Source organism: Triticum urartu, chromosome 4A (genome assembly GCF_056163025.1).
Source record: "Triticum urartu cultivar PI428250 chromosome 4A, HENAU_Tu73, whole genome shotgun sequence".
Lineage (NCBI taxonomy): Eukaryota > Viridiplantae > Streptophyta > Magnoliopsida > Poales > Poaceae > Triticum > Triticum urartu.
Genome location: NC_141876.1, coordinates 317059064 through 317131152, shown reverse-complemented (window position 1 = coordinate 317131152; position 72089 = coordinate 317059064). Strand labels below are relative to the sequence as shown.

Below are 72089 nucleotides of genomic sequence, written 5' to 3'. Positions count from 1 at the left end.
ACTCGCACGGTGTCTGTGTTGCGGTCCGTTCATGCAGTGTTGTTAAACCCAAGCGACCAAGCTATGTCCAGCGGGCCAGCCCCGTGCGCATCACCTCCCGGGGTCCTTGGTGTGTTGTTCTCGGATGAGCTAATCGCAATTGGATGAGTAAGGGCGCACGGTCTAGTTCACACCATCATCGTTCGGCGCTTCGCCGTCGTGGGAGCTGTGCGCCAGTTGTCTTTCCGTGGAATTGTTGCATGAGAAGACTGGCCACGGCCTCGGTACTCGGGTGCGTCCTTGCAGAGTCGATAAATCCAATGGCTAAGCTCTGTCTGGCGGGCTGGCCACGTTCACGTTACCTCCTGGGGTGTTTGGTGTTTGGCCTTCTCATGCGATCGCCTCCGGGGGTTCGTTCGGTGCAGGTCGCCTTGTTACACAGGTTTCATAAGCGCACCCCATGCCTCAAGATTCAGGCACAACCCGCCTTTAGATAGGGACTCTGAGTCCCGCGCTGCCTCACGGGTGCCCAAATACACCTCCTCCAGTTCTGCCGTGCTTGGCACGTGTACGAACAGGGCTGTACACTCCACGGAGTCTCCCCTCGAGGTAACTCCCACCCACGCACAAGTGGAAGCCCCATCCTCCGCGCTGGCGGACGACATGGTCGAGAAGCAACAATGCCCGCCCACAAGTGGAAGCCCCATGCTCCGCGCTGGTGGACGACATGGTCGCGGAGCAGCTATGCCTACGCCAAAGTGGAAGCACCATGCTCCACACTAGTGGATAAAAACTGAGGGTGCCCTGGCGGCCACACCAACCTCAGGATAACCTTTTGGCTCCTCACATGGCCTTGTTATGCAGTAATACCATGGGAAACACGTGCATGGGTGCTGGACACAAGCTATGCTTAGGCTAGGCCTGATGCTCGCTGGTCTTCTCACATCTCCCCAGGCAAAGGCCGACAAGGAAAGTTATGGGGTATCCAAATTAACTTCGCCACAACATGTGTTTCTCTCATGAAGGTTGCTCACATGTCAAGGGGGACCTCATGAGCACCGCAACTCAAGGGCCTTACTGGTCACGTAGCCCCTCACCCCTTGGTGTCGTTGAGGGAGTCCTGGATTAGGGGGTTTCCGAACAGCCGGACTATATCCTTTGGTCGGATTGTTGGACTATGAAGATACAAGATTGAAGAGTTCGTCTCGTGTCCAGATGGGACTTTACTTGGCATAGAAGGCAAGCTAGGCAATGCGGATATGTATATCTACTCCTTTGTAACCAACCTTGTGTAATCCTAGCCCCCTCCGGTGTCTATATAAACCGGAGGGTTTTAGTCCGTAGGACAATATACAATCATACCATAGGCTAGCTTCTACGGTTTAGCCTCTCTGATCTCGTGGTAGATCAACTCTTGTAATACTCATATCATGAAGAACAATCAAGCAGGACGTAGGGTTTTACCTCCATCAAGAGAGCCCGAACCTGGGTAAACATCGTGTCCCCTGCCTCCTGTTACCATCCGCCTTAGACACACAGTTCTGGACCCCCTACCCGAGATCCGCCGGTTTTAACACAGACATTGGTGCTTTCATTGAGAGTTCCACTGTGTCGTCATCATAAGGAAGATGGCTCGCCTCGTTGTCAAGGACAACATCACCTCTGGGGGAGCCCTGGCTATAGGCCAAACCCTCCGACTAGGCGGCTTCGTCATGACTGCCGGTTCGGCCGCTGCGCCGATGATGACCTCTCGGGTCATCGAAAATAGCCTCCACATCGGTTCAAAATTTTCCGAGCTGATGGATCCAATGGAGCTCTCCTCTTTGAACGAGCTCTTGGATCGCATTGCCGCTCTGGGAGTCACTACGGACTATGATCGGATCGGGCTTAAAGCCGACCAAAGGGAGATTAACTCTCCGCCGGTCACCCATCAGATAGCGGTGGTGGAGGAGCAATGCGGAGATTCTCCCTCTATCCCGAGGACGAACTATGTCCGGATTCCCGAGCTCTCCAAACAGGATACTCGCTCACGGGAGGACGCCGCCCTAACCTTGAATCCAGAATCAGGCCGCATACCGAACCCGCAGGGCAACATCCCGGAGCCCGAACTTCCAAGATCAGAAACTCCCTTGCCCCGGGATCATAGATTGGGTCAAGTTCTGGACTTAAATCCACCCACCCACCCAGATACAAACTATCTTTCCCACATTAGGCAAGCGCCCCAAGAGATAGTACATCACTATTGGGCCAGATTCCTCCTTGTAATGAACAAGGTCAAGGACTGCCGCAAGGAAGATGCAATTTCGTTCTTTTGCAACAATTGCACGGACAAGGGAGTCCTCAACGCCATAAGTCGCCACGACGTAGCACACTTCGCTGACTTGGCGGACATAGTACGGAAATACTGTGCGATGGAAAGTGCCTGGAAAACCCAAACGCAATTTTGGGATAATCCGGCTCTGACAAAACTCCCAGCCCGAACTAAAAGGGCGCACTCTCATAAGTCGCCCGACTCAATTACAAAGAGGCAAAATCTCAATACAGGGCGTGGAACCGTATTGGAGGGATGGCTCAACGGCCCCTGCAAAATCCATAGTACAGCGGATACCATATCAACACACAGCCTTAGAGCATGTTGGGTACTCCGGCAGGTGGCCAAAAGCGGTGAGGATCTTCTCACCCAAAATATCTCAGAGCACCTTCCCACGGATAAAAACACAGTATTAACGGTCTTCGAGACCTTCGCCTCAAATAATAGGCGTAAGCGAGCACTCCGCAGCCTTGCCGAAGTCTGCCACATGGCAGTAATAAATCCATGGAGTGACACGGCTATCACCTTCAACGCCAGTGACGAACCTAAATTCTGAACAGCCCGAGCACCAGCCGCTTTGGTCCTCAGTCCAATTGTGGACGGCTTTTGGCTCACTAAGGTGCTCATGGATGGCAGTAGCAGATTAAACCTCATCTATGAGGAAACTCTCCCAAAAATGGACATAGACAGCAACCGTATTGAGCAAAGCAGTACGACCTTCTGAGGAATCATCCCTAGTCGGGAGGCACGTTGCGCTGGGAAAATCACACTTGATGTGGTATTCGGCACTCCAGAGAATTACAGGTCCGAAGAAATTACATTCCAAGTGGCCCCATTCAGTAGCGGATACCACGCCCTTCTAGGGCGGGAGGCATTCCCGATTTTTCAAGCCATACCCCATTACGGGTACATGAAGCTCAAAATGCCCAGACCCAAGGGAATTATCACTCTATCTAGTGATCCGGACATAGCACTCTGCGCCGAGAACAAAACAGCCGCACTAGCCCTCGAGGCATTATCCGAAGCCCTTGTGGCGGAGGAGTTAACCGCGTTGCGCTCCATGGTGGACAGGGACGACGTGATACTAGACAAAAGATCCAAGTCCACCTCCTTTAAACCAGCGGATGAAGTAGTTAAATTCCAAGTCCATCCAACGGACCCTACAGAAACAACATCCATTGGGGCACAGTTAGACCCCGTTGTAGATGCCGCACTACGGGACTTTCTATGCGAGAATTGGGACATATTCGCCTGGCATCCTTCATACATGCTAGGAATCCCATGCAGATTGGCCGAGCATAGCCTTAATATTCTAAAAGGATTCAAGCCGGTCAAGCAGACTCTTCAGCGTTTCTCTGAACCTAAGCGACAAGCCATGGGAGAGGAGCTGGCCAAGCTACTGGAAGCCGGATTCATTAAAGAAATAAAACATCCGGATTGGCTAGCAAACCTGGTGATGGTACCAAAGAAGGACAAATCCTGGCGCCTATGTGTCGACTTCAAAGACCTTAACAAGACTTGCCCAAAGGATCCCTTCCCACTCCCTCGCATCAATCAAATCATCGACGCTACCGCAGGACACGCATCATTGTGCTTCCTCGACGCATACTCCGGTTACCACCAGATTAAGATGGCGGAGTCTGATCAAGCTGCAATGGCATTTATAACACCATATGGCCCCTTCTGCTTTAACACAATGCCCTTTGGACTCAAGAACGCCGGCGCAACATGTCTGGAAAAGCAGATCGGTAAGACTGTGGAGGCATATGTAGACGATGTGGTCATTAAAACCAGACACGTCGACTCTTTAATAGACGACTTGAGGCTCACGTTCACCAATCTCCGAACATATGACATTAAGCTCAATCTGGAAAAATGCGTTTTTGGCGTTCCCGCCGGAAAGCTCCTGGGCTTCATCGTCTCCAGTAGAGGAATTGAAGCAAATCCGGCTAAAATCCGAGCTATGTCACAGTTGGCTATGCCAACTGACCTCAAGCAAATCCAAAAATTGACTGGATGCATGGCGGCTTTAAGCCGCTTTATCTCCCGATTAGGAGAAAAGGCACTTCCCCTTTATCGCCTTCTTCGGCGCACCGAACACTTCAAGTGGACGGACGCAACCATGACCGGACTGGAAGAAATCAAAGCCATCCTGGCCACCAACCCAATCCTGACCGCGCCAACTGTTGGCGAACCAATGCAATTATATATAGCGGCAACTCACCAAGTCGTAAGCGCAGTGCTCGTCGTCAAACGAGAGATGGACGGACATAAATTCCCGCTTCAAAAGCCGGTATATTATGTATCCACCGTTCTCACTCCATGCAAATCATGGTACCCACATTACCAAAAGATAGCATACGTGGTATTTATGGCATCCAGAAATTACGACACTACTTTCAAGAGTGTTCGATTATGGTGGCATCCGAAGTACCACTCAATGACATAATAAACAACGGTGATGCCACAGGCCGGATTGCCAAATGGGCCATCGAGCTCCTCCCATTTTACATAACATATAAGCCACGACGAGACATTAAGTCACAAGTACTGGCCGATTTCGTAGCCGAATGGACAGAAGCCAAACTCCCTAAAGAGTACGACGCATACTCCAATTGGATCATGCACTTCAATGGCTCTAAAGTGCTGGCTGGTCTAGGGACTGGCGTCGTCCTGACGTCCCCCACTAGAGACATGGTGCAATACATGCTCCAAATACTATACACGGACTCCAATAACGCAGCCGAATACGAGGCCCTATTACACGGCCTCGATGGCAGTCTCCATGGGCATCCAACGCCTAGAGGTGCGTGCGGACTCGAACCTCGCAATATCCCAAATAAATGGAGACTTTGATGCCAAGGATCCAAAAATGGCGGCATATCGCAATGCCATCCTCAAAATGTCAGCCCGGTTCGAGCGGCTGGAATTCCACCATGTGGCTCGGGAAAACAACCAGGCAGTGGACATCCTAGCACGTATCGGCACTAAACACGACCCTGTCCCACCAAACATCTTCCTGGAAAGACTGTTTAAATCATCCGTGGTATGGGAATGGGACACCGACAAAAATAGTCCGGACCCGGCCACAACCCCAGATACCGAATACTCTGACACAATCGGAGGCTCTGCCACCGAAATAACACCTTCAGCCCACGTGATAATGGCCGTCATCGCCCCGTGGACAGAACCATTCCTGGCCTACCTAACTAGAAAGGAATTACCCGAGGACCAAAATGAGGCTCGCTACATAGTGCGGCGATCTAAAGCCTACAAGGTCCATGAGGGAGAGCTATATAAGAAAAGCACAACCGGAGTCCTTCAAAGGTGCATCTCCAAAGAGGAAGGGCGGAAGCTTTTGGCAGAAATCCATGCCAGACTCAGCGGCCACCACGCAGCAGCCCGGGCCCTTGTAAGTAAGGCCTTCCGTACAGGTTTTTATTGGCTGACAGCCCGGGCAGATGCACAACATCTGGTTCAACATTGCGTTGGTTGCCAGCTTTTTGCAAACCGAAGCCACATGCCACCTACCTCCCTCCAAACAATCCCCATTACTTGGCCCATTGCGGTCTGGGGGCTCGATATGGTCGGACCCCTCAAAGGGGGAACCCATAAGAAAAAATACTTACTGGTCATGGTGGACAAATTCACCAAATTGATAGAAGCTAAACCTGTCAAAACGGCTGAATCCGGACCGGTGATAGACTTCATATCCGGGGTTGTACAGCGTTATGGCGTCCCCCACAGCATCATCACTGACAACGGCACGAACTTTACAGCCGACGAGGTGAAACTTTGGTGCAGCAACATGGGCATCAAGCTCGATTATGCTTCTGTCTATCATCCGCAAACTAACAGTCAAGTCGAACGAGCGAATGGTCTTATCATGAGTGGTATTAAACCTAGATTAGTTCGGTCCTTAAAGGAATCAGACACCCATTGGGTAGAGGAGCTCGACTCTGTACTATGGGGGTTGTGGACCACACCGAATCGCACTACCGGATACACACCATTTTTTATGGTGTACGACGCTGAGGGGTTGCGACATAATTCATGACTCACCTTGAGTGCGCATGTACGAAGAAAGAGAGGCCGAGCTCGATCGGCAGGACATTTTGGATGCCCTGGAGGAGGAGCGCGACGTGGAAAAAGCCCATTCCACATTCTATCAACAACAGGCTCGAAGGTATCAAAGCAGAGAAGTGCGGGCCAAAACCAATAACGTTTATGAACTAGTTCTGCGCCTGCCGGAGAAGAAAAAGAACAAGCTCAAGCCCAAATGGGAAGGTCCTTTCATTATCGACCAGGTTCTGACTGGTGGAGCGTACCGTCTGCCGGATGCATCGAATAATCGACTCGAGCCAAACCCATGGAACGCAGCCAGACTTCGAAGATTCTACGCCTAGCGCCGGACTCTATGTTCGTCTCCTTACCTCCATGAATTTTTTGCACATCTATTTTTTCTCTCTTTCTTTCTCTCTTTTTTCTTCAAATCCCTAAAGGGCTAAACCTGTGTCTTGGTTACACAATCTTTACGCGCTAACCGCGCTCAATATACCTGGGGGCTTCCTATACAGAAGCTTAATCTAATTATTTTTCCGGGCTTCATGCCCCGCACATGTGTTATTCTTCCGCATGTACCTTTTTTGCCATTATATGCATCGATACGACTTAAGTTTTGGCCAAGCAGGGTTGCCTGGCTCTTGTGTTTAGGCCCTACGTTCCCGTTAATTCGGCTAGGGCATAAGGGGAGCACCTCTGCGATGGTTACTGCCGGGTCAGCCGGATGTGTACCTCAGACTGGGTGAAGCCGAAAGGTAGCGTTCTTAAGGGAATATTCGGTCGGTGAACAAAAGATGACTTTCATTTAAATTACTACACGCCCCCAGATGTTTTTAGACTGCGTACATTAGGGCATGCACATTAGGGCATGAACAAAAGATGACTTTCATTTAAATTACTACCCGCTCCCAGATGTTTTTATGACTTAAGTTCGGACATGCACATTAGGGCATGCGTACCTAGGGAAAGGAACCCTTAACAGAACTATTCTCCCTGGAAGATGTTTCTTACTATCCATGTAATATAACATAGCTAGTTGGGTACTTGTTTGTTCAAGCACTTATGACCCCTACGCCTGGTTTCCATGCATACCCCGGTTTTTATATAACCGAGTGGGTATTCAGATTCACTCCGGACTATCGAGTCTAGAGGTCGAAGCGAAAAGGTCTGCCATGACAAATGATTTACAATCCGGCTAGGGACATTACATATGTCACTTGAAGTACACAGTCACTAAGACTGATTAAATTCTTCTTCTATACCATCCAACAGGCTGTCTATCCTACAATCCTATTGGAAATACTTCGCGGCTAATTCTACTTGATCATACACTAAACTAACAGGGATCTCTTTCCCATCGGGCCCCACAGGTCCGACCTCGGCCATGTGGTTTGGGTCAGCCTTGGTATATCGTGTCTTCACCATAGCCCAGGCTTCCCGTGCACCCTGTCAGCAGGATGCTATCTTCCATAATCGGAAGCGCCGCCGCGCTCCCTTAAGCTTCTCTATAAGCTCCCCCATGCCTCCTGGCAGGGACACGGACGGCCATAAGGCTTGGGCAATACTCTGCATCACCTATCGAACTTGTTCGTGCAGTTGTGAGAGCTCTGGCAGAAGATCACCCGAGGACCCGGGCATCTCCTCCGTGGGACGACCCGTCAGCATACGTGCAGACAAAACGCTATTAGCAGGCTTCTTCGTCGAACTCCTTTAAAAAGTCCATTCAAGCACTTACTAAAAATGCCGAACTGAAACCGTTTATTCTCCTTCACGGAGTCCGCAAGCTGGGCTCGGATATCCTTCAGTTCCATGCCTAGCCGGATATTGGCATCTTGGAGATCATTTTTCTCCTGCCTGACTCGCATCAGCACGCGCTCGCCAGCACTTCGCTGTCGATCATCATGTGCCGTATCCGCCTCCACGGCCTCCGGATTCACTCTAGGGCCACCTGCAACATCTATTGTTAGGTGTGCATATACGCCATATACTACCTGGTACTGATATTCTTTGCAATAGACAAAAGAGTTACCAAGGGGACCCTTCTTGGACTCCTTCAATGCGGCAATAGCGGCTTCCAGCTAGGCCTTGCACTCATCCAGCTCTTGAGACAGTTGGGAATTCTTCTCCGTAAGAACCTGCACAAATAATGATCCTTAAATCAGTTGCGTCAACTGTTTCAAGTCTCAGGGGCTACTGATACATATAATAGTCAGATTTGCTTACCCGTACATCCCTTACATACTGGTCCGTGGCTCTGGCTAGACCATTTTGAGTAGCACGGAGGTACGCATCTCCAGAATTGAAGGCATCAAATGCCTCTGGTGAGAAGCAAGCGTCACGGTGTACGGCCCGACGACGCCTATGATTCATGGCGCTCTCCACTTCTGAATTTGTAGCGAACAATCTATCCACATCCTCTCTACGAGGAGTATCTGGCATCCGCCCCATGTCGGCTTCCGCCTCGATGTCCGGCCCTGGAGCCTGACTATTGGAAGCGTGATTAGCAGCCTCTCCGAACATATACCGGCGAGAATTTTTTCTATTAAAGAAACATGGACGTCATTACATTTTGAGAAAGACGACAACCACGGAGCGAGGTTTTTTGTCATACCTCTGCGCCGGTGTCTCCGTCCTGACCGCCTTCCTTTTTGGCCTACCCGGCCTCGGTGCCTCTTATTGGCGAGTTGCTGCGGGTTCGGCACGGCGTCCCCAATGCCTTCCCTGTAAAACACCATATGTATATGGTAGGTGAAGTTTCTAAAAAGGGGATCCCAGTTTGGAGTTGGGATTTTGGTTTTTCTTACGAGCGATGCAGGAAGCAATCCAGGATAGTCGGCTGTAATGGCCACCATGGCGTAATCACAGCTCAATTGATAGAATTGCCTGTCTATCAGCTCCACGGATATGTCCGGATCTTCTACGAGTCCGGGGCCGAGGGCCCGGTCAGGGTCATCTGGTGGTGGAGATGGGCTGTTGACCTCCCTTACAGCTTTTCACAGTTCCTGCCATAAAATGGCAAGGTGAGTACCTACGACAAAGAATGCGGGAAGAATGGGAGTAAGGAGATATAACTCACCCAGCTTAGAGGGTTGTAAATGGAGAATCCATCCCGTGGATTGATGCGGGTGAACTCATCTTCCTCTCCCTTGAACAACTCGGACAGAATTTTTGCTAAAGCAGTAGCAGAGTCCGGTCCCTTACGCCCGCAACGGGTGGCATCATCTTCCCTGTCAAAACACCATAGGGGGTGCCCTCGATATTGAAGTGGTTGCACTCCCCGCATTATGCATATTGACATAACCTCGATTACTGTCAATCCTGATTGAGCCAGCGCTTTAATCCGGTTCATCAGGTAAAGGACTTCTCCGTTGTCTTCCTCCTGGGGGCTCCGTGGACGCCAGCTTCGACGTTTCTTCAGAGGAGCATTGTTGAACTTAGGAATACCCCCCCAAACAGGGTCCGGGAGGGGGACGTCCTCCATATAAAACCATTCCGAAGGCTAGTCTTCGAACGTCTTCTTCGGAGTACCAGATAGGTATCCAGTTTTGGTGATGCGCCATATTTCTGAGGGTTTTAGTCCGTAGGACAATATAAAATCATACCATAGGCTAGCTTCTAGGGTTTAGCCTCTGTGATCTCGTGGTAGATCAACTCTTGTAATACTCATATCATCAAGAACAATCAAGCATGACGTAGGGTTTTACCTCCATCAAGAGGGCCCGAACTTGGGTAAACATCGTGTCCCCTGCCTCCTGTTACCATCTGCCTTAGACGCACAATTCAGGACCCCCTACCCGAGATCCGCCGGTTTTAACACCGACAATCGTCCTGGCAATCCTGACGCCCCAATGGCGGTCGAGGTATGTGCGGGGCTGGGCCCTGCCGACGCAAAGCGCAAAAGCAAGCAAGAAGTAAACCAAGCACGAATAGGAAAATCGCGGAGTCCTAGCAAGTTATTACAAGGACAAATTGTTCCAAAAATTCAAACCGAAGGTTCACGCCTCCACGAGGCATGGTAAATGTTGTAGGGTAAAAACTAGGAAGAAGCGCCACCACCACCTTGGCCATTGCCATCCCCTGTCTTGGTCGGCGGGAGCTCATAATCGACATCGTTGCTGCCATCATCGCCGCTGCTGGCCTCCACCACTGTGGGCTCGACATCGGCAATGTAGAGGAACTTCTTTAGCAGCGCATCCACGTGACCCTTCACGGCTCCTGCAGCAGCATCACGAGATTCAGGAGCGATCGGATGGATCACCATGTTGAAGTTGAAGCCCAGGTCTTGGAGGTAGTGCTGGCCGAAGATGCGCGTCGAAGCCGCAGTGAAGAGCAAACGACACTCCTCCTCTAGGATGGAGTCTACTTCAGCAGCGGCACCCTTCATCGCTTCGGCAATCTTGGAGGAGAGCCCTGCAAAGCTGCCTTCAGGGGTCGCCAGCAGCTCCTTGTATCGTCCCGTGCAGATTGAGCACAGCGCCATGCGAGACTAGAGCTCGAGGGAGGGGAAGGCCTCGCGCTCCATGACTGCTGTCGTGGAAGTGTCATGGCAGATGTCCTCATGGAAGGACTTAGTTGTGGAGCCATTATGATGAGGTTAGCTTAAAGGGGTTAACCGAGACAAAGGACATGGAGAGTTTATACTGGTTCGGCCCCTTGCGGAGAAGGTAAAGGCCTACTCCAGTTTGAGGCGGTATTGCTAGGGTTTCGATCACGAGGGAGCAAACATGCTTTTCCTGGCTTTCGATTTGATGTTTCTCGCCCTAAGCCACTGCCGGGCCATCCCCTTATATATACGGGTTGACGCCCTGTGGCCTACAGGGTCCTGGCCGGCTCATACAAATGTGTCCGGCTCGATGACTTATCTTACATGCCTTACAATACAAGTTTACATATACATGGCGGTTTAGACTTATGGGCCATAAGCCGCCTCTGGGCTTGGGCCTCTTACCAGCCTATTTGTGAACCGCCATCTGGTATACTCTTGGGCTTCATTTAGATAAACCGCCATTGTGGTTGACCCGGCCCCTACTGGATGGGTCATACCTGATAGTCATATCCCCAACACTAGGCCCAGGTTGATTTGAACTTGTTCATATCAATCTTTGACTCTTAGAAAAATCCTTCTTCATCTGTTGCGAAACATTATAACCTACCATGACGTCATCTCTAGAAATTTCGGAAACCCGCCACGACATCATCTTTAATGGATCTTTTATCTTTAATGACCTTCCGAAAATCGAGGCGTTTAATTAGTTGGATAATCATCATTTTGCCTCCTCATTTTTCGCGCCTGCCTGTTACTTTTTTCCTTATAAATAGGGTCAAACCGCCCCTTTCCCATTCTACTCTCTTCTCCTTCTCGTCTTCTTCCTCCTCGTGACGCACCAGCCCGCACGAGCTCCGCCACCGTCGACCTTCGGCCTCTTCATCAACTCCGGCCGCTGCATCACCCTGAACTGACCAGAAACGTCGCTGCTCCTCCGCTGTCCATCAGCGTCAGTAAGTCATCCTCTTTCCCCTTCATAGATCTGTTCTTAGGGTTTCACTGTTCATCGGTGTTCATCACCATTCTTCCTTTTCTCCTTTCTAGATTGCGTAGTTTGATCTGAAAATAACGTAGGTCCTGTGCGGTAGCAGTTTTAGCACCCGTTCTTGATATTCGAACACATCCTCACCCGACAGATCTTCTCTGGGGCACCTCCACTTTTCTGTTGCCGCCTCTGTAGGTTCAAAATTTATTTCCTTTTTCTAAATAGTTGCAGATCCAAATTTATAGCTTTAACTTGTGGAACCTTTTGTCCCAACACTTAGCAAATTTTTCTCTTGTTAGATCTTGAAAATCTTAGTCATGGGGGCTTACTTTACCGTCTTATCGTTACTTCATATATCATTAGCCCTCGCTTAAGCCACCATTCTGAATGTACACTGTAACTGTTAACTTGTGATTTCACCAAATGACTTGAACCGGCAAATTATTCCCTTCCTTTAGGTTGTCCTCCTTTCACAATGCCGCCAAGGACAGTTACTACATGTAACTAGGTTCCCTCGATGGTTACTGAGGGTACCTTAAAAGATTTTGTTAAGATTGGATATCTGCCAGAGAAGAGTGGCATGCATTACCACGCTCCTGACCCGGGCGAAGAGAGACCTCTGCCAAAGGACGGTGAAGTCATTGTATTCACTGATCATATGAACCGAGGCTTCTCACCGCCCGGCTCTAAGTTTTTTGGAGATGTTCTGCACTTCTTCAAACTCCATCCTCAAGACATCGGACCCAACTCCTTGTCAAACATCTGTAATTTTCAAGTTTTCTGTGAAGTATACCTTCAAGAAGAGCCTAGTGTCGAGCTTTTCAAGGAATTCTTCTATCTGAACCGCCAGAATGAGTTCACAAACGGGCCCATCTTGGAACTTGGTGGAAGCTCGATTCAACGGAGAAGAGAAGCCATCTTCCCTCAAGCAGTTCTACCAAGTCACCCCAAGGACTGGAATCAGATGTGGTTCTATTGTAAAGATATCTCGCCGGCTGATGAAAATCTATTGCCGGGTTATCATGCTGAACGTCTTGACCCAAAACATCAACTCCCTGAAAAACTTACCGTCGCCGAACGTAAGAAATTCACCTCTACTATCAGAAAGGTCCAAGTCCTACTAGGAAATGGTTTAACCGAAGTTGACTTGGTCCGATGCTGGGTCTCATGGAGGATCATGCCCTTAAGCCAACGATATGGCTTGATGTGTACTTATACCAGAGAAAAAGATGATCCATTCCACCATAGCCTCTGCGTCTGACTGAAGAGGGTATTATTGAAATGGCAACAACACTTGTAAATGGAAAATTCGAAGTCTGCAGCAAAGTGGGTCTGAACCCCTTCTGCAAGCTTAACCAGCCGTTAGATGTAAGTCTCTTGATTTCCCTTACATTATCCCATCATCCAAATAATATGTTAACTCAAGTATGTTACTCTTCCATAGGCTAAATCTGACTTCTGGAAGGCAAAATATGACCACGAAGCCACCAAAAAGGCTAGGACTGCCGCAAAAACCGCTAGAAAGGCCAGCAAAAAACCTAAGAAGAAATCAAGCGCCTCTGATCTGCTTAAGCTGGATGACACCTCTGAGTCGGAGGTAGCCCTTGACTCTCTTGGCTTGTTTTTCAACCATCTTATTGACATTGACTATTACCAGGATGACACGGGAGCCCGCCAAGCAGTCAAAGAAGAGGTAACTATTATGTCCTCCGACTTATAACCTTTGCCAAGACAAAAACTTCGGCGAGTAACCCAAAAAGTAAGGTTTTCACACCCCTTGGCTTATTTAGATCCTCAATTTCTTTTGAAACGACAGCAACACGAGAGTCGACGTCAAACCCGGACCAGTGAAGGTGACGAGCTATCCTCTGGCTTACCAAACATCCCCGCTCCTCGAAAACGTCGAAATGAGGTTCTTTTCAACTCTAAACTCTTTCCACCCATCACGGGTATTATCTGTCTTCCTCCTAACTCTGTTGAACCAACTGACAAGGAGCTTGCCCGTTCCTCCTCTCGTGACTCATCGCAAACCGAGTTGCAGGCTTTTAAAACTACCCCTGGGTAATTGGCAATTAATTTTACTCTGTACCTCTTTATATTCTTAAACTTGTACTGACTTGTCATAAACCATGCAGTGGTCAAGCAAAACCTAACAAGAAATCCAAAGTGATCAAGCCAACTGAGGCACCTGAAGTTGGTGAGCCGGAGCAACAAGTTTCCGCACCTGAATTTTCTGACAAGCAGCCAGAAGATTATGTCTTTGACCCTGCACCTGAAATTCCATACATTTCCCATGACCACACGGATGTCAATCCTGCGCCCACCGAGTCATCCAACACACCTAAGCCACCAGAAGAGCATGGTGAAGACGTTATGATTACTGGCACCGGCTTCCAAGAACCAGGACGTCCAACTGTCTTGGCCAAACACTCCGCGAAGGATGCGACCTTGAGATTGACATGGTGAAACAGATGCACCAAAAATATGAGGTATGAATAAACATAACAGGGCCTCGCCAATAACTTAGCATAAGCCGGCTGCCCAAACAGAGCATGATAAGGGCTTTTGATTTTGACCACCTCAAAGGTTAAAGTCTTAGATCGGGAATCATGCTCGTCTCCAAAGGCAACTTCCAAAGCTATCTTACCCACTGGGTAGGCCGACTTACCCGGTACCACACCATGGAATACAATGTTTGACGGCTTAAGATTCTTATCTGTTAGTCCCATGCGACGGAAGGTCTCATAATAAAGGATGTTAATGCTGCTACCTCCATCCATGAGCACCTTAGTAAACTTATAGCCCCCAACCTGAGGCACCACCACCAAATCCAGGTGACCCGGATTATCAACCAAGGGCGGATGATCCTCATGACTCCACACAATAGGCTGCTCTGACCACTGCAAATAACATGGCACCACAGGCTCAATCGCATTCACGGCCCTCTTATGAAGCTTCTATTCTCGCTTACATAAGATAGTGGTGAAGACATGATATTGTCCACTATTCAACTCCTTCGGGTTAGTTTGATAACCAGACTGCTGCTGCTGTTGACTCCCCTGATTACTCTGATGATTGTAACCACCCTGGTTACCGTGACCTTGAAACCCGAAGCTTGAGCCGCCGCCTCCCTGACCCGGACCATGAGAAGCGGACCCTGGCCCGCCATCCGGGCCATGGTGGTGCTGGATGGACTCCCGGAATCTTCTCATTATGCTTCAATCGTTCCACAAATGAGTAGCTGACCTCCGATCCGTCCCGTGTTTCGGACACGTCTAATTTAATATTGCCTCAAGGTTGAATCCTATCCTTGGAGTCAGCTATCCCTTATGACGCTAGTTATAATTGCGTGCATCGGTGTTAGCCACAAAGTCATCAACTTTGCGCTTACCGTTGCCACCCTGATTGGTAGGATTGTACTGTTGTCGTTTCATGCCGCTACTCTTATTTCCCTTTCCCGATCTTTCATCCTCAGAGTCCGGGTCCTTGGTACCATCAGAGTCAGCATACTTAACAAGAGCCGCCATTAGCTCCCCAATGTCGTTGCAATGACGCTTGAGCCACCCAAGCTTCTGCTTGAGTGGAATGAACTGGCAATTTTTCTCCAACATCAGAACCGCTGAGCCGACGTTGATATTGTCTGATGAATGTATGATGGTTGAGACCCGGCACACCCAGCTGGTCGTTGACTCGCCGTTGGCCTGCACACACGAAACCAAATCGACAATCGACATAGGCTGCTTGCATGTATCTTTAAAGTTGTGGATAAACCGGGCCTTCAGCTCCACCCACGACCCAATGGAATTAGCCGGCAACCCCTTTAACTAGGTACGAGCCGCCCCCTCCAACATCATGGTGAAATACTTAGCGTATGCAGCCTAGCTAACATCTAACATATCCATGGCCATCTCGTAACTCTCCACCCACGCCTCAGGGGGTTGATCGGCCATGTAGTTAGGCACCTTACAAGGGCCTTTGAAGTCCTGGGGTAGACGCTCGTTTCGTATAGCTGCCGTTAGACACGGTACACCAAAAGCCTTGGAAGTCACTCCCGCCTCCACTGAAGCTATTGGGTAAACCGGCTCGTGTTGATGAGCCGCCAGTTGAACCGCCACTTCGGCCTCCCGACGCGCTCTATCCTGGTGCCCAAATCTAGCGCACCGGCCCCATTGTGTGCTGGGTCATGTCCATGAGGTTGGTTACGGTGCTGCTCTGTACTCAAGACTACTGGTGAATCTATGTGCCTGCTATAGCTCCAGCTTGGACGAGGGGTCGCATGAATCCGATCGTGACTGTAAGAATAAGCCTGCTGCTGTACCAAACTGTTTGAAGAAGTTCCCTGGCCCTTCGGGTTTCAACCACCGCTAGAGTTACACCCTCGATGGGCAGAGCCGCCAATTGTGTAGCTGCAGCAATCATGTTGCCCAGAGGGGTGGAATAATGACCCTATGAGGCGGAGTGCTGTTCATATGCGGCTGGCCAGGAAGTTCAACCATCCGATTCACCACCGGTAGGTTACTGCCCCTTCTCCAGGGGTATTTAAAAGATCCCTCGACTCATAAACCAAGGGTAAACGACTCCGATGCTTTCTCCTCAAGACCTCGTGTGAAGCATTCTGATCTACCATGAGCCGATATGAATCTTCTTGAATCCGTTGTGCTTGGGCGTCCAAAACGGCCCTCTCTGCTGCCATCTTGGCATTTTCTGCCGCTAAGTCCGCCTTAGCCTACGCTATCTCATCACGTAACTTAGCTATCTCTACTTTATGCTGCTCCTGGTTTTCTGGGGTTACCTCAACCTCCATCAGAGTCGCCAGAGCATCCAATAGATCTGCTAATACTTGAGCCATCAGGCGGGCTGACCCGCCCGCACCCGTCGTTGTCATTGCTGCCGCACCAGATGTTATAGCCATAGCGGCTACCGAGCTGTGAACCGGCTGGGTGCCTGTCGTGAAGATCGACACCCTCTTCGTTAGCTCACGGGGGTCCGGAATACTGTCATCATCAAAACAACCCCCAAGATGTCCATCTTGCAGTTGATACATTGAATTGGTCTCACCTATAGACTCATCCTCAGAGTAGATTTCCGTCTCACCGCCAGAGACAGAGCCTTCCAACTCATCCCCATGGGTGAACGCAACGAAGACATGTCTTATGGCGGATTGAGCCCGGGCAGGTCGTGCATGCTGAGCCATCTCGATGATGTCGGTGCAGGTGTCCGGCTTAGGGCCCGACTGGCCAATCTTGCCGAAGAAGACGTGGATTCCGCCGAAGGGGACCCGGTACCCGTACTCAATTGAGACGGCCTCGTTGCCCCACCCTGCATCGTCGATGTAGAGCTTGCCGCGACGAATCTTGGTCATCCGGCCCATAGCGTATCCGTTGAGCCCTTGGAAGCTGCCCTTTAAGAACTCAAAACCACCATGCGCTGGCCCCACGGTGGGCGCCAACTGTCGTGGAAGTGTCACGGCATATGTCCTCATAGAAGGACTTAGTTGTGGAGCCATTACGACGAGGTTAGCTTAAAGGGATTAAATGGGATAAAGGACACTGAGAGTTTGTACTAGTTCGACCCCTTGCGGTGAAGGTAAAGGCATACTCCAGTTTGAGGTGGTATGACTAGGGTTTCGATCACCAGGGAGCAAACACACTTTGCCTGGCTTTCGATTTGATGTTTCTTGCCTAAGCCGTTGCCGGGTCGTCCCCTTATATACATGGGTTGACGCCCTGCGGCCTACAGAGTCCCGGCCGGCTCATACAAACGTGTCCGGCTCGGTGACTTATCTTGCATGCCTTACGGTACAAGTTTACGTATACATGGTGGTTTACACTTACGGGCCTTAAGCCACCTCTGGGCTTGGGCCTCTTACCAGCCTATCTATGAACCGCCTTCTGGTATACTGTTGGGATTCATTTAGATGAACCGCCATTGTGGTTGACCTGACCCCTCCTAGGCGGATCATACATGATAGTCATATCCCCAATAGCTACCTTCTTCTCGACGGTAGCGAGGACCTTCTCCCTGGCCTCTAGCTAGGCTATCGCCTAAGAGACGTGCTAGGTGTGGGATGCGTGGGCGTCGGCCACCTCCTTCTTCATCTTGGCCAGGCAATCGCGTTCCGCGGCCTGGTCGACGGTCACCTGGGCCAGCTTGGCGTCGCGATCGGCGAGCTTCGCTTTGGGGCCTTTAGGTCCTCCTCTCACTGCTGGAGCCGTTGGGCCTGCGTGGTTTGCTCCTCCTAAAGGGTTTTCAGCTTGGTCTCTGCCTCAATGTAGTGCTTCTAGGTGGACACTGCACTAGCCAGCGCCATGTCACGAGCCTCCCTAGATTCTGAGGCCTCCTTCCTGCCCTCCGTTGTGGCGGCTTCAGCCCAGCCCCGGGCCGTCCTGATGGACGTGTCGTCTTGGAGCCACCCTTATACAAGCCACAAACCCTCCCCGCTAGGCACCTATTGGAATCCTAAAGGTCGGCTCGGAGTCGGCCGAGCACGGTGTAGGCCTCGTCTAGGGCGCCCGACCTGATGAAGGGTCTGCAGTCCGTGAGCACACGGGCCTAGGGAGGCGGCAACACAGGAGGCTTCGAACACCCCTCAGGCATGACAAGGGTGGACAGCCCCATAGCTTGCTAACTTGCGGGGGCCAGCTCGTCCTGAGACCGCATCACCATGCCCTCAGGGTCGTGCTCTGTCCTGAGAGGACGAGGGACCACCTCCTCCACCCGGGCAGGGGCCATTGCGGTTGCAGCAAGGGGTGATGCCTCTTGAACCCCAGCACCCTCGACGGACGTCCCATCAGGCAGCACCAGCGAGGCACCAAGAGCAAGTGGAGCACCGGAACGCTTGGACGTGGTGTCGCCCGAGTGCCCGGGGGCTGTGCCGGGCCGGCCTGATGCACTTCCGCACCCACCACGACCGTGTCCATAGGCTGACGGCAACCTCAGGACTAGGGGCTCCTTCGGCTCTGCGCCCTCCTTCCTCATCTTTGTCATGACGCCTAGCCTGGTCATCAGGAGGGGAGTGGTGTGGGCACAATGGCAATCTATGCTAAACTCAAGAGCAAGGTAGGTTACTTACTCATCATGGTCGATCCACGTCCTCTTCTTCTCTTTCTTGGACAGGGCAGGGGCACCCCGCTTTTCCTTGGCGCAACCTTGGTCACGCCTGGGGGAGCTGGCGGGGTGCTCTTCATCCGTTGCCAGCGCGACACTGCCACCTAGTGAGGTGAAGGGGTCGCCCTGAGGGGTCACCAATGGCGTCTGCACCACTCCGCCGGCGCTTGGGGCACCCTCCGGAGGGGCGCCGTCGTGCTCTTCTTCGGGGTCGCTTGGCCTGACCCTTGCGGGGTCCGGATAATGGATCCTGACCATGTGAGGACCCCGGTAGAGCATGGGAGTCCACGTCAGCAGGCTCGTCAAGCTCGCCATTATCTGGAAGGTTGCGGAGGAGTTCGCTCTGAGGTGGAGGAGACACCTCTTCCAGGTCGTCGTCCTCGGTGTCCTCCGAGTCCTCCTCAGCGTTGGTGCTGCCAGAAGACACCTGCACGGGAGAGTTGGGATGCTCGGGCGACGTGAGCTCTAGCTCGTTGAAGGTGGGCATGGAGGCGACTAGCTTCGCCCTATCCCCGCGGCGGTACAGCAAGACGTAGGCCTCAGGGAGGTTCCTCGGCTCGCCGTTTAGAAAGACGGCCATGGCCATGTCCAGCTTCTCGCCCATCAGGCTCTCCGAGCGTACCCTCATGTCGTCCGACTCGCCCTAGAACTCCCACATAGGGTGCGTGTATGCCTGGAGTGGCGCCAGGTGCTGCGTCAGGAACTCCTTCACAAGCACGCCCCCGCCAAGACCTTTGCCTCCATGTCCGAGGTCATCCTCCTCAGGACGGGCTCCGCTCGGCGGTCGGAGAGCTTCTCATGGCTCCACCTCTCGATTCATTTGGGCAACTCAGTCGGCAGCTCGGGCCGCTCGTTGAGCCCCTTGGTGTCTAGGAAGACACAGTGGTGTCGGAAGCCTTCCACCTTCTTCCCGGCCTTCATGAGCCCATTCCCCTTGTGGAGTGTGACGAAGGACACGCAGCCGGAGCGTTGTGTCGCACCGTGCAGTCGCAGGCATATGAAGTGGCAGAGGAGCGGCACCGAGGGCTTCATGCCCACAATAGCTTCACAGTAGAATGCGAAGATGGAGAGGAGGATGGAGTTGGGTTGAAGATGGAGGGCTTGGATCTGGTAGTGGTTGAGGATGGCGACGAAGAACTCCGAGAGGGTCGGTATGAGACCTGCGAAGATGCCGTCGAGGAAGAAGGGATAGACCGTCTGCGCCAAGGACCTCCGCTCGACGGAACCAGCCTAGATCACGGTCTCATTCTACTCATTGTTGTCGCTCGCTGTCTGCGGGAGCACGGGGGTGAGGTGCGCCTCCTCGATAATGGATGACGCGCCAAGCGCTGGTGCGGGAGAGGAGGAGGAGAGTGCGGCTTTCGCAGTGGGCTTCGGTTTCCGGGCGCCATTCGCATGGTCACCAGCACCGGAGGAGGAGGAGAAAGGAGGCGGAGCGCGATTGGATCTGGAGAAACCTTCGGTAGGGAGAAGGGTATCTGGAGCAAGTTCTGTGGGGAAACGATGGCTCTACAACGTGCGCCAGACTTTTGTCAGCCTGGGCGGTTGGCGAGGCGACATGGGGAAGTGGAGGCGTCCGCGTCCCATCAAGCGCCATGCGTCAACCTGGTCCGTAGCTGATTGGGGCCCGTGGCGCTTCGCCCTTGCCCCTTGGCTTCGCCTTGAAGCCAGCCCGAGCGTGCTATGGGCCCAAGGGGCTACTCTCGGCATTCTGGGTACCAGGGTACCCAGAATTTCCTGTGTGAAGCCCACGATGTGGCTTCCTCGACTGACTGGTACGTCCCATCTCCAAGACCACTACGTCCCATCTCCAAGACCACCAAGACAAGACCCACGCGAGGGCCCTGACTTCGCGAGGCAGACGACACCAAGACCTCCGAGGGGGGTGGCCTCCCCAGGCGTCCTTCCGAGGAGCGGAGATTTCTATGCAAGTACCTAGCCTCGTGAGTCTGTGATGACGTGAGCCATGATGACCACGGCTAGGCGGGCGTTGATACGTCTCCAATGTATCTACTTATGCTTTTCTCTTGTTTTAGACTCAAATTTGCATGATTTGAATGAAACTAACCCCGGAGTGACGCTGTTTTCAGCAGAATTACCATGGTTTTTTTATGCAGAAATAAATGTTCTTGAAATCGAAGAAATCTTTAAGAGGATTTATTATATCAATAATAAGAATTTCTGGTGCCAAGACCCACCAGAGAGGGGCCCCCGGATGGGCACAACCCACCAGGGCGCGCCCCCTCTACTAGCACGCCCAGGTGGGTTGTACCCCCCCGGTGGCCCCGCGGACGACCCCCCTGATACTATAAAATCACATATTTCTAGAAAAAAATGAGGGAGAAAGAATTATCATGATCCACGAGATGGAGCCGCTGCCAACCCCTTTTCTTCCTCGGGAGGGCAGATCCGGAGTCCTTTTGGGGCTCCCAAGAGGGGGATCTTCGTTCTTCGTCATCACCAACCATTCTCCATCACCAATTCCATGATGCTCCCAACTGGGAGTGAGTAATTCCTTCGTGGGCTCATTGGTCGGTGAGGAGTTGGATGAGATTCATCATGTAATCGAGTTAGTTTTGATAGAGCCTAATCCGTAGTATCCACTATGTTCTTAGATTGGTGTTGCTATGACTTTGCCATGCTTAATGCTTGTCACTTTGGGCCAGAGTGCCATGATTTCATATCTGAACCATTTATGTTACCATCATTATATGCATGTTCTAGATCCGATCTTGCAAGTTATAGTCACCTACTATGTGTTATGATCCGGCAACCCTGGAGTGACAACAACCGGGCCCACTCCCGATGATGACCATAGTTTGAGGAGTTCATGTATTCACTATGTGTTAATTCTTTGTTCTGGTTCTCTATTAAAAGGAGGCTTTAATATCCCTTAATTTCCAATATTGACCCCGCTGCCACGGGAGGGTAGGACAAAAGATGTCATGCAAGTTCTTTAATAAAGCACGTATGACTATTTACAGAATACATGCCTTCATTATATCGATGAATAGGAGCTAGTGCCGTATCGCCCTAGGTTATAAATGTCTAATGATGAATATCATCCAACAAGTCACCGATCCAATGCCCACAAACTTTTCATTATTGTTTCTGCTAAGTTACTACTGCTATCATCATTGTTACACTTGCTACAAAATTACAGCTATCATTGTTACGGATACTATTGCTGCTGTGACTACTATCAAAACTATCAAACTAATTTTGCTACTGATCACTTTGCTGTAGATAATTAATCGCCAGGTGTGGTTGAATTGACAACTTTCTTTGGCTCCCCTTGTGTCGAATCTATAAATTTGGGTTGAATACTTTACCCTCGAAAACTGTTGCGATCCCCTATACTTGTGAGTTATCAAGACCTTTTTTCTGGCGCCATTGCCTGGGAGCATTGCTATATTTGTTGAGTCACTTGGGATTATTATCATATTATCAGTATGAAGAATCTGAAGGATGCTAAGACTAAGATTTTTCCCCAAAGACGAGGGGAGGTAAGGAACTACTATCCAGTTCTGCTTTAGATTCACCTTTTGTTATGAATAAACTTGCAACACCACTACATGCTATTAATTCTGATATGTCGCAAGTTATTGATGATGCTACTTCTACTATGAATGATGCTTATGATGATGCTAGTACCTTGCTTGATAATGACTATGTGCCACTTGGTGAATTTCATGATAAACAAATTGCTAGAGTTATGCAACATGATGTTGTTGAATCTGATGATGAGCTTGAAAATGAAACTATTGAAACTCCTGCTAAAACTAGCCTTCCTAGATATGAATTTCCTAAGGTACCGGAAGGTTATGTTATGAGTGAAGAAACAACTAGAGATATTCTTGCTTGCAATGATAGAGATGATCTACAGAAATTACTATACAAGTATAAAGAAAAATCTCTGAATGCTAGAATGAAATGTGATCCTAAGTTTGCTACTTCACCTATATTTATTTATGATAAGTATTATGAATTCTCTGTCGACACAGAGTTAATTACACTGGTTGAATCTGTCCTTTCCATGGTTATGAAACTGAAACTGTTGTGGCACATCTTACTAAGTTGAATGACATAGCCACTTCTTTTTACTCATGATGAGAAAACTCGCTATTACTTTATTCTCAAACTATTTCCTTTCTCATTAAAGGGTGATGCTAAAGCTTGGTACAATAGTCTTGCTTCTGGTTGTGTGTGTAGTCCCTAGGATATGATTTATTACTACTCTGAAAAATATTTTCCTGCTCATATGAAACAAGCTGCCTTACAGGAAATATTTAACTTTGCTCAAACTAGAGAAGAGAGTCTCCCACAAACTTGGGGGAGGCCTTTCCAGTTACTTAATGCTTTGCCTAATCATCCTCTTAAGAAAAATGAAATATTTGATATCTTCTATAATGGACTAACCGATGCTTCTAGGGACTTCCTAGATAGTTGTGCTGGTTGTGTTTTCAGGGAATGAACTGTTGGACAAGATGAAGAATTATTGAATAACATATTGAAAAATTATGATGATTGGACCATTTCTGAACCACCACCTAAACCCAATCCGAAGAAGAGGGGTATATTATATCTCAGTCCCGAAGATATGCAAGAGGCAAAGAAATCTATGAAGGAAAAGGTATTAAAGCTGAGGATGTTAAAAATTTACCTCATATTGAAGAAATACATGGGCTTAATACACCACCAATGCCTAAGGTGGTAGAGGTAAATTCTCTTATGAAGTTTAATGATAATGATAATCCTCACAATATGCATCCTAGTCAATGCCTTTATGAGTTTGAAAACTACATTAGAAAACAATATCACTTCAATGCAAATGTTATGAAACAATTGAAATATAATTCTGATATGATTGCTCGCTTGAGTGACTCGTTACTTAGAATATCAAATGATGTTAGAGGTATTGGAAAACATGCTTCTATGGTTCAAACTCAATTAGAACAAGTTTCTAAATCTCAAAGAAAATTACTTGATGAAATGAATAATAATATGCATGACTTTGCTGTTAGAGTTGCAACTAGAGGAGGTAAAATGACTCAGGAACCACTTTATCCTGAGGGACACCCTAAAAGAATTGAACAAGATTCACAAAGAGCTAACACTAGTGCACCTAGTTCTTCTAAAAAGAAAAAGAAAAAGAAAAATGAGAGGAATTCACATGCTCCTAGTGAACCTGAAATAGAAAAAACTTCCTAATAATGATAATGATATTTCTATCTCTGATGCTGAAACTCAGTCTAGTAATGAACACTCACCTACTGACAATGAAAAAGATAATGATGAGGTTCATGAATTCTCTCAACCAACCAATGAAAAGGAACCAGATAATGATGTTGAGATAGAACCACCCGTTGATCTCGATAACCCACAAGCTAAGAATAAAAGGTATGACCAAAGAGACTTTGTTGCTAGAAAACACGGTAAAGAAAGAGAACCCTGGGTCCAAAAACCTATGCCTTTTCCACCCAAGTCAACTAAAAAGAATGATGACAAGGAATTTGAACGCTTTGCTGAAATGCTGAGGCTAGTCTTTTTGTGTACTTATTTGACTGATATCTTGAAAATGCCACCTTATGCAAAGTATATGAAAGGCATCATCACAAATAAGAGAAAAATACCAGAAACTAAAATCTCCAATATGCTTGCTAATTACACTTTTAAAGATGGAGTACCTAAAAACTTGGAGATCCGGGAATACCAACTATACCTTGCTCTTTCAAAAAGAATTATGTGAAAACTACTTTGTGCGATTTAGGAGCCGGTGTTAGTGTTATGCCTTTCGCTTTATATAAAAGACTTGACTTGAATAAACTCACACCTACTGAAATATCTTTGCAAATGGCTGACAAATCAACTACCATACCTATCGGTATCTGTGAGGATGTGCCCATTGTTGTTGCTAATGTTACTATTTTGACTGACTTTGTTATACTTGAGATGCCCGAGGACAACAACATGTCGATTATCCTTGGTAGACCCTTCCTGAATAATGCAGGGGCTGTTATTGATTGCAATAAAAGCAAGGTCACTTTTCATATTAATGGTAATGAGCATACGGTGCACTTTCCGAAGAAACAATTCCAAGTGAATGGTATTAATGTTATTGAAAAATCTCCGACAATCACTATTGGAAGTTTTCAAATACCTCTACCTACTGTCAAAAAGAAATATGAAATACTTATTGTTGGGGAAATGCATATCCCCATTGAGGTAAATTAGTGATTTACGAAAGTTCTTCGGTTTCATGCTAATCGAATGTGGTTGTTAATAAGACTTGATCAACCTTATTAATGGATCATTTTTGAACAATATGAAGTTGATGAATTTAGTAAACACTAGTTCTGTCCCTACTTTTCTTCTCTGTTTTTATTAGTTAAATAAAATAAAATGCCATGTTTTGTCTGTTTTCTGAATTTCCCATGCGATAAAAAATGACCCAAAAATAAAAATTCTCAGAATGCCCTGAAAATTTAATACATTTTTTCGAATTTTTGAGGATTTTTGGTGCAATAAACATCAGAGGGATGTGCACCAGGCGGGCACAACCCACCTGGACGCGCCAGCACCCCAGGCGCGCCCTGGTGGGTTGTGGTCCCCATGTGAGCCCCCTCACTTACCTCTTCATACCACATCATCACTTACCTCCAGAAAAAAAATCCCCATTGCTCTCTCTCCCGTGTTCTTGAGCTCAAACCCGTGGATTTTGATGTCTTTGCTTGAAGCTCCATTTTCGAAACTGTTTCGGGGGGTTGTTGCTTGGTATGTGACTCCACCATTTGTCCAATTACTTTTTGTTTTAGTGGTTTATACTTTGAATAATTAGGTACTCTTGGTGCTGCTGTAGATGTGCTTGCATGTTGAATTCTTAGTGTTTTAAGTAGTTTGAATGCTTGCTATGGCTTCTATGTGTTCCTATGAGTAGTTGCTATCAATCTTACAAAGTTTTGTTGACAAAATTTTGTCACTCCAAAATTTTTATTTTCAGAAAATTGTATGCGAACATGAATATCTTCAGGAAGTTTGACTCTAAGAACAACTCCAAGGGTGTTATCGGGGAGTCTTCTGACAATGATCTCCACCGTTAGAGGTTGGTGGAAGTACGGCCGTGCGAATGGCCGCACACCCTGTTCCTGCAAGAGGCTGGAATTCTTGAGGAGTTCATGCAATATATTGCTAATACCGGCCTCACTGATTTCATAGCAGATGAGGGTGACCAGCACCAAATCCTCACAAACATCTTTGTTCAGAGCTTTACTTTATTGCCCAGAAATAATCCCCCTGAAGTGAGCTTTGATTTATATGTTGAAAATCATTAGATACCACTTACTGAGTTTTGTGACATATGCATGATCCCTTCTAATGGGAGCTTGGCTGAGCCTAGGCCGGCTGAGTTTGAGGCCGCTTATCACACTCTGACAGCGGGTGATGAGAGAGGAGTGTCAGCCATCACTGCCGCTGGCTTACATTTTCCCGCTGTTTGATACTTTGCACTTTTTATTGCCAAATGCTTGCCTGCTAGGGAGAAGGAGGGTGCACTTAGTTCACCAGACCTTTCTATTCTACGTCGTGCACTAGAGGGCGACAACACGCATAGCTTGGGAGCTATCGTGGCTCGTCGCCTCCATCTTAATAAAACTCAGGGCAAAAACACATGGTGGGATTTATGCCACTTGTTTGGCAGCTCATTTTGAGGTAACGATACACCCTCATGATTACTGTCTGACTAAGGTTTACATAGATCGTGCAACCATGGATCACCATCACTTTCTTGCACATGATCGTCCTGACATGGCCATTCCCTACAACTTGGTCTATAGTGTTGAACCTTGTGATGTTATTCCATTGCATGCTCCTGCTTTGTTTGATTCTGTTGCCAGGGGTGGATACCAGATTATGCATGCAGACATCATCGCCTACTGGAATGCTCACGCTGCAGAGGCTGCGGAGGAGCCTCCAAAGTGGGATCAGTGGATGCCCTCTCCTCAGCAGTGGGATGAGTGGATGCCTGCTCCTCAGGATCCATACTACCCTCCAGGCTACTGATTCACTACCAAGTTAGGCTAAAAGACTAAGCTTGGGGAGTATGTGTCTCTCACGACTTTACATTCATGTCTATTTATTCCATTTGTCGGTGTTCACACTTTTTCATTGTATCATCCATTCTTAGATTTATTTTCTTTCTTTCTTCTTGTGTGTTTGAAAAAACTTTAGAAAAACCAAAAAAATTAGTTGTAGATAATTTACTTTCTATCCATGCTTAGTAGTACTAAAAAGAAAATCCAAAAAGATTTCCTTGTTCTTCTTTTGCTTATTGGGAGCTTTCCCAAGTAAATGGTTTTTTCTCATTTTGCATTTCCCTTTTATTTGCTTGCTAAAGAAAACCAAAATGTCCAAAAATATTTTTGTGTGTTTCTCTAAATTTCTTTTCCTTTTTTTATTCGAGTTGTACCGAGGAGAAGACCGTGATGAAAATGTTGAGTGGCTCTCATATGAATAATTGTTGAACTAATAAAGAACCCATTTTACCTTGTCTTCTCCTGTTGAATAAAATGTTTGTAGATTCCAGCTTAGTCCATGGCACTCTTGCACTATTATTATTTTCATATCATTCGGTCGTGCAAGTGAAGGGCAATAATGACGACATTCGATGAACTGGCCGTGGCAAAGAAAAAGTGGTATGAACTCGACTTGTCCTGTCTGTGTAAATATGCTTAACCTAGCGTCCATGATTCAGCCCATTATGATTAAACATGTTTGCAATGACAATTAGAGATTATAGTTTCTCATGCCATGCATAAGTAGCTGGGAGTTAATAATGATTTATCTTGGATATCAACATAGCATTAAAATGATTGTGATGTAGTATGATGATATGGTATCCTCCTCTGAATGTTCAAGTGGCTTGACTTGGTACATGTTCATGCATTTAGTTGAATCAAAACCAACATAGCCTCTATAATGTTTATGTTCATGGTGTTCATATCCTACTCATGCTAGTTTCCAATGTTACTTATGCATAATGCATGGTGATGATCATTGTTGCTCTCTAGCTGGCCGCTTCTCGATCTTAATTGCTAGCCTTCGCCTGTACTAAGTGGGAACTCTGCTTGTACATCAAAACCCTTGAACCCAAAGTTATTCCAGATGAGTCCACCATACCTACCTATATACGGTATTACCCTGCCATCCTAAGTAAATTTGCATGTGCCACCTCTAAAAACTTCTAAAAATTATCCGTTTTGTGTGCCTGGATCGTTCATGGAATGACAAGAGGTGCTCGGTATGCTAAGCGGGTTATTCTCAGGACGAGTGTTTATTCACTCGCCATCGCACGATAAAATGGGCGGTAATAGGGATGCCTAGTCCCAAACTACAAACATGAAAAATAGTTCATCTCTCAAATAATTAAACAAAAACTCACAATGGAGTCAAAACCTTTACTTTTACCGCTTGGGAACCGCCACTAGCGTGCTTAGGTTGGAAGATATTGATAACTGATGGTCGTGAAGTGAATAAGAAGGGTTCATGTCTCAAAATATCATTTGCCTCTGTTTTCAAAATTGAGCTCTAGCACCTCTGCAAATCACTACTTCCCTCTACGAAGGGACTTTCTATTTACTTTTATGTTGTGTCATCACCTTCTAAAAACAAGCGCAAGAAACTCAGTAGAGCACAACTGTCATGATTTTTTGCATTGTGTGTAGCTAATGTTGGGTGCATCATGACTGGATCTTTTGTACCATGAATTACAATGTTTAGTCGCTGCTTAAACTTTGGAGGTGCTCTGTATTTATGTTTTGCTGTCTCAAAAAGGGCTAGCGAGATACCACTATTGTCATATTATATCATGGTTGTTTTGACAACGTGTTGCCGTTTGAGATATCTTATTATTGCTCGCTAGCTGATTATGTCATTGATATGAACCATTATAATCTTTAAGTGTTATTGTTGACATGGTTAGTTATAATGTTGGCTGAAAACCTGGGTGTTGTTTAAGCTTATTTATGCAAACACGAGCAAAAGAGTTTGTAAAAGTTTTTCTTTCTCACTTTCAGTTTATCAACTGAATTGCTTGAGGACAAGCAAAAGGTTAAGATTGGGGGAGTTGATACGTCTCCAACGTATCTACTTTTTCTCACGCTTTTCCTCTTGTTTTGCACTCTAATTTGCATGATTTGAATGAAACGAACCCCGGACTAACGTTGTTTATAGCAGAACTACCATGGTGTTGTTTTTGTGCAGAAATAAAAGTTCTCGGAATGGAACGGAACTTTGCGAGGATCTTTTATATGAATAATAAGAATTTCTGGAGCCAAGACCAACCAGAGAGGGGCCCTTGGGCGCGCCACCTCGCTTGGTGTGCCCAGGTGGGCTGTACCCACCTGGTGGCCCCACAGATGACCCCCTAATACTATAAAATCACATATTTCCAGAAAAAATGAGGGAGAAAGAGTTATCACGATCCACGAGACGGAGCCGCCGCCAAACCCTGTTCTTCCTCGGGAGGGTAGATCTGGAGTTTGTTTGGGGCTCCTGAGAGGGGGATCTTCGTTCTTCGTCATCACCAACCCTTCTCCATCGCCAATTCCATGATACTCCCCACAGGGAGTGAGTAATTCCTTCATAGGCTCGCTGGTCGGTGAGGACTTTGATGAGATTCATCATGTAATCGAGTTAGTTTTGTTAGGGCCTGATCCCTAGTATCCACTATGTTCTTAGATTGATGTTGGTATGACTTTGCCATGCTTAATGCTTGTCACTTTGGGCCCGAGTGCCATGATTTAAGATCTGAACCATTTATGTTATCATCATTATATCCATGTTCTAGATCTGATCTTACAAGTTATAGTCACCTACTACGTGTTATGATCTGGAAACCCTGGAGTGACAACAACCGAGCCCACTCCCGGTGATGACTGTAGTTTGAGGAGTTCATGTATTCACTATGTGTGAATGCTTTGTTCCGGTTCTCTATTAAAAGGATGCCTTAATATCCCCTAGTTTCCAATATGGACCCCGCTGCCACGGGAGGGTAGGACAAAAGATGTCATGCAAGTTCTTTTAATAAAGCACGTATGACTATTTACAGAAAACATGCCTACATTATATCGATGAACTGGAGCTAGTGCCATATTGCCCTAGGTTATAACTGCCTCATGATGAATATCATTCAACAAGTCACCGATCCAATGTCTACGAACTTTTCATTATTGTTTCTGCAAAGTTACTACTACTATCATCATTGTTACACTTGCTGCAAAATTACTGCTATCACTTTTACGATTACCATTGCTGCTGTCACTACTATCAAAACTATCAAACTACTTCTCTACTAGTCACTTTGCTGTAGATAATTAATCTCCAGGTGTGGTTGAATTTACAACTCAAATGCTAAGACCTTAAAATATTCTTTGGCTCCCCTTGTGTTGAATCTATAAATTTGGGTTGAATACTTTACCCTCGAAAACTATTGCGATCCCCTATACTTGTGGGTTATTAGGCGTCAGCGGGCACAGAGGAGACAGTTTCCCTTTTGGTGCTATGGGAGCAAGGACGAGCACAGGTTCCCGAGGAATCCCCCAAAGGTTTCCATTCCGGTGCTACAAGACTAAGACCATGGGCTCGGCCGGGTGGAGGTCATCACCGAGCTGACCGCTGGGTCACAACCAAAACATTGCAGGCGAAGACCACCTTTCGTCAGGATTAGACGTACTACTTGTCCCCTTTCATATTGTCCATTGTGGGATCCCTTCCTGCCTAAGTTTCGGGGAAGAGGACCATGACCACTATAAATATAGGTTAGCTACCACCGTAGAGAGGGATCGGACCAAGACCAGATCCCTTCCACCCTCACCACCTTAGCCCTCGCGAGGCTGTTCATCCTATGTACTGGTTCACCCTTAGCCCCTCATGAGGCCAATCCACCACAAAGCAGGAGTAGGGTTTTACACTGCAAGGTGGCCCGAACCTGGGTAAACTGTCGTGTTCATCATTTTCCCCGCTCATGCGAATGCGGCAAGGCTAGGCTGTAGGGCAACGATCTTGACACTACTAGGAAAAGGCCTACTAATGGCGCACCTGTTTTGCCTACTAATGGCACCCTACTGGTGTGCCATTAGTATCACACCACTAGTATTTCTTACTAATGGTGCACCACTGGTGCGCCATTAGTATCTGGTATACTAATGGCGCACCACGCAGTGCGCCATTAGTATAGAACACCATGCACCATTAGTATGCCTCCCAGGGGGCCATATTTAACCATGTGCTTTGGCATACTAATGGCGCACTGTTGGGTGATGTGCCATTAGTATACTTTGGCATACTAATGGCGCCCTCTGTAGTGATGCGCCATTAGTATGAATATTAGGTTTTATTTTTTTTACTTTTCTGATTTTTTGCACAGGTTACAAAATATATTATTTGATATAATATAGACAGCAGCACACAGCAACATCAGATTCATCGAATACAATAGAAGATTAGTCACCGAATACAATTCATCATATTAGTCTCCGAATTCAAAAGACCGAACAAAGATAAAACATTACAAGTCTCGAGACCGTGAGTATCGAGTTTGTCTTCACATTACAAGTCGATATCGATCATCTAAACTACCATCACATAGAAGAGAGCTGCGGTCATCACGATGAGCATCATCGCGATGAAACTAGTCTTCATCCGGTTCCTCCAACGCTCCCTCCTCTCTCCCGCTAGATAGCGGGCGTATCTAGATTCCGCCTCCGCCCTAGTGGTGTACCCTTTGTAATTGTTACCGCTGAAATGGTGAACCTGTCTCCGATACTCCTCCCAGTCGTCATAGACTCTGGGAACCTTACCCTTGTACACGACATATGACGACATCTCTATGCACAAGCCAAACAACAGACAATACATGCATAAGCAATATATAAGTATGCAATAAAAGGATCGGAAGAGAAAAGCAAGACATTAATAGCACGATTTAGGGTCCTACTAATAAATAGCATCGATTACATCTAAGTTGAACGATTGTCCAAACCAAAGAGAAATACAATTCATTAAAGTTTAATTACAACATGAGCCAATCAATGTTTCATAACTACACATCACTACTTTCGACTCGACTCATGGGACAGGAGCATGGATGAAGCTGCCGTCTGTGGTGATGGTCATGAAATCGCGGGCATTGTCAGCCTGCATTTGTAGCGTTCCGTCAATCTCACTGTTGGACAGTTGACATCTGAGGAAGAACTGCCCCGAGGTATGAAGGACATCTTGATGGATGATGTCCGCAAACTCCGACTAGATGCGAAAGAATTCTTGTCTGATGTTCGCGTCCTGGATTGCCGACAAGCTCGCGGCCCGATCTTTGAGATTATCTGGTAGCAGAAGGTGATGAAGGTCCCTTACGATCGCCCGCATGTGATGGAGGGCGTAGTAGGCATCCTTCTGACCGCCAGGCGGCTGCTTGACACAGCAGAATGTCGTATTGTGGGCGAACACGTGCTTGCCGTACTTACGAACTGCCCTGGTGAAGGTGCCTCTAGATTTGGCGTAGCCGGGGAGAACATCATCAAGAACTTTCTCGATATTTGTGTAGTCTATCTTGGAGTCACGGTTCGGGTCGAAATACGTGGCCATGGAATATTTCGAGCTTAAGAGGATGAGTGTGCAATGTGTGTCACTACACAGAACACGGAATGTTAGAAAAAAAAGAACGATCGATATCTAAGATATCATATGTTACGGGGCGGTTAAGGGATGACTTACTCGGGAAAGTAAGCCACAAGGAAGTTATCCTTATCTGGGTTTGCCAGAATGACGCCTTTGAGGTGTGAACTCGCGACTTGGTGGTCCCCAGTGCTGCTCAAGAGCTTGGCACGCATGTAGAAGGGGTCGACTATCACGATGTCCGGGGTCTTGTCTCTAATGATACGCATCTCCATACTCAGCGAAAACAGTCGAACAAAGGTGTAGTGCAGCGGATGAAGGTTAAACATAGCAAAGATGTCATCAAACCGCAGGACGATCGTACCCCCGATGTCGCCATCCACAATGCCCTTGCCCTCTGGCACCTTCGCCACGAAAATCGGGTATGCCACATCATTCTCTCTGAGACGCCGCTTCTCCAAAGAAAGAACACTGTCGTGCAGACTCCGCATAGCACCGATTGCAGCATTGAGCATATTTGTCGGTAGCATCGCCTTACCCGCCACATGCACCCTCCTCGAGATATCCTTAGGTGAAGGTGGTCCGTCCTGAGCACGGTTCGTACTCGGTGCCGGCTGGCTCGCACTGGCGCCCTTTTTAGTCTTCCGTTTCCGGCTCTTCTTCTTGATCTGCTGTAATGGGACCGAGTTCTGCTCACAGACCGCCTTCTTGAGCGTGTTGGGGCTGATAATATTTCGCACCTCAGCTATCTGAGGCTCGGTGAAGGCGGCAGCTGGAGGCGTCTCCTGAGAACTGAACGCCAAACGACGCCCGTTTCAACTGGGTTTCTCCGCCGTACCAGCTAGATCGCGGTCGTCTTGGTTGGGTTCTTAAGAAGGAGGCCCGCATAACTCGTCACCGTACCCATGTTCGGCAAAGTACTTATCGACGTTGGTAAATACCGTCGTCGTTGTCGTCGTCGTCCGGATCCTGTGCCATATGCATGTCCGGATCATGTGCCATAGGGATGTCCAGCATGTCCGGTAGCGTTGCAGCGTTCTTGCCATGGCTTGGCGCCGGCACGACTGGCGGTCTTGTCTGTGGGGTGGTGTCCCCCGACCCCAACCGAATCTGGCTCTTCAACCAAAGCAGGGGCCAGCTTACGCAGGCGCTGAGGGTCATCTCATTTTCTTCGTCGGCCCCAACGGGTTGAATCGGAGGTAACAGCTTGTCGCAGCCTGGCAGCACCCAAACCACTTCAACCCTATACACTGTGGGTGGCATCGGATTACCGTGGAACACGGGGTTGCCCGGTGGAACGATTCTGCCCTTGGCAACATCGACCAACTCGCCCTGCGGCGGCGCCCGGCGAAAACATGTAGGGCGTCAGGGATGCCCAGTCAAAGGGAAGGAGATGAAGTCATCGGCCGAGAGGCTTAGTTACCGTGATGCCGTCGATCTCAGCTAATGTCGAGGCACTGCCAACGGCGGGCGTGCAACTGACGAAGGGGCCGCTTGCTGGCGAGGTGCCGGCTGGTGTTCACCCGGGTGCATTAAGCTTCAATGCTCGTGCCGGCGCCAGAGACACGAATACCGCCTCCGCCAGAGACACCAATGGCGCCACCGGAGACACCAATGGCGCCGCCTGCGCGCTGTGCAAGTTGCTAGCCGTGAAGCTGGGAACCGGGGGAGGCCCCTGTTGGCCGCCCGCAATCCACGTCGTCAGCTCATGAATCAACGTAGGCACCATGGTGTTGAGCTTTGTCCCCAGTTGTTGTTCCACTTGCTCTTGGACAAGCTCCGGAATTCGCGCCACTTGTGCCTTGAGTGCTTCAACCTCGCGCGACTGGCTTTCCGAGCTGGTCTTTTTCTCCTTTCGCCCACCAGCGGTATAGTATGACGACCATTTTGTGGACAAGCCTTTGCCGGCCACACGACCAGCTGACGTCGGCTTACTGAGCTTATCCTTGTTTTTCATTACGTTCAACGCCCTATTCAAAGGGGTGTCGACAGGGGAGCTCTGAGACGACCCCGCGCTACTGCTTTCTTTGTCCTGCCGAAGGAACGTGAACCATTTAGAAATATTGGGGATTAATTAGAATGCAACCATATGGAGCTAATTACGCGGGGGTGTATTCCTTACCAGAACAAGCTCAAGCGCCTTGGTCTTCGGATCCGTGGTAAGCTCCTTTGTTACCTGGTCCTCCTTGTACCGGGCCCTAAGAAAGTTCCTGGTCTGCTTGTCACGGTATTTCTCGAAGCAGGGCGGTAGGCCTTGCTTGGCACGCTCCGCGTCCTCCTTGTCCCATATAGGCTCCGCCACTTTGTAACTGCCGGGACCGAGTTGGTGGACCCCTAAGTTCAACTGCCGCATTTCTTTCCCCCACTGACTTGATTCGGAGGTTGCGGGGCTCTAGCACTTGATCTTGAACTCCTTGTAGTCATCTTCGCTCATCAAAGGATATTTCGCCTTGATCTTCTCATAACTATCACCTTTTTCAATCATTGCCTTCACCGTGCTTTTCCATGTAGACATGGCCATGCTCATCCTCGTGAGGGCGGCACTGTTCACTTTATTCCCTGAGAGGCATGTGTTTGCAAACTCAGCGGGGAACTTGTATCGTTCGTGCAGCTTCGTGAAGTGGAGGCTGCGCAAATTCCCTCTGTCCTTATGCCTTAGGTTCTCGGTGTTGATCGAGACGGTGCTTCGGAGAATGCACGCGAGCTGAACCGAGTACCCCTTGACTACGTGTTTGGGCATCGTCGGATGCCCGTCGGAGTTCACTTCAGTAAATTCCTCCCTGACGGTGCCGAGCACGCTCGGACGCCGGTCCTTCCGTTGCCTCTTCGGTTGGCTGCCATCTGTGCGTGCGCCGCCATCATCAGTGGTGGCATCCGCGGCGCCATCATCAGTGGTGTCATCCCCGACGCCACTAGGGGTTGTGTAGTCAGGATCGGTGTCTTCCACGGCGTCCTCATAGCGGTGAGGTTCTTCCTCCAACTCCTGGGACAGCTCCCAGAATTGCTTGCCGCCCGAACCGCCGGCCTCATCGTTGTGGGCCATGTTTCGCTCTAAATAGGAAAAAAGTTTGGTCAAAAAGTTGGTTATTGTCAAGGAACAAGATCATGGTCTCATCATTTAGGGTTTGTCGACACCGAGGCATCCTAAAAGCTAAGCTTTTATCATTTAGGGTTTGTCGACGCCGAGGCACCCTAAAAGCCTAAGCGTACATCATTTAGGTTCTCATCGACACCGAGGCACCCTATAGAAGCCAAGTTAAGTTTTCATCATTTAGGGTTTATCGATGCCGAGGCACCCTAGGTTGGGCCTAATCACTTGGCACTAATCACTTGGCTCTATTGCCACCTATGTTGGGTTTATCATCTAGGGCTTATCGATGCTAAGGAGAATTCTAAGTTGGGCCTAATCACTTGGCTCTATTGCCACCTATGGTTTAATGCAGCAAGAATGGCGGGGCAGTTGATCCTACTTAACTAAGTACTAAGATACCCCGGCCCATGCATTAGTCGCAAGTACCCCATATGTCTTATTTTTAGCAAAGTCATGCTAAAGTTCACGGAAAATTTCGGCATGCATGACCTTTGCTGAAAATAGGACATATGGAATACCCGAATTTGCCGGAATGGAAGTTAATCGACATTCCGGCAAACTCAAGGGCCTCTCGGGGTACCTGCAAATTCATCACGACACAATGGTCGGAGACAAAACCCAGCAAACTAGCAAGATGATCATCATCTTTGCAAGTCATTACTTGTCAAATACAGAAGAAGGAACAATTTATTTGTGGCATAGTTGGCCCATACAGAAGAAGCAACACCCTGCACTAGCCTAAAAACAAGTGAAGTTTCACCCATATAAGAACAACTTTATAAAATCAAAGAAGTTGCTATGTTTTTTCTACTGCTAGGAAAAACATCACTCATTGGAAATGAAAATCTCAGTACCAGCATTTTGAACTTTGAAATGAAATACATTAGTAGTATTAGTAGTATATGGAGTAGTATCTTGTCTAGTAGTAGTATTAGTTGTATATGGAGTAGCAAGTTTTGCCTCAGAGACCTCAAAAGCTATGTTTTTTCTCAATTCAGATAGCTAAGTGGAAAACCACGTCAAGTTCTGTTTTAATACTCTATTTCTCAATGAATGCAATTAGTTTCATCTGGAATACATCATAGAACCACCAATAAAGGACACTTAAAAAAATATAGAGAAGCCTACGGTTCCTATCCTTGAGTAGCATGATTAGAGATGAGTAGATCTCCTAAAGGTGTCCTAAGCACCTGCTGTTACTCTTGGTAGCAATGCAAACATGTAAAAGTTATTACCGTTGACAATACTACTCAAATATCCAACTATCAGGACACAAGGCATGATAATCCATCTAATCTAATGAAATCTGAACTCAACCTGATCATGGTTCATGCCCTCAGACACATCAACACCTCAAGAATTCCATGACAAAAATGAAAAGGACCAAGACAATCACCACACAAGTGAAGAGAGAACTCGGGGCCTCTTTGACAAAAATGAAAAGGACCAATACAATGAAAAGGACCAGTGAGATGAAAAACTAAGGTAAGGGGGGACATCAAAACGCAGAAGTGCATAACACAAGCTCACCGACATAGACACACATAACAGCCGCACAACAGCATAGACATTAAACATGTGCAGAGATCACAATCAACAAAGGTTTCCATTAGGTGTATTTCAGACTATTATTCCCATCCCGAGAAAGCATCGACTTCAGAATATCCCCTTTTCAAAGAATGTGTTCTGTGATGAAAGCACTAGCGAATCATGTTAAAGCTAACCCCTACTTTTGACCCTCAACTATAATAACCGCATGCAGTACAGAGAAGTGTTGATGCAGGCATCAAACATTATAATGCCGCAGGGCAAGGTCTCAAGTTACATGATCAGTTGTGCTTGACTGAAAATTTTGACAGGAAAATTTTGACTGAAATTTTGACTGGAGTAACAAAGGCATAACAGTAGAAATTACAGGTGTAGGTTGCTCTATTAAACAAACTTCCTATCAGTCCAACAATGTTTCTGAATCTAAAATTTTTCAGTTAACAGAACCTAAACCTGACAATGTTCAGTTAACAGAAAGGGGGGGAGGGGAACCGGTGCAGCTCACCGAGAGGAAGACGATGGCGAGCTCGTGCGGGGCCGGGGTTGATGAGGTGACGCGGATCGACGGTGAGGCCATGGTGGCCGGAGGTGAAAGAAGGCGCAGACGCCGTAGATGGTGGAGGCGTCAGTGTCGTAGAGGCGCCGGAGACCTTGCCCTGCGAGACAGAGAAGGGGCCGTCAGCCCCGGCGCAGGCGGGGGGCAAGGGGAGGAGGAGGGTTGGGGGGTGTACGGTGCTGCTTCGCTGCTCGGCGCCGACGACGAGGAGGAAGGCGAAGACGTTGAGGGTCAGGGCGGCGGGGGTGGGAGCGCGGGGGCGCGGGGCGGCGGGGGTCGGGGCGGCGGCGTCGTGGGTCGGGGCGGCAGCATCGTGGGTCTGGCGAGGCAGAGAGGGATGAAAGGGGATCTGGTGAGGGAGAGTGAGGGAGTCCTGGATTATGGGGTCTCCGGACAGCCGGACTATTTCCATTGGCCGGACTGTTAGACTATGTATACAAGATTGAAGACTTCGTCTCGTGTTTGGATGGGACTCTACTTGGCGTGGAAGGCAAGCTAGGCAATACGTATATGGATATCTCCTCCTTTGTAACCGACCTTGTATAACCCTAACCCTCTCCGGTGTATATATAAACCGGAGGGTTTTAGTCCGTAGGACAACAATCACAACATACAATTATACCATAGGCTAGCTTTTAGGGTTTAGCCTCTCTGATCTCGTGGTAGATCTACTCTTGTACACTCATATCTTCATTATTAATCAAGCAGGACGTAGGGTTTTACCTCCATCAAGAGGGCCCGAACCTGGGTAAAACTTCGTGTCCCTTGCCTCATGTTACCATCCATCCTAGACGCACAGTTCAGGACCCCCTACCCGAGATCCGCCAGTTTTGACACCGACATTGGTGCTTTCATTGAGAGTTCCTCTGTGTCGTCGCCGTTAGGCTTGATGGCTCCTACTATCATCGATAGCGATGCGGTCCAGGGTGAGACTTTTCTCCCCGGACAGAACTTTGTATTCGGCGGCTTTGCACTACGGGCTAATTCGCTTGGCCATCTGGAGCAGATTGAAAGCTACCCCCCTGGCCATCAGGTCAGATTTGGAAGTTTGAATTACACGGCCAACATCCGTGGGGACTTGATCTTCGATGGATTCGAGCCACAGCTAGGCGCGCCGCACTGTCGCGATGGGTATGACCTAGCTCTGCCATCAGACGGTACCCCAGAGGCCGCGCCCGCATCAGCTCCGACCATTAGCTCGGAGCCAGCTGCGCCAATCGAGGACGGGTGGCTAGACACCGCCTTAGGGGCTGCAGTCTCGACGGCGATCGAGCCAAACACCATCATAATCCTCTATGCAGTCCATGACTCCAAGGTGCCGGACTCTCCTCTGGACCATGAACCATCTGCGCCCCTGCCAATCGAATCCGATTGGGCGCCGATCTTGGAATTCACCACTGCAGATACCTTTCAGCACTCGCCCTTCGGTGACATTTTGAATTCACTAAAGTCTCTCTCTTTGTCAGGAGAGCCCTGGCCGGATTATGGCCAACGGGACTGGGATATGGATGACGAAGAAATTCGACGCCCACCCACCACCCACTTTGTAGCCACTGTCGATGATTTAACCGATATACTCGACTTCGACTTCGAAGACATCGACGGTATGGACAACGATGTAGGAGATGAACATGAGCCAGCACCTATAGGGCATTGGGAAGCCACCTCGTCGTATGACGTATACATGGTGGACACACCAAAAGAAGACGACGACGAGGAACGAAAGGATGCACCGAAGGCTTGTTCCCTCGAGAAGCAGTCAAAGCGGCGGCGCAAGCGCCACCCCAAATCTCGCCTCGCCAGAAATAACGATCACACAGACCCAACGTTGGAGTAGGGCGAATCACTGCCAGACCATGGCAATACGGAGAATCAAACCGAACAAACCAATTCTGTCAAAGATAATAGTCTGGACGACACAACACCGGACAGGCACCCGGAGCAGCAGAATGCCCGTCAAAGGCTTGTTGCCACCGCGAGGAGCCTAAAAAAGCAGAAGCAAAGGCCCAAGGCTGCGTAGGACACACTCCAAATCAGATGGAGTAAAGTACTCAACACAGCAGCGAAGTACGGCGACAATTTCCCCACCAAGAGCTACCCAAAGCGGAAGTTGCTACCTGAATTCGACGCGGAGGCCTCAGACCCCTCGCAACCAAAAATCAAAACAGCCACCTAGCCGGATAGACGACCTCACGGCCAACATAGAGCGGCCAACAATGCCACTCACAAGACAATACGCGATTCATGCAGGGGCTTGCACCAAAAGAATAGCACAATCAGTTCCATCTATGGACGACACAAGCACGCCCCAGCATATGATATAACATCCGAACAACGCAGTACACCCAGATACAGGGGTGCCGCACACCCCCTATGTTTCACCGATGAGGTGCTGGATCATGAATTTCTAGAGGGATTCAAACCTGTAAACATAGAGGCATACGATGGAACAACAGACCCGGGGGTCTGGATCGAGGACTATATCCTCCACATCCATATGGCTCGAGGAGATGATCTCCACGCCATCAAGTACTTACCACTCAAACTCAAAGGGCCAGACTGTCACTGGCTCAAAGGCCTCCCCAAAAACTCCATTGGAAGCTGGGCAGTGCTCAAAGACGCTTTTCGGGCAAACTTTCAAGGGACTTATGTCCGACCTCCGGACGCGGATGACTTGAGTCATATAACTCAACAGCCCGGAGAGTCAGCCCGAAAGCTTTGGAACAGGTTTCTTACTAAAAAGAACCAAATTGTCGACTGTCCGGACGCCGAAGCCTTGGCAGCTTTTAAGCATAGCGTCCGTGACGAATGGCTTGCTCGACACCTCGGCCAAGAAATGCCGAGAACGATGGCAGCATTAACAAGCCTCATGACCCGCTTTTGCGCGGGTGAGGACAACTGGCTAGCCAGATGCAGCACCAGCGACCCCAATACATCCGAATTAAGCGATGGAAACGGGAAATCACGGCGCAACAGCAATAACAAACGCCGGAACAAAGGAGACATCACGAAGAACACGACACTAAACGCCGGATTGAAAAGCTCTCGGCCAGGTCAGAAGACGCCCTCTAAAGGCGCCAGAAACGAACTATCCAGCCTGAATAAAATTTTTGACCAAATATGTCAGGTCCATAGCACCCCTGGCAAACCAGCCAATCATACCCACAGAGAATGTTGGATCTTCAAGCAGTCCGGCAAGCTCAACGCCGTACACAAGGGGGAGGATGCACCAAGCGAAGATGAGGATGAGCCTCTCAAGGGAGACGCTGGGGAACAAAAGAAATTTCCACCAGAAGTCAAAACAGTAAACGTGTTGCACGTGACCAATGGAAGAAACAAAACGGCACTCCCAGAAAAATACGCCCGAAGGCCTGTCACCGCGGAGTCCTGCCACTAGTCATCCCAACCGATCACTTTCGACCATCCTGATTACTTAGCAAGTATCCAGCGTGCAGGATGGGCTGCCCTGGTATTAGACCCAATAATTGATGGATACCACTTCACACGTGTCCTGATGGATGGTGGCAGCAGTCTACACCTGATTTACCAGGATACAATCCGCGAAATGGGGATAGACCCAACAAAAATTCACCATAGCAATATTACCTTCAAAGGAGTAACGCCAGGCCTAGGGGCTCGTTGCACGGGCTCCCTGCTACTAAAAGTTATATTCAGCCTCCCCGATAACTTCCGTAGCGAATATCTAACCTTCCACATCGCTCTGTTCCAAAGTGGCTATCAAGCACTACTCGGACGCAAAGCTTTTGATCGCTTTAATGCAATACCACACTACGCTTCCCTCACACTCAAGATGCCCGGTCCACGTGGCATCATTATAGTGAACGGAAATGTTAAGCGATTTCTGCGCGCCGAAGAGCATGCGGCTGCCTTGACAGCCGCACACTAAAAACGGCCTCACCAACTAAAACATTTAGCAGGTCGTCACGACCTCGGACACGGTTAGACGAGTCCGGTGCAGCTATATGCAATTTATAGCGGATCAATGATCACACCCCTATACAAGGGGCTCAGCGTGCGCAGACAAGTGGCAATTCTTACTCACCTTGAATTATACATGGTTTATTTAAAAACTACTTTTTGCACGACAGCTTGTTTACCTAAGCTCCTCTCTTTTACAGATAATCGTCGTGCTACACCCGTCCAGGATACGGCACAATGGAGACACAGGCGCAGACGTGCAGCAGGGACCCGCTCCAAGGATTCTTTTTAGATTAAGACCCTGCGTAAACCTTTTTTACTGTCTCTTGTTGATACATATCCACCGAATTCTCAGCGCAATTGAGAACGATGCTGATGTTTTGGCATGTGGCCACGTCAGAATAATGCACGTACCTGGACACAAGGGTCTTCTTACAAGCGGCACTATTTCGGCCCGGTTTATACCATAAAGCGTCGCAAGTTCGGCCTTATATGCATCAGCTCCGAATCATTGTCTTTGGTCAAATGTTGGGTTTGCCCGGCTCCTATGTTTTGGTGCCTTACGTTCTACTTTACCAGCTAAGGCAGCACCAGGAGAACTACTGCGATTGTGCCCTAGTTCATCTGGACGAGCGCCTGAGTAGAGAAAGCCGAAAACTGACTGTCATGATATAGCGTGAGACTGGTCAACCACTCGATGACCTATCGGAATGCTAGAATTCCTCCGCCTTAACGAAGGGCCGTTTTCCGGCCAGGCATATATGCACCCCGCGATCGGGAGAGTGCGGAGCCACCAGGGGCTATCTAGTAGCCCCACTGTCAAACTCCTATGGCTAAGTGAAAGTGTTAAAGCATTATAGTCCAGTTGCCTCGCTCGCTGCGCTATCACCTCCTTATCAGGACCAAGACATTGGGTTAAGTGTGAACACGTGTTTTTTGCGAGCACCTCCGCATTATATGCGTGGGGGTTGAAGACGACGGCTGCAATCTTTCAGGTTATACACATGTATACATAAACGGCCGCACAGGAGGCATCATACTACTTTCAGGCAAAAGTATAAACATAGCCTTATAAAAACATCATAAAAGCATTATGTTTACAATGAGAATACATATCACTCAAACATAATATTTTTTGAGCACTGGGCCTCTATTAAACGAGCACCCTCAAGAACTTCCTCAAAATAGTGTTCGGCAGCCACACGGCCTATGGCTGAACCCTGCGCCGCGACAGTGGTAGCGTCCATCTCTGCCCAGTATGCTTTAACACGGGCAAGGGCCATCCGTGAGCCTTCTATGCACGCCGACCTCTTAATCGCATTAATGCGCGGCATCGCATCAAGGAACTGCTGCACCAAGCTGAAATAGTTGTTCGGCTTAGGCCCTTCCGACCATAGCTGATCCACAACAGACCTCATGGCGAGTCCGGACAACCTATTCAGTTCGGCCCATTCGGCTAGCTGGTCAGTCAATGAAAGCGGACGCTCTAGAAAGTGGAATTGCGTCCAGAACAGCTTGTCCACTTCACGATCAGTCTGACCTTGGAAGTACTTGGCCGCATCGGCAGCACTCGCTGCCAAATCCATATATGCATCTGCCGAGCTCCACAGCCGATCCAGAGGGGCATACCGTGGATCTCCGAACTTCCTCCGTAACATGAAGGGTTTCCCAGCCGCAATATCCCCGGCTTCCCGCAGCTCCTCCTTCTTCGCCCTCATAGCAGAACAGGTGTCTTTGTCTTCCGCCGCGGCCTTCTCAAGTTCGTTGCCTTCGCTCGATTTTCTTTCTCAAGGACCCGGCAATGGTCGGCAGTTTCTTTTAACTCTACGGCCATTTTGGCCATCTTCTCCTGGCTCTTGCAATGTGCGGCCTTCTCGGCTTTCAACTCTTCGGCTGCCTTCAAAGCAGCCACATTACTAATCCTCGCTTGTTCATTGGCTCGGGCAAGTTCCGCCCGCAAGGCTTCCACGGTGGCAGCTCCATCTGTAGTCATAACATATTAAAGATACTGGCATTATGCTGCTCTTACTATGTGGCATTCACCGGATGATAATACTTACCCTGTGCCTCATCAAGCCTCTTGTTAACAAGGTCGATGTCGGTGTCTGCTGCATCCAGTTGCCGTTTTAATTGGGCAAACCCATTAGTCCGGCTAGCCACCGGAGCTTCCACCACCTGCACATAGAGGCAGTCTGGTTATTGCCTGGGAGTACGATGCTCTGTTCGCCGCCGTTCTCGATGACAACCAGAGTCTCAGGGGCTACTATCTACATAGGGCACACCAAACATGTGCAGTACTATCACATATTATCTCACATACCTCAAAGCCTATCAGTAGACTCATAAAGGCTTCATGTAATCCGCTTTCAGCGGACGAGATTCTCTCCATCACCTTACCCATCAACATACGGTGCTCTTCTGAGATGGCCGCTCGCCCCACCAACTCCCTCAGAACGTCCGACCGCACACCAGGCGGTGCCGGACTCTTTCGTGTGCTCTCTTCGGGAGCCGGACACTGGGGACTTCTGGGGTCCACGGGACAATCTTTTGGCCTCACCGGATCCGGAGAGGCCCTGCGCGACGACACATCGGGGTCGCCCGCTTTTGGAGCGGAGGAGTTCGGGGGAGGCGTTTCGCTCTCCATCATCTCCGGAAGAAGATCCCCCGAAGACGAACTCATTTGAGAGGGGCTGAGGCCCGAACTGCAAGATATATGCAGTGGTTGTTTTCTCAGAGGAAAAAGATAGCATACTCTTACTATTAAAATATTTTGGATCACTTACGACTCGTTGGAGGGCTGATCCCCTCACGGACTTTGTGCGGCAAAAGCCCCCCCCCCCCCCCGAAGCAGGACCCTCTATGGGAGACTTCGGCTTCCGGATCCTCGGAAGCAGTCCTTTTCCTCCCCCGATCGTCCTCCTTCTTGGAGACGCCCGTTCCCTCGGTTGGAGCGGATAGCGGTAGGGGCCCGCGTCCGCCCGTATTATCTCCCTCGATATGTTCCTTCAAGGGCTCCGGGCAAGGTGCGACCTCAAGCATCTTCTCCAATACCGGCTTTTCCAAACCCTCAGGGAGGAGGGCCAAACACTGAATCATCTTCGCCTTTGTTAGCCAGTCCTGGTCAAAAGGTGAACTCTCAGAAATAACTTCGAATAAAAAACAGCATGTTCGGCCAGGGGATTTCTTACTTGTTCAGCGGCGCGGTTACTACTCAGGCCCACGTCCTCGGTGATATCTGGACATTCCACTTGAGGTCCGAAGAATGACTTGTACATCTCCTCGTGCGTCAGGCTGACGAAACTTTGAATGGCACGTGGTCCCTTTGGGTTGAACTCCCACAAGCGCAGGGGCCGGCGTTTGCAAGGCTGGACTTGGCGAACCAGCATAACTTGTATCACTGCAACCAAATTGAAATCTCCCTCGAAGAGATCCCGGACGTGGCATTGCAGTATAGGAACGTCCTTGGCTGGGCCCTAGCTCAGACCCCTGCTAATCCATGACATCAGTTGTGGTCGGGGGCCCGAGCGGAAAGCGGGGGCAGCCGACCACTTGGCTGGGCCGTGACATAAAACCACTCCCGTTGCCATAATTCAGGCACCTCTGGAAAGGAACCTCTCGGCCATGGAGCTCCTGCCATCTTGCCTATTGATGCACCTCCGCACACTGCTCGTTGCCCCTCGATCATCTTCGGCTTTACTTCAAAGGTCGTGAGCCACAGGCCAAAGTAAGGGGTAACACGGAGGAAGGCCTCGCACATGACAATAAATGTCGTGATGTGGAGAAAGGAGTCCGGGGCTAGATCGTGGAAATCTAACCCGTAATAGAACATCAAGCCCCTGACGAAAGGATCCAGAGTGAGGCCTAGACCGCAGAGGAAGTGGGAGACGAACACAACATTCTCGTTGGGTTCGGGAGTAGGGACGACCTGCCCTGAAGCAGGCAGCCAATGCGACACCTCGGCGGTCAGATATCTGGCCTCCCTCAACTTCTTAATGTCCTCTTCCGTAACGGAGGAGGGTGTCCATCGGCCTTGAAGGCTGGATCCGGACATGGTTGAAGATCCGGAGCACCTGACCTGGGCTTTGGGTGTTAGAACTCGAGGCGGGGGAAGGGTTTGATTGAGCACGGGAGGGAAAAAGCAAAAACCTTGTCCCCTTATAAAGAGGGTGAATATCAAGCGTCCTCTCCATAGCCGTTTAGGACTTACCTATAATCTAGGAGTCCTAGACATAGTTGGGTTACCCACGAACCATATTAATGAGAATCCCGTAATTAGGGGAACACGATCTCCGCTTCGGCAAGACGTGTCAAGAAACTGCGTCACGTTATGTGTGGAGCTGGTTAAGAGAAATAGTTCGAATAATCACTGGGCCATGACATGATGTCATGCTGTCAAAACAAGCCAGCAAATAAGATCTGCGGAAAAATTATTCTCTCTGTGGTGGAATGTGGAACTTATTTTGCAGGGTCGGACACTATCCTCGTATTCAACTTCTTCTGTAATGTATTCGGAGAAGGAACCCACCTTGCAATGCCGAAGACAACTGCGCGCCGGACTCGTCGTCATTGAAGCCTAGTTCAGGGGCTACTGAGGGAGTCCTGGATTAGGGGGTCTCCGGACAGCCGGACTATCTCCATTGGCCGGACTGTTAGACTATGAAGATACAAGATTGAAGACTTCATCTCGTGTCCGGATGGGACTCTACTTGGCATGGAAGGAAAGCTAGGCAATACGTATATGGATATCTCCTCCTTTGTAACCAACCTTGTGTAACCCTAACCCTCTTTGGTGTCTATATAAACCGGAGGGTTTTAGTCCGTAGGACAACAATCACAACATACAATCATACCATAGGCCAGCTTTTAGGGTTTAGCCTCTCTGATCTCATGGTAGATCTACTCTTGTACACTCATATCTTCAATATTAATCAAGCAGGACATAGGGTTTTACCTCCATTAAGAGGGCCCGAACCTGGGTAAAACTTCGTGTCCCTTGCCTCCTGTTACCATCTGGCCTAGACGCACAGTTCGGGACCCCCTACTTGAGATCCGCCAGTTTTGACACCGACAGAGAGGGAGGACTTAGCTATAGGGGGGAAGCTTACTAATGGCGCACCACCCGTCGGTGTGCCATTAGAAATCTTTTTTTAGATAGCAATGGCGCACCCACCGTCGGTGGGCCATTAGAAATGTTTTTTAGATAGCAATGGCGCACCACCAGGCCAGTGCGCCATTAGTATTTTTTAATAAATGAATATGAAATAGTAATATTTTTTTTATAAAAACAGTAACAATTGTTGTTTAACAACAATTGTAGTCTACAATTTTTTATTATTATTTTTTAGAAAATGAATATGTATATGAAACAGTAATAATTTTTTATAAAACAGTAATACTTTTTTAAAAAATATCATCAAATTTGTTATTTGAAAATATCATCGGCGGCGGCGGTGGAGCGGGGGAGGGTGCGGGGGTGCTCGTCAGCGGCGGTGGAGCGGGGGAGGGTGCGGGGGGTGCTCGTCGGCGACAGTGGAGCGGGGGAGGGTGCGGGGGGTGCTCGTCGGCGGGGGTGGAGCGGGGGAGGGTGCGGTGGGTCGTCGGCCGCGGTGGAGCTAGCGGGGGTGGGTGCGGGTGGAATCGAGATCGAGATGGAGGGTGCGGGGGGTGCTCGTCGGCGGCGGTGGAGCGGGGGAGGGTGCGGTGGGTCGTCGGCGGCGGTGGAGCTAGCGGGGGAGGGTGCGGGTGGAATCGAGGTCGAGATGGAGGGGGATTGAGATCGAGTGTCCTCATGAATTCAAAAAGTGCCAATGAAATTTAAAAATATTCATGATATCAAAAAGTTCCCATGAAATACAATCGAGAAATGAAGACTACGATTTAAATACAATCGATCTTAGCTAGCTATCTGTTCACAATCTTCTTGCCCTTCTTTTTTGCAAATGGAGTTCTTCTGTGGAACGGACGTCCTTTAGGTAGGGTGGTCCTGCTTCTTCTTGTGGTGTATGCTGCTACTTCATCGTTGTCGTCATGTTCGATCTTCGGGTCGCCGTACTTGTCGAAGTCTTGCTCATTGGCTACTCCATCCATTCTGATGATCTTCCTTTTGCCTCTCCTCACGACAACACGACTGGGCTTTGATGGGTCGATAATGAAGAAGCATTGGTCCACTTGGGAAGCCAGTACCCATGGCTCATTTTTCGCGGTGACGTTTGCGCCCGCAGTCTTGGATTTGGCTTCGGGTATAACCATGCTGGTGAAATACCGGTCTTCTTTTAGGACGCTCTTGGCCCATCTGGCATGGAACATCGGGACCTTCTCTCCAGCGTAGCTCAGCTCCCAGATCTCCTTGATCCTTCCGTAGTATCTGTCCTTGTCGTTACCGGTGTAGGATTCCATCGTTACCCCGGAGTTCTGATAACCATCGCTCTTCATGTCCTTGTCCTTGGTGTAGAATGTGTAGCCGTTGATATCGTACGCATCATAGGTCATCAGGTTGTGCTCGGCGCCCTGTGACAAGGCGAATATGAGTTGTTCTTCCGCGGAAGAATCCTCATGTAAAGGGTACAATAGAAGCTTCTGCTTGAACCAACGCGTGAAACATGAGTTGTGCTCTTTGATTATATCTCCATCCGTCCTCTGTTGGCCTCGGTCATTGTACGTCTTCTCAATAAAGGTTTTGTGATCTTACACCCAAGGATTGACCACGTCTATGTGTTGTAGCGTGACTAGGTTTGCTCTTTCAAAGTCGGCGAGTCGACCCTCGAAGTCGACATGCATTTCGCGGCGACCCTCACGGTGACCCCATCCAGCGAGCCTACCGAGGTGCCTGTTGACGAGCAGACCAACGGGGTTCTCGATGCCTAGATAATTCGTGCAGTAGGAGATGCACTCTTCGGTCAGAAAGCCCCTGGCTATACTTCCCTCTGGACGTGACATGTTGCGAACGTATCCTTTGATGACACCATTCATCCTTTCGAACGGCATCATGCTGTGCAGGAACGTCGGCCCGAGTTGGATGATATCCTCCACGATATGGACCAGCAGATGCACCATAACGTCGAAGAATGCGGGCGGGAAGTGCATCTCAAGCTCGCATAGTATCACCACGATCTCTTGCTGTAGCCTTCTGAGTTGCCTCACGCCAACCGACTTCCGAGAGATGACGTCGAAAAAGTTGCATAGGCCAAATAGCGTTTCATGGACGCGCGCGTCCATGATCCCACGGATTGCAATTGGAAGTATCTGCGTCATCAGCACGTGACAGTCGTGAGACTTCATCCCGCTGAACTTCTGCTTCGCTGGGTCTAGGTATCTGCTTATCTTCCCCGCGTAACCGTAAGGAAGTTTTACTCCTACAAGGCAGGTGAAAAACTGCTCGATCTCCTCCTGACTTAGAGTGAAGCACGCGGGAGGGTAGTCATTTCCGGTCTTCTTGGCCTTTTTGCCTTTGCGACGACTTTCTATGTCCAGCTTCGCCTCATCATCATCATAATCATCATTAGCATGAAGCTCCTTCCTGATGCCCATTGATTTCAAGTTTGCCCTTGCTTTCGGCCCATCTTTGGTCCTCTCTGGCATGTTGAGCAGGGTACCAAGAAGACTCTCGCACACGTTCTTCGTGATATGCATGGCATCAAGGCTGTGAGGCACACGGTGGATCTTCCAGTACGGCAAGTCCCAGAAAACGGACCTCATTTTCCATACCTTCAGCAGCGGCTCTGGCGCCTTTCGCTTCTTTCCCGACTCTAGCGCCTTTTGCTTCTTTCCCGGCAGTGGGCAATCTTTCCAATTTTTCAATAGCCCGTCAATTTCCTCGCCGCTCCTCGTACGCGGGCGTCTTCGGGGTTCGGTTACACCATCGAACAGATCCTTGCGTTTCCTCCATGGGTCATCGTTGCGAAGCCACCTTCGATGTCCCATGAACACGGTTTTCGAAGACCCGGGATCTCTATCTAGCTGGCGATACGTTGTGTCATCCATGCACCTGACGCATCCAGAAAATCCGTGGACCACCTGCCCCGCGAGATATCCGTAACCGAGATAGTCGTGCACCGTCGTGAGCAGTGCGGCTCTCATAGGGAAATATTCTTTCTCTGCGGCGTCCCACGTATTGGCTGGCATTTTCCACAGCGTGTCTAACTCCTCTTTCAGCAGCCCCAGATACAGATTGATGTCGTTCCCTGGTTGTTTCGGCCCTTCAATTAGCATACTCATGTGAATGTACTTCCTCTTCATGCACAACCAGGGGGGAAGGTTGTACATCCACACAAACACAGCCCAGGTGTTATGTGTGCTTCTCTGGCTGCCAAACGGATTGACTCCATCTGTGCTCGCGCCCAGCACGATGTTCCTTGGATCCTTCCCAAATTCTGGGTGTTCGAAGTTCAACGCTTGCCACTGGCTCCCATCCTTAGGGTGACTCAGCATCTTGTCTTTTTTATTTATCTCTGGATCATTTGCGTCATCTTCTCGCTTCTTCTCCTCCCTATCCACGTGCCAACGTTGGAGCTTTGATACCTTAGGGTCCACGAAATACCGCTGTAGACGAGGAGTGATCGGAAAGTACCAAACCACTTTTCGAGGAGCTTTCTTACTCTTCTTGTATCGACTGACGCCGCACACCGGACATATGGTAGACCCCGCGTGCTCGCCCCGATAAATGATGCAATTGTTCATGCACACATGGTATTTCACGTGCGGTAAATCCAGAGGACACACGACTTTCTTCGCCTCCTCGAAACTGGTCGGGAACTTGTTCCCCTTGGGAAGACGTTCGTGCCAGAATGACATGTTCTTGTTGAAGCATGCGTCGGTCATTTTGTGTTTTACCTTCATCTCCAAATCCACGAGCGTTACTTTCAGGCGGGTATCCTCGAGTCTGCATCCTTCATACAATGGAGTAACCGCGTCTATCTCCAGTTGATCCAGCTTGGCTTTCTCTCGGGCGGCAGCTCTTTCGTTATCCGTCTGCTTGAGAAGCAGCTCTTGAATATGAGGGTCCTGCACCCAGCCCATTGATGGTCCATCGTCGTCTGCTCCGCCGGCATCTTCATCTTCATGATCATGCCCTTCGTCTGCTCCGGCATCTTCCTCATCATCATGTCCGGCATCTTCTACATGATGACTGTGTACAGCATCACCGTCATGATCATGTCCTGGAGATTCTTCGTCTTCTCGCCCGCCCGAGCCGCGGTGGTTGTCTTGCTGCCCTTCCTAATTTCTTGCCCATCCCCCATGGATGACTTCATAGTCATCTTCATCACCTTGCCACCGATAGCCATCCATGAAACCATGCAAGAGCAGGTGGTCCCGCACCTGCCCAGAATCCGGGTCCGCAATAAGGCTCTTCAGCTTGCATCTTCGACATGGACATCTTATCTCCGTCTCGTTCTTTTGAAGCATCTCGGCCTTTGCGGAGCTCAAAAACCTATTCACGATGCCTTCGGTCATCATGCGGACCATGGTCGCCTGCGGGGTAGAGCAAAACGATATTTTAGAACCAAGAAAAAAATTGGCATGACTTTCCCTAAAAATAGGACCAAAAAGAATGCATAGTGCCAAAATTCTCACCGAAACAGAAATGAATCAACATTCCGGCAAAATATTGGCAACTATCGCATTTCAGATACCGGTACCTGCAAACACAAACATATATGCAACACCACAAACATATGCAACACCACAAACATACATAGATCTAGCTAGGCCACAAAAAGTGCATGTGCACGTTGTTGGAGCGAGCTAGGGAGAAAAAAGTAGATCTACAACATGAAGATAGCTTTCCCCTTACTTACCTATCAAGAAAGGTAATTTCACCACTTAATTTTGATGAATCTATGGTGCAAATGAGGTCAGGAGGAGGAGGCAGCCGACAAGCTTGGAGAAGGAGGTGGAGGGAATGAAGTGGGGAAAGTGAGTGTGTAGGCGTGGCTGTCCAAAATATCTAGCTGGTCCGAGGTTACTAATGGCGCACCACACAGCCATGCGCCATTAGTAACCCAACATACTAATGGCGCACCTCCTAGCCGTGCGCCATTAGTAGTTTTGCAAAAAAAAGTAATATATATATATATATATATATACTAATGGCGCAGCGTGGCATAGTGCACCATTACTAGTTTAAACTAGTAATGGCGCACTTTGCAACGGTGCACCATTAGTAGTTTTGCAAAAAAAAGAATAAAAAATATAGTAGTGGCGCACTCTACGGCTGGTGCGCCATTACTAGTTAGAACTACTAATGGCGCACTTTGCCTGGATGCGCCATTAGTATGTTTGGAAAAATGAAAAAAAATTGTTACTAGTGGCGCACCTTGTGCCTGGTGCGCCATTATTGTCTTCCACACTAATGGCGCATCACCACATGGTGCGCCATTAGTATATAGTAGTGGCGCACCACTTCTCTGGTGCGCCATTAGTGTCAATTTCATCTATAGCACTTTTCCTAGTAGTGTGAGACTTGAGAGGTTGAGATCTCCACACATGCCCTAGAGTTTGAACCTTCTTGGGTCTGCTGAGCCCTGAATCCGACACATATAGCTTTGTAATGTTATATATGTAAGGCCCCGGATGTAACACTCCATATTTGCAACTCCAACTCTTGCTATTTCTGGCTATGTGATATGTTATATCCTTCGTGGTTGGATTTTTGTCTTTGTTTTGCATTTTGTTTCGGTCATGCATTTCATCTCGTGTCATCATGTGCATCTCATTTGCAGTCATGTTCGTGTGATGCATCGGGTCATTTTCCCCGTTGTCCGTTTCGGAATTGACACTCCCACATGCACCCGTTGCACCTCTCAGTTCTCGTTTCGTGAGCTGGATAAAAATGTTCTCGGATGGGCCAAGATTTATCGAGTGGTCTTGGTACATCACCGATAGGCCGCCTGTCTAATTTCGTTCCATTTGGAGGTCGTTTGATGCGCCAACGGATAACCGGGTAACTGCAAAGCCCCTCTCTCATTGCAGCCTAGCACCCCTCCAAAACAACCCACTAGCCCATCTAAACCACACCATGCTCTCTGTCATTGGATCATGATCGTGTTGGCAAAAACTGCACCTCATTTGGACTCTCCTAGCTCCCTCTACCTATAAATATGCCTCCCCTTCCTCAAATCACGGATCCAAAACCCTAACCACCTTCCTCCTCCGCGCCGGACATGTCCGGATGGCGTCGGACGCGTCTGCCGCCGCGCCATGGTGAATCAGACATTGCCACGTGTCAGCCACCGACAGTTCTCCACTGCGCCCCGCCGCCGGCCCATTGCGGCCCGGGTTGGGCCCTTCCGGCCCGAACCACTGCCCGTCGTCGCCCGCGCGGACCCGCACCCCGTGCCGCCCCGCTCCTCCGTGCACCGCCGTGTCGTCCACATCGCCGCTCCATCGCCCTTCGCCTCCACCGCACTTCGCCATCCCATTGCCGAGCGCCGCCCTCCGCCAGACCTCGTCGTCTCCCGCCGTGCCTCACCGTCGCCCGGTCGCCTCCCCATCTCCGGCCACCATCCCGGTGACCGGATCCGGACACCCCGACTCATCGGCGACTCTCCCTCGAGCTCCGGCCACCGCCCCCATCATCTCCAGTGAGATCTCGGCCACCTCGGTTTCCGCGCGTGCAAACCCTAGATCCGGAGTGGTACAAGTCCTGAAATTCCCATTTCATGTGCCTAAGTTTGACATGCCATATCTCCATGCATATAGCTCCGATTTGCGCATATGATATACCGAAATGTTCGTCTCGTGATGCTCTTCATGTTAGTGTCATTTGCATGTATGTTACTGTCAATATTGATGTCCTAATCTTCATTTGAAAAGTGCTATATGATGTTGTCTGTTGGAATTCATCATAACTTGTTGATTTGTCTTTTTCATTGCGTTTTGTGTGTGCATCCTATGAGCATCATGTCTACATGTTTTAGGAGCATCTCCATGCCATCTTGACAGTGGAGCAAGCATTGTATTTTTATGAGCTTTGTGGTGACTATCACAAGCATGCAAAGTAGGCCACATGATGTTGCTGATTTTAGACAGAATTTTGCAAAGTCTTTTCCTGATACATTATGTTACTGTGTTGACTTGTTGCCACAAGTATATCCATGCATTTTTTATGAAGTTTAGTAAGAGTGTTTTAAAGATATAGTTATGCTCTATCCATTCATGCCTCTGGTTGTATTTATGTAGTAGGTTAGCTTGTCATTACCATGCTCTACTTTTGTTAAATATTGTTGCTGGCACATTGTTAACATGAAGTTCATTCTTGCCATGTGTTTTGTTAGTGATACATGCACCCTATGAACTTGCTCTTGCCATGTTTAGCTTCATAAATGTGTCTACTTACTGTTGGTTACCTTATGATGCCATGAAATGCATTGTGGTGAGTTTCATGTGCTTGGAAAGTTGCTATCATGAATCTGTTTCTGCCATGTCATGTTTTTCTTCTAAGTCTAAATCTGTTCATATCACTTGCCATGTTTGCATTGAGGCTATCATCTTTTCTATGCATCTTTGGATAAAGTTCACTAAGGGAGTTTTGATATTTGCCTTTAGTACTAGCATTCCATGCCTTTGTTTGCCATGATATGTTCCTATAGCATGTTGTTTTCTAGCTCTAAACATTGCTACGTAATGTTATCTATGCCATGTTTAGTATTTTCACCAAGTCTGTGAAGATGTTATCATTTGCATCTTTGCCATGCTATTTTAGTCTTGTTCTAGGGAGTTCTAGCAGGAGCTCAGTGTTCATGATTTGTAGAGCTTCACCTGTAATTTACTGACATGTGCTTTGTTGCTATGTTGGAGTGCTGTAGCATAGTTTCATGATGCATCTTAAGTGCCATGATGCTGTTAAGCGCGTTTTTGCATCGTTCTTGTTTTGATTGTCATTTCGAAACCATGCATCTGTTTCCAGTGTTCCTTATATCGATTTCGACCAAAATCACTCACTATTTCCAGTGGCATACTTGGTTTGCCAAGTTGATTCCATGATCATCCTTTTCCTTTCGGAGTACCCATATGCATTGCACATCATACGTTGCATTGCATGCCATGTCTTGCATCATGTTGCTTGTGCATTGCACCATGATTGATTGTTGCTCCGTTGGTCGTGGTCTTGCTTTGGGTAGAGCTAGGAGATGAGTTCATGAACGAGGATCCTGTCGAGTACGTTTACAAGGAGCAAGCTTTCGACAAACCTGAGAACTTGGCAGGCAAGATGACCATTACCCTCGATATCACTGCTATCTTTGCTTGCTAGTTGTCCGCTCTATCGCTATGTCGCGCTACCTACCACTGGTTTATCATGCCTCCCATTTTGCCATGTCAAGCCTCTAACCCACCTTCCTAGCAAACCGTTGTTTGGCTATGATGCCGCTTTTGCTCAGCCCCTTTTTATAGCGTTTCTAGTTGCAGGTGCCTTGTAGGTTGTTCCATGTTGGAACATGGATATGTTGGGATATCACAAAATCTCTTATTTAATTTAGTGCATCTATATACTTGGCAAAGGGTGGAAGGCGTGGCCTTCTGCTCGGTGTTTTGTTCCACTCTTGCCACCCTAGTTGCCGTCATACCGGTGTTATGTTCCTTGATTTTGTGTTCCTTACGCAGTTGGGGTTATGGGACCCACTTGACAGTTCGCTTTGAATAAAACTCCTCCAGCAAGGCCCAACCTTGGTTGTAACATTTACCTCATAACAACTAAAATTTTCCTAGGGAGTAATTAACCCGAGGATTATCTTAACTCAACCCCCGGGCCAGTGTTCCTCTAAGTGCTCGTCCAACCTAGGCGATGTATGGAGCCCCCTGGGCAACTAGGGTCTCAGCCAACCCGACGTCTTGCCCATTTTGTGTGCCCTGAGAATGAGATACGTGCGAGTCCTATCAGGATTTGTCGGCACCTCAGGCGGTCTTGCTGGTCTTGTTTTAGCATTGTCGAAATGTCTTGTAACCAGGATTCCAAGACTGATCGGGTCATTCCGGGAGAAGGAATATTCTTCGTTGATCGTGAGAGCTTGTGATGGGCTAAGTTGGGACACCCCTGCATGGTATAAACTTTCAAGAGCCGTGCCGCGGTTATGTGGCAGATGGGAATTTGTTAATATCCGGTTGTAGAGAACTTGACACTTGACTTAATTAAAATGCATCAACCGCGTGTGTAGCCGTGATGGTCTCTTTTTGGCGGAGTCCAGGAAGTGAACACGGTTGGGTTATGTATGAATGTAAGTAGTCCAGGATCACTTTTTGATCACTTCTAGCTTAAAACCTTTGCGTAGTTTCTCATCTTACTCTTGTACTCGTATGTTAGCCACTGTATTTGCTTACGCTTGTTGCAACTCCACCTCAAAACCACATCCTACCCATAAGCTTAAATAGTCTTGATCTCGTGGGTTTTAAGATTGCCGAGTCCTCGTGACTCATAGATACTACCAAAGCAGTTGCAAGTGCCGATGATGCCAGTGCAGGTGATGCCACTGAAACCAAGTGGGAGTTTGATGAGGACCTTGGTCATTACTATGTTTTCGTTTCCTGATGATCAGTAGTGGTGCCCAGTTGGGACGATCAGGATTTAGCATATGGGGTTGTATTCTTTCCATTTGCATTCGTCTATAGTCGGACTATGTGTGTACTCTGAATGATGTACGAATTATTTGATCTTTGTGTGACATCGCGACTGTAAGCCAACTATTTATTCCTTCCTTGTTCATTACATGGGATTGTGTGAAGATGAACCTTCTTGCGACAAAACTGAAATGTGGTTATGCCTCTAAGTCATGCCTCGACACGTGAGAGATATAGCCGCATCTTGGGTGTTACAAGTTGGTAATCAGAGCCATCCCCGACTTAAGAGCCCCCTGCTTGATCGAATCGCTGACGTTGTTGAGTCTAGAACAAAAATATTTTGAGTCTTAGGATTATATATATCGAAGAGTAGGATTCTTTTTACTCCTAAGTCCCCTTCATCACTCTGGTGAGGTCTCCTGACGTAGATGTTTTGCCTTTCCTCTCCTCAATTTCACAAAAAAATCAGGATCACGCGGGTATCTTGGGATCATTCTGATATTCTTGTGACGAGAACATTGTTCTTGGTGCCTCCTGTCGGATTCCGGGTTCCGGCAGACCCTTGAGGTTCAAACACTGGGGTGCGCGCGGAGATTTCGCCTCCTACCTACCTGCACCCCTCCGCCTTGCAAAGATCTAAACTAAGGAAAGAACTACACAAGAGACACAGGGTTTATACTGGTTCGGGCCACCGTTGTGGTGTAATACCCTACTCCAGTGTGTGGTGTGGTGGATTGCCTCTTGGGCTGATGATGATGAACAATACAAGGAAGAACAGCCTCGCGAGGGTCTATTCTTGGCTAGGGCGATGAACTGCTGGGAGGAGTCCAGTCACCCTTCTCTCTCTCTACCTGATCTTCTCTATCCTTTGACCCCTCTCTTTTCTTCCCCCTTTGCTCTGTGGGTGGCTGGTCCTATTTATAGAGGCCCTGGTCCTCTTCCCAAATATCGAGCGGGAAGGGAGCCAACAATGGCGGGCTAATTTGAAGGGGGACAGCTAGTATCAACTATCCTGACAAAAGTAGTCTTCGCCTGCGCAAATCTCTGCTGATGACGCCGTCTTGGGCTCCACGGTGACCTCCGTCTCGTAGTCCTCCTGGTCTTGGTCTCGTTGCACCGAAATGGAAACCTTTGCCTGATGCCTTGGTACTCCGCGGCTGCGCTTGCCCCCTTTGCACCAAAGAGGAAGGGAGGACACTGCGCGGGCTGGCACCCGCCTGGCGCCCCAGGTCGTCATGGCTTGCGTCACGGGCACCTCGTGAGGTACCCCGCCTTGATCTCTCCGCCTCCTCATGAGCCAGCCTGACGAGGCCGCGCCTGAGGAAGATCCGCGTCGTCCACCCCGCGAGGCTTGGCCCCTCGCGAGGGTCTTGGGTTTGTGTTGGTGAAGATGGGCCGCGCTGGGCCCCCCCTTTGAGCCACGCCGCAGGCCGCAGGCAGGCAAGTCAGGGGACCCCCGTTCCCAAAACATCGACAGTAGCCCCCGGGCCCAAGGCGCGCCCGGACTTGGCCGTGCAGGGAGGCGGAAGGGCAAGAGCGAAGCGCCGTGGGCCCTAACAGCCTGCGGCCTTGGGCGCCGCATGGCAGTTGATTGGACGTGGGCGTCTCCACTTCCCCATGGTGCCTCGGCAACTGCACGGATTGGACAGGTCCCTGCATGCAAAGTGGGTCATGATTACCTGCAATCGTGGAAATAGGCGGTTGGCCTTCACCGGCCATAAGTACGGAACAGCGCGCGCCCTTCCAGTCCATCCCTACTTGCTCCTCCTTCTTCCTGATCCTTGCTCCGTCTTGCTGCGATGGCTCTGATCCTCCGGTTCTCGACGACAGAGAAGGGAAAAGCTCCCCGAGAGGATCTAGACCCACTCCCGCCGAAGAAACGGCTCGCACCCCGTGGCCTGGACGAGGGGGCCCTTCAGGTGGTGTCGAGGCCTTGGTGCGAGCGGGTGCCGCCGGGGTTCCCGCTGCCATTGTACGCCCACGTCGAGGGCCCCGAAGGAGCTGATGCTGACCGCCATGGACGGCGCCGCCGTTGGCGCCGGCGGGTCATGAAGGTGTGGGTCGTTCCCCCTGGGGTCCACACCGAGGGCTCCTCCCAAGAGTTCGTGCTCCACGTCGCCATTCCTCTTCAGTCTTGGATCCGCCTTCCTCCCTTCTTCGCCTCCATCATCCCGTAGGGGGAGCCCCTGGAGCTCTGGCTGCAGCACGCCGGCTGCAGCACCCTCGCGACCGAGGCAGAGGTCGCGGTCGTTACCCCGGGCGAGGTCTTCATGACTCGGGGCTGGAGAGAGATCGCCCGGGTTTGCAGGGTAAGGGGCGTCTTCGCGGTCCACTTGGATTACGACGGTGCTTCGGTGATGCTCTTCAAGGTCTTCGATGCGAGCGGGCGCAGGCTGGAGTGCTGCCCCGGGGAAGGTGGCCAGGACCCTGCCGCGACAAGGACTGGGCCCGCCAACCGCTCCCTTGGCTGCTCCTCAGGCGGTGGAGGTGTCGGAGGCTCCAGCGACTCCGGCGAGCTCTTCGTGACTCCGGAGACGAGCGACGATAGCTACGAGCCCCCGAGCCGGCGCCGCTCCTGGAGCAGGGCGGGCTCGTCAGGCCGCCGCCGACTCTGATCTGGATGGGGTTGGCGTCGGTGCTTGACGGCCCACTGTTGATGATGGCGTCTTTTGCAGGGCCGCACGTAGTTTGTGTCCCTTTAGGATCTGTTCCCTGCGAGGAATCAAAAACGCGCCCCGTGGGGGCTTATAAGGTGCCTGTGACCTGTTTTGTTAATATAACCCTTGTCGTAGAATTGCGCGAGTTGCTCATTCCGTCTTAGCTCAGTCCTCCCTTTCGAGCCTCACGAGGGCTTGGTGCTCTGCGCCGACAGGTCCCAGTCCCAAGGCGGCTTCAGCTGTCGCTGGTATGCCAGGTCACGATACCGTGGTCAAGGCCAGGAGGTGAGCGACCCGGAGTCCGGTAAGAGCCCCTGAGTCGCGATGCTCAGGAGGTCCCCTTTGGCACCTAAGCAGCCGTCGTTTGGTGAGAAAGGAGAGCGGCGTCGCTAACACGGGGTAGCATGAGGTGCGGGGATGGTGCCACGGCAGCTGGCGCTTTCGGGTGATGACTTATCTCGAGGATCAGGGGCCGCTCTCTGGTGTGTCGCCGGGTCCGTGCATCAGCAGGCGCGAGGTTGCTCGGTGAGGTCCTCGTGTGTCTCTCCCCTCTCGCCTTTGCTCCCCTTTCTGCTCTACGTCCACGGGTCCCGGCCCTCGAGCGAGTCTCAGCCGTCGCTGTTATGCCAGGTCGCGATGCCGTGGTCAATGCCAGAGGGTGAGGGCTGGAGAGCCAGTAGGAGCCCTGAGTCGCGATGCTCAGGCACCCCCCTTTAACGTGCAAGCGGTTCGCGCGGACGAGAGAGAAGGAGACACCGCAAGGGCCTCACCTGACGCAGCTCCTTCAGGAGGTCCTGCAGGCCCATCATAGAAAAAACAAGGGGTTTCCATGACAATTGACAGTCAGCCGTTGGTTGCTTCCGAGGGGTAGTGAGGCACCGAAGGCTTGACGAGGTGACGCTATGCGGGGCTGCCGCGGCTAGAGCTCAGCCATCCAGGTTTGTCAGCGTTGCAGGGACGGACCCATGCGCAAGTGTCGTGCCGTTTGGGAGCAGCTCCGTTAGTTGGCGTCAGTTGAGCAGGCAACTAGGTAAAACTCATTAGCCGCGAAGGAGTGGATTCGTTCAAGTAGATGCTGGGAATGCGGATATCACTGGGTCAGGCCCGAGCGACTTGGGGGGTCATGCAGCCCGAGGGGCGCCCCCTACAAGGTAAGCTAACAACATGGAATAAAAAGGGATACACGCCGTAGGGACGGACCCACGCGGCCTGGGAATAATGCAGCCCTGGGGCGGGGGGCGCTCCCAGCTGGAAATAAAACTCGAAAGATGTCACCTGATGATGTTGAGGGCGAAGGAGCATTGGTGTAGCAGACTCGCCGGGCTGCGGAAGCCGATCCTCACGAGCCCCCAGGCCCAGGGGCCTCGGGAGGCTCTGGATGCGCTAGCGGCTCCTCATGGGCCATCTCCATCCCTGCCAGGGCTGCGGAACGCCCTGCCTCTCGTGCCTCCGTGATGCCCCTCATGAGGCGCTGGTACGCGTCAGCCGCGTTCGGCAAGCCGTAAGGCATGCGAACGTAGCTGTGGGGTGGGCCTCCGCAGCGCCCCACTCGCGAGGGCCAGAGGCGCTCCAGAGAGGCGACTCGGTTGAGCCCTGGTATGTCGATGCAGACGCGCAGCCCACCATCCTCGCCTAGATGGGGAGCCACTGCTGGTAGGCGGCGGCCGCCTTTCATGACTCTTGACTCCTGTAACTCCTGAATGGCCTTGCTGACGAACTCCTGAGGGTCTTGGTCTCCTTGCCTTGCTCCTTCTTGAAGGAAACGTGCTTCGAAACACGCCTCCATGTGGTGCCCAAGCGCCTCCCTCGTGACCCTAGCTAGGTCGGTGGCCCTCCAGGGGAGAGCCCCCGAGCCCTGCCTGAGGAGGGCACCGGGCGCGCTTTCCTATGCGATGGAAGGAGGTTCCCCCTGGGCAGGCGTGGGCCCAAAGGGGCCTGCCTCCTGAGTGGTCACGCCAGACGATGTCTTCTTCTTCTTAGGGGCGTTCTCGGGAGGCCTCCTGCTTCCACGATCCGGGTCTTCCACTAACGCGGCTTGAAAGGCCCGTTCCAGGGAACACACCACGTCCTTCTCTTCACATGGCACCGTGATGACTCCGCCACTTCCTGGCATCTTGAGGACGTTGTAGCCATGGTGAGTTACGGCCATGAACTTGGCCAGCGCTGGGTACCCAACGATGGCGTTGTACGGCAGGCGAATGTGAGCGACGTCGAAGTCGATGAGCTCGGTACGGTAGTTGTCGCGTGCCCCGAAGGTGGCAGGGAGGCGGACCTGCCCAATCGGGACCGTGGAGCCGTCGGTGATACCGGAGAAAGGCTTGGTTGGCTGAAGCTGGCTGTAGGGCACTTGGAGGTTGTTGAATGTCTCCACAGACAGGACGTTGAGCCTTGCCCCGCCATCGATGAGGGTCTTGGTAACCACCACGTTGCTGATGATTGGGGAACAAAGCATCGGGAGGACTCCGGCTGTAGCCTCACACTTGAGCTGATCTGCTGAGCTGAACGTGATGGCGCACGCCGACCACCTGTTAGGGCGCGTGGCTTCGAGCCTGGGAGGACTGCGTTCACTTTGTTGGCGAACTGCTTGAATATGCGCTGAGAGGCTAGGGCTTGGGCCCCGCCCAGGATGCAGGCGATCGCGCGCGGCTCCTGGAAGCCCCCAGCCCCCTCGTCCTGGTGGCGGTCCTCGTTTCTCGTTGGCTGCGGCGGCAGTGGTGGGAGGCCTGCATTGCCTTGCGGGTGATCCTCGCGAGGCTGATCCCTCCAATCTCCCTCGCGAGGCTGATCTCTCCAGCCTCCCTCGCGAGGCGGGTCTTGCCAGCGATCCTCGCGAGGTTGATCGCACCACCCTTGGCACGGGCCACGGTCTTCCCAGCGTCCTGCGTTCCTTCCTCCTCCTCGGCCGTAGCCCCGGTCACTGCGGTCAGGGCGACGGCCGATCCTTCCTTCTCGCATGGCTCGGAGCTCTTGACATTCGTTGGTGTTGTGGGTGTGGAGGTTGTGGTACACACAGTACCGGCTGCCCTTGGAAGGTTCGGGCTGATCTCTGCCCCGCTTGGTGTCTGGTTCTGCCGCGAGCACGACAGCCCCCTTGCGCTGCTCATCCTTGGCCTTGGGCTTCTTTTCTTATGGGTCTGCGGCAGGCAGCTCGAGGAGGGAGAGGCGCCCTTCCTCGGCCCTGGCGCACTTGGTTGCCAGGTTGAACAGTTCTAGGGAAGTGCACAGGTCTTCATGCATCGCCAGCTCCTCCTTCATCTTGACGTCGCGCACACCGTCGGAGAAGGTCGAGATGATGGCCTCCTCAGTCACATTGGGAATCTTGAGGCGCGCATTGTTGAAGCACTAGATGTACTTCTGCAGGGTCTCCCCGGGCTGTTGCTTGATGCGGCGCATGCCGCTCACGGCGGGTGGCCAGTCGCGAGTGCCCTGGAAGTTGGCGATGAAGCGGGTGCGCATCTCGTCCCAGGAGGAGATTGTGCCTGGAGCCAGGTTCAGGAGCCAGGTCCGGGCCTCGTCCTTGAGTGCCATGGGGAACCTGTTCGCCATGACCTTCTCGTCTCCATTGGCAGCTTCGATGCCCAGCTCGTAGAGCTGGAGGAACTCCGCAGGGTCATCCGTGCCGTCGTAGCAAGGAGGCAAGTCTGGCTTGAACTTGCCGGGCCACGCGACGTTGCGTAGCTCGGCGGTGAAGGCGTGGCAGCCTGCTGTGGCCATGGGAGGCCTTGGATGACAGGGAACTTGGTCTTGCATGTCCCCACGCGCTGCAGCTGGGAGCAGCGCGCGGTCTTGATGCGCGGGAGCAGGAGCATGGTCACGACGTGCTGGAGCAGGGAGCGCCCGGGCAGCTTCTTGCGGGCGAGGGACTTCTTGACAGCTTTGTTCTTGCTGCGCTGGCGCCTGACGGAGCGTGTTCCGCCAAGGGGCCACGCGCCTTGGAGCCATGGCGCCTTCTTGAGGAGGAGGCGGCCGGGGCGCCGCCGGAGCTTCACTGCCCGCGTGGGGCAGGGTGCGCTGCAGCCGAACGGACAACGCAGGAGAGCCCCCTGCGGCGCAGACGAGCTCGGCGACGCGGTCGAGCCATTCTTCGTAGACGTCGTCGACGGGACGGTAGCGCAGGAGCTCCTTCGCCGCGATGAGTGCAGCCCGAGCATCCATGGGCGCGCGGAGCGCGCGGGACGAAGAACCAGCTGGGGTGAGCGAGGGAGTCGTGGTGCGGCCGTCTTGCCGCACGGACGGATGCTGGGACGATGATTGCTCCTCGTCCCCCGCCGGGCCGGTGGCGGCGTTGACGGCAGGTGACGGGGAACGGCGAGGACGCCCGTCGACAGGGGCCGTCTGGGCGACGCGGGAAGCGAGCGTGGCCCGGCGCTCAGCGCGGGCCCGACGAGCGTCAGACATGGGCGTGATGGTCGGAGGAGAACGGGGTGGTGGAAGACGAATCCCGGCGCACCCCTACCTGGCGCGCCAAATGTAGGATTCCAGGTTCCAGCAGACCCTTGAGGTTCGAACACTGGGGTGCGCGCGGAGATTTTGCCTCCTACCTACCTGCACCCCTCCGCCTTGCAAAGATCTAAACTAAGGAAAGAACTACACAAGAGACACAGGGTTTATACTGGTTCGGGCCACCGTTGTGGTGTAACACCCTACTCCAGTGTCTGGTGTGGTGGATTGCCTCTTGGGCTGATGATGATGAACAATACAAGGAAGAATAGCCTCGCAAGGGTCTGTTCTTGGCTGGGGCGATGAACTGCTGGGAGGAGTCCAGTCACCCTTCTCTCTCTCTCTACCTAATCTTCTCTATCCTTTGATCCCTCTCTTTTCTTCCCTCTTTGCTCTGTGGGTGGCTGGTCCTATTTATAGAGGCCCTGGTCCTCTTCCCAAATATCGAGCGGGAAGGGAGCCAACAATGGCGGGCTAATTTGAAGGGGGGCAACTAGAATCATCTATCCTGACAAAAGTAGTCTTCGCCTCCGCAAAGCTCTGGTGATGACGCCGTCTTGGGCTCCATGGTGACCTCCGTCTTGTAGTCCTCCTGGTCTTGGTCTCGTTGCACCGACATGGCAACCTTTTCCTGATGCCTCGGTACTCCGCGGCTGCGCTTACCCCCTTTGCACCAAAGAGGAAGGGAGGACACTGCGCGGGCTGGCACCCGCCTAGCACCCCCAGTCGTCATGGCTTGCGTCACGGGCACCTCGTGAGGTACCCTGCCTTGATCTCTCCGCCTCCTCGTGAGCCAGCCTGACGAGGCCGCGCCTGAGGAAGCTCCGCGTCGTCCGCCCCGCGAGGCTTGGCCCCTCGCGAGGGTCTTGGGTTTGTGTTGGTGAAGATGGGCCGTGCTGGGCCCCCCTTTGAGCCACGCCGCAGGCCGCAGGCAGGCAAGTCTGGGGACCCCCGTTCCCAGAACACCGACACCTCCTCACATTTAGGGGTTGTGGCAGTGTCCCGGAGAGTTGAGCTCCGAGGTGTTGTCGTCACAATTTTATCGTTGTATTCTGGAATACCTGAGTTCGCCGACATCGAAAATCTCTTTTATGTAGTTAGTGGTGAGATAACCTCAACGCCACCCAGTAATGGCGAGGGAGTTCAGGAGTATTTCCACAACTCGTATAACGGATGCTTTTCGAAGGTTGAGGTACACGATTTCCGTAGTTTTCTTGGTTATGTGTTGATGGATGGATACAGTTGGAGCGTACGGCTTGTTAGTTGTGTGATATATATTGTGCCTCCATGTATCCCCAACACCAGATTTCATAACTAGAAACTTTCGGGAGTTAATAGGTGGGAATTCAAGTAACTCTTAGTTATTCTTCCGATAGATATTTGGTATTTGATTGGGTGATCCTTACCATTTATTTGTTCCAGTCGTACCTTGTTGTTTCTTTCATCAATCTCTTTTAAGTGGCTTCTCACCTTAATGGTCGTGTAATGTTAAATTTCGAATTCATTCGTTCAACCTCTATTTGAATTTTTATTGTGAAGACTATATGTAGCAATTTCTATCCGTTGATTCGGCTTGTCTATTTGTCTATCATGGTTCTAACGAATCTCACCCTCCTCGGGATGGGTCCTACAACGCGTCTGAATCCGGACCGCAACGATGGGGATCAGGCGAACCCTCCACCTCCGCCACTTCCTCCACCTCCGGAGGCATGGCAAGCAGTCATGGCAGCCACCAACGCGAAAACCCGGATGCTTTTGCAACTCTTGCAAGAGCGCAACCAAGGTCAAGGCAACCAAGGGAATCAAGCTCAAGGGCAATTCAACAATTAGCCTCAGTTTGCTACCCTCAACGAGTTCCTTGCAAATCAGCCAAAGTCTTTCAGCAATTGTGCCGAGGCCATGGACGCCGATGATTGGCTCATGGACATCAGCATGCATTTTGAATGTAGCAATGTCAGGCCTGAGGACTATGTCAAGTTTGCTTCTTTTCAGCTCAAGGACCAAGCAGCTGATTGGTATCAGTAATACAAAATTCCAGAGGGGCATGAGTGATTACCCGGGATGACTTCTACCGGGATTTTAAACCTCACCACATTCCAAAAAATTTTGTCGAGGGCAAGCATGAGGAATTCCGCAATCTCAAGCAAGGAAGCATGTCCGTGTATCAATACAACATCTAGTTTCAGAAACTTGCTCGCTTCATGTCATGGTGGGTGCACGGCAGATGCCATGGGATGTATAAAGAGAGGAGGAGGCTCGAGGGCACTGGTAGGCTCTAGAGGCGAACTCGGCATGAGCGAGCATGGGACGCAAGACATACCCAGGTTCGGGGCTCTTCGGAGAGATTACACCCCTAGTCCTGCCGAGTGTGGTTTATATGTAACAACACAAAGTTGCTCCTAGAGTTATATGGATGGAGAAGGAGGTCTGGCCAAGGCTTAGGCTGCTCCCTCTCCTTGGGTTTTGCTTTGTGTGTGATCGATTGTGTGAATGAAGTGGGTTCTGCCCGTATGCAAGGGGGCTCTACTACCTCTTGAGCACTTGTGTTGGTTTTCCCTTGAAGAGGAAAGGGTGATGCAGCAAAGTAGCGTAAGTATTTCCCTCAGTTTTTGAGAACCAAGGTATCAATCCAGTAGGAGGCCGCGCACGAGTCCCTCGCACCTACACAAACAAATGAATCCTCGCAACCAACGCGATAAGGGGTTGTCAATCCCTACACGGTCACTTATGAGAGTGAGATCTGATAGATATGATAGGATAATATTTTTGGTATTTTTATGATAAAGAGAAATAAAAGATGCAAAGCAAAATAAATGGAAAAGGAAATAACTAAGTATTGGAAGATTAATATGATGGAAGATAGACCCTGGGGCCATAGGTTTCACTAGTGGCTTCTCTCAAGAGCATAAGTATTTACGGTGGGTGAACAAATTACTGGTGAGCAATTGACAGAATTGAGCATAGTTATGAGAATATCTAGGTATGATCATGTATATAGGCATCACGTCTGAGACAAGTAGACCGACTCCTGCCTGCATCTACTACTATTACTCCACACATCGACCGCTATCCAGCATGCATCTAGAGTATTAAGTTCAAGAGAACAGAGTAAAGCTTTAATCAAGATGACATGATGTAGAGGGATAAACTCATGCAATATGATATAAACCCCATCTTATTATCCTCGATGGCAACAATACAATGTGTGCCTTGCTGCCCCTACTGTCACTGGGGAAGTACAACGCAAGATTGAACCCAAAGCTAAGCACTTCTCCCATTGCAAGAAAGATCAATCTAGTAGGCCAAACCAAACTGATAATTCGAAGAGACTTGCAAAGATAACCAATCATACATAAAAGAATTCAGAGAAGATTCAAATATTGTTCATAGATAAACTTGATCATAAACCCACAATTCATCGGTCTCAACAAACACATCGCAAAAGAAGATTACATCGAATATATCTCCACAAGAGAGGGGGAGAACCTTGTATTGAGATCCAAAAAGAGAGAAGAAGCCATCTAGCTAATAACTATGGACCCGTAGGTCTGAACTAAACTACTCATACTTCATCGGAAGGGCTATGGTGTTGATGTAGAAGCCCTCTGTGATCGATGCCCCCTCCGGCGGAGCTCCGGAAAAGGCCCCAAGATGGGATCTTGTGGATACAGAAAGTTACGGTGGTGGAATTAGGGTTTTGGCTCCGTATGTGGTAGTTTGGGGGTACGTAGGTATATATAGGAGGAAGGTGTATGTTGGTGGAGCAACAGGGGGCCCACGAGGGTGGAGGGCGCGCCTGGGGGGTAGGTGCACCCCCTACCTCCTGCCTTCCTCGTTGATTTCTTGACATAGGGTCCAAGTCCTCTGAATCATGTACGTTCCAAAAATCACGTCCCGAAGGTTTCATTCTGTTTGGACTCCGTTTCATATTCTTTTTCTATGAAACCCTAAAATAGGCAAAAACAACAATTCTGGGCTGGGCCTCCGGTTAATAGGTTAGTCCCAAAAATAATATAAAAGTGTATAATAAAGCCCAATAATGTCCAAAACAGAATATAATATAGCATGGAACAAACAAAAATTATACATACGTTGGAGACCTATCAAGCATCCCCATGCTTAATTCCTGCTCATCCTCGAGTAGGTAAATGATAAAAACAGAATTTTTGATGTGGAATGCTACTTGGCATAATTTCAATGTAATTCTTCTTAATTGTGGTATGAATATTCTGATCCGAAAGATTCAAGACAAAAGTTCAATATTGACATAGAAATAATAATACTTCAAGCATACTAACTAAGAAATTATGTCTCTTCAAAATAACATGGCCAAAGAAAGTTATCCCTACAAAATCATATAGTATGGCTATGCTCTATCTTCACCACACAAAGTATTTAAATCATACACAACCTCAATGACAAGCTAAGCAATTGTTTTATACTTTTGGTGTTCTCAAACTTTTTCAATCTTCACGCAATACATGAGCGTGAGCCATGGACATAGCACTTTAGGTGGAATAGAATGGTGGTTGTGGAGGAGAAAAAAACGGGGGAAGATAGTCTCACATCAACTAGGTGTATCAACGGGCTATGGAGATGCCCATCAATAGATATCAATGTGAGTGAGTAGGGATTGCCATGCAACAGATGCACTAGAGCTATAATTATATGAAAGCTCAACAAAAGGAACTAAGTGGGTGTGCATCCAACTCACTTGCTCACGAAGACCTAGGGCATTTCGAGGAAGCCCATCATTGAAATATACAAGCCAAGTTCTATAATGAAAAATTCCCACTAGTATATGAAAGTGATAACATAGGAGACTCTCTATTATGAAGATCATGGTGCTACTTTGAAGCACAAGTGTGGTAAAAGGATAGTAGCATTGTCCCTTCTCTCTTTTTCTCTCATATTTTTTATTTGGGCCTTTTCCATTTTTATGGCCTCTTTTTTTCGTTCGGAGTCTCATCCCGACTTGTGGGGGAATCATAGTCTCCATCATCCTTTCCTCACTTGGGACTCATCACACTTTTATTTACTTACAAATCAACAATTACAACTCAATACTTAGAACAAATTATGACTCTATGTGAATGCCTCCGGCGGTGTACCGGGATATGTAATGCATCAAGAATGACATGTATGAAAGAATTATGAACGGTGGCCTTGCCACAAATACAATGTCAACTACATGATCATGCAAAGCAATATGACAATGATGGAGCGTGTCATAGTAAATGGAACGGTGGAAAGTAGCATGGCAATATATCTCGAAATGGCTATGGAAATGCCATGATAGGTAGGTATGCTGGCTGTTTTGAGGAAGGTATATGGTGGGTGTATGATACCGGCGAAAGGTGCACGGTATTAGAGAGGCTAGCAATGGTGGAAGGAAGAAAAGTGCGTATGAGTCATAAAGAACTCATATACTTATTGCAAAAATCTACAAGTTATCAAAGCAAAGTATTACGTGCATGCTCCTAGGGGGATAGATTGGTAGGAAAAGACCATCGCCCGTCCCCGACCGCCACTCATAAGGAAGACAATCAATAAATAAATCATCACATAACGGTTCACCATACGTGCATACTACGGGAATCACAAACTTTAACACAAGTATTTCTCAAATTCACAACTACTCGACTAGCATGACTCTATTATTACCATCTCCATATCTCAAAACAATTATCAAGTATCAAACTTCTCATAGTATTCAACACACTCATAAGAATTTTTTTATTAATCTTGAATGCCTAACATAATTAAAGCAAATTACCATGTTGTTTTGTAGGACTCTCAAAATAATCAAAGTGAAGCATGCGAGAAAAATAGTTTCTATAAAAAAAATCCACCGACGTGCTCTAAAAGATATAAGTGAAGCACTAGAGCAAAAACTATATAACTCAAAAGATATAAGTGAAGCACATAGAGTATTCTAACAATTTCCGAATCATGTGTGTCTCTCTCAAAAGGTGTGTACAGCAAGGATTATTGTGGAAAACTAACAAATAAAGACTCAAATAATTCAAGACGCTCCAAGCAAAACACATATCATGTGCTAAATAAAAATATAGCTCCATGTAAAATTACCGATGGAAGTAGACGAAAGAGGGGATGCCTTCCGGGGCATCCCCAAGCTTTGGCTTTTAAGTGTCCTTAGATTATCTTGGAGTGACATGGGCATCCCCAATATTAGGCTCTTTCCACTCCTTGTTCCATAATCCATCAAATCTTTTACCCAAAATTTGAAAACTTTATAACAGAAAACTTACAGTAGAAAATCTCGTGAGCTCCGTTAGCGAAAGAAAACAAAACACCACTTCAAGGTAATGTAATGAACTCATTCTTTATTTATATGGGTGTTAAACCTACTGTATTCCAACTTCTCTATGGTTTATAAACTATTTTACTAGCCATAGATTCATGAAAATAAGCAAACAACACATGAAAAACAGAATCTGTCAAAAACAGAACAGTCTGTAGTAATCTGTAGCTAACGCAAGATCTGGAACCCCAAAAATTCTAAAATAAATTGCTGGACGTGATGAATTTATCTATTAATCATATTGAAAAATAATTAACTAAATATCGCTTTCCAAATAAAAATGGCAGCAATTCTCGTGAGGGCTAAAGTTTGTGGTTTTTACAGCAAGATTAAAAAGACTTTCCCGAAGTCTTCCCAACGGTTTTACTTGGCACAAACACTAATTAAACACAAAAAAGACAACCAAAATAGAGGCTAGATAAATTATTTATTACTAAACAGGAGCAAAAAGCAAGGAATAAAAAATAAAATTGGGTTGCCTCCCAACAAGCGCTATTGTTTAACGCCCCTAGCTAGGCATAAAAGCAAGGATAGATCTAGGTATTGCCATCTTTGGTAGGAAATCCATAAGTGCCTCTCATAATAGATTCATAAGGTAATTTAATTTTCTTTCTAGGGAAGTGTTCCATGCCTTTCCTTAACGGAAATTGGAATCTAATATTGCCTTCCTTCATATCAATAATTGCACCAATCGTTCTAAGAAAAGGTCTACCAAGAATAATATTACATGAAGGATTTCAATCTATGTCAAGAACAATAAAATCCACGGGCACATAATTCCTATTTGCAACAAGAAGAACATCATTAATTCTTCCCATAGGTTTCTTAATAGTGAATCCGCAAGGTGCAAGTTTAAAGAGCAATCATCAAAATCACGGAAACCTAGCAAATCACACAAAGTCTTTGGAATCGTGGAAACACTAGCACCCAAATCACACAAAGCATAGCATTCATGAACTGTCATTTTAATTTTAATAGTAGGTTCCCACTCATCATAATGTTTTCTAGGGATAGAAACTTCCAACTCAGGTTTTTCTTCATAAGATTGCATCAAAGCATCAACGATATGTTTAGTAAAAGCTTTATTTTGACTATAAGCATGAGGAGAATTTAGCACAGATTGCAACAAGGAAATACAATCTATCAAAGAACAATTATCATAATTAAATTCCTTGAAATCCAAAATAGTGGGTTCATTAATATTTAAAGTTTTGACTTCTTCAATCCCACTTTTAACAATTTTACCATCAAGGTCTAAAGACTCCAAATTCTTGGAACGCCGTCTAGGTAAAGGTGGATCATATTCAGTCCCATCATTATCAAGATTCATATTGCAAAACAAAGATTTAATAGGGGCACATCAATAACTTTTAGATCTTCATCTTTATTATCATGGAAACTAGAAGAACACGCTTTTATAAAGCAATCTTTCTTAGCACACATCCTAGCGATTCTTTATTTGCACTCATGAATGGAAATTCTCATGGCTTTGAGAGACTCATTGATATAATGCTTAGGTGGTGTAGATCTAAGTTTCAAAGAATCAACATCATGAGAAATTCGATCAACGTTCCTAGCCAACTCATCAATCTTAAGCAATTTTTCTTCAATCAAAGCATTGAAATTCTTTTGCGAAGTAATAAATTCTTTAATATTAGATTCAAAATCAGAGGGCATCTTACTATAATTTCCATAAGAATTTTTGTAGGAATTACGGCCTAGGATTAAAGTTTCCTCTATATGCGCTGTTACCAAAATTATTCCTACCAACAAAATTCACATCCATAGATTCATTATTATTCTCAATTAAAGTAGACAAAGGCATATCATTAGGATCAGAAGAAACACTTTTATTAGCCAATAATTTCATAAGTTCATCCATCTTTCCACTCAAAACATTAATTTCTTCTATCGCATGCACTTTCTTATTAGTAGATCTTTCAGAGTGCCATTGAGAATAATTAACCATAATATTATCTAGGAGTTTAGTAGCTTCTCCTAAAGTGATTTCCATAAAAGTGCCTCCCGTGGCCGAATCTAAAAAAATTCTAGAAGCAAAATTCAATCCAGCATAAATTTTTTGTATAATCATCCACAAATTCAAACCATGTGTAGGGAAATTACATGTCATTAATTTCATCCTCTCCCAAACTTGTGCAACATGTTCATGATCAAGTTGCTTAAAAATCATAATATCATTTCTAAGAGAGATGATCTTAGTGGGAGGAAACTACATAGAGATAAAAGCACTTATTCCACGAATCAATACTATTTTTAGGCAAAGACGAAAACCAAGCTTTAGCATGATCTCTAAGTGAGGAAATA

At 49.0% G+C, this 72089-nt stretch overlaps 1 protein-coding gene across 1 annotated transcript; it reads right to left on the bottom strand.

Annotated features, from left to right (window-relative positions):
• Positions 1-19806: 19806 nt before the first annotated feature.
• Positions 19807-51254, bottom strand: LOC147975697 (uncharacterized). The gene is made up of 2 exons (XM_087520543.1): positions 49149-51254; positions 19807-20220 (listed from the first exon to the last, which is right to left on the bottom strand). The coding sequence occupies exons 1-2, from the start codon at positions 50805-50807 to the stop codon at positions 19807-19809; spliced, it is 2073 nt and encodes a 690-aa protein (XP_087376669.1). The 5' UTR covers positions 50808-51254.
• Positions 51255-72089: the final 20835 nt, after the last annotated feature.

Bases quoted from the DNA above. Each gene is read 5' to 3' on its own strand.
- LOC147975697 (XM_087520543.1), bottom strand. From the start codon at position 50,807: ATGGGCTGGGTGCAGGACCCTCATATTCAAGAGCTGCTTCTCAAGCAG. The intron at 20,221-49,148 runs GTAGGAGTAAAA...ACCGTGATCTAG, and splicing joins AGCAGTTTTTCACCTGCCTT to GCTGGTTCCGTCGAGCGGAG.